At 41.3% G+C, this 72,089-nt stretch overlaps 1 long non-coding RNA gene across 1 annotated transcript; it reads right to left on the bottom strand.

Annotated features, from left to right (window-relative positions):
- Window positions 1-4,032: 4,032 nt before the first annotated feature.
- On the bottom strand, window positions 4,033-38,730 carry LOC118989764 (uncharacterized). Its single transcript, XR_005067080.1, has 5 exons — window positions 38,520-38,730; window positions 15,884-15,985; window positions 8,988-9,026; window positions 7,905-8,239; window positions 4,033-4,222 (listed from the first exon to the last, which is right to left on the bottom strand). It is a non-coding gene; the product is annotated as an uncharacterized LOC118989764 (long non-coding RNA).
- Window positions 38,731-72,089: the final 33,359 nt, after the last annotated feature.

The raw sequence follows: 72,089 nt of genomic DNA on the forward strand, positions 1-72,089 counted from the left end.
GGGGCCGGGCAGGGAGGCACGTTGGTGCCATCTGGGAAGCTTTAGCAAAATATCAGTGCCTGCGCCTCACTCCTGAAGTGCAGATTCCGATTCATTCGCAAACCAGTGGTCCTCCAACTTTGTCACGCATTAGACTCACCAGAGAGAATTTTAATGCTGCTGATGGCAAACCGACCGATTAAAAGTAGTCCAAAAAGATATTTCTATGCCAGGAAGATGTGTAGAAGAGAGAAGACTGGCAGGACTTAGTGATTAATTGCATGTGGAGGGTGACAGAGGGAAGTAGGGTGGCGGTACAAAAATAGTTTCCCCAATTATGGAACTAATTTACAAGTGCATGTTTGGTATAAAAACCCAATCAAAAAGTGGGCATAGGGAAGAAAAATTTTATAGTACTATACATGTTTTCTATAGATAATAATTTTAATTAAGTGATTATATAGACTGTCATAATTTTCTAAATGTATACACACATAATATTACTATATATAATATACATGTAAATATCTATACGTGTATTATTCTGCATCTTCATTTTCCATGGACAGTACCTTGAAATGCTTATGCCCTCTCTACATACAGAACTCCATCATTCGTTTTAATATATACAGTAGTGTTTCTATAATGCATAAGTGATATGTAGTCGGGTGTTCATTGTAGGAAAAACGGCATTATACCTGAAAAACAGCAGGGGTGGTCCCTAATACCCACTCACAGTCTCATTCCCCCAGAGCTAAACTCTCAGTGTGTTCGTGCAGAAATAGTGCGAGTGTGTATGTGAGTGTGCCTGTGGGTGTCTTTTCCGTTCTCTTCGAGCTCCTCTCAGGGACCCAGCGGCACACAGACACCCCGCTTCTGCTCCACTGATCGTCCTTTCCCGGAAGAGCTGCGAGTAATGTGTGTACAGGTGGGCGGCTTGTTTCCACCACACTAGGCTCAGGAAGGCTCTATTCAATGCAGTGTGACCTCAGTCAATGCCAGCTGGAACAGAATTTCATGTTCTGAGGCAAAACATTCTCTTCATGCAGAAGTGGAGAAAGGAAAACAGCACATGCTCCTATTGCTAACGTTGGAGGGAGGAGGGAGAGTTTTCTTTATAAATTATTCATTCTCTTAACCCACGTTCCTCAGCAAATGCACTGTGATAGGGTACAGTAAAACCAAAGATCTGCAGGCAGAGAGTGTATCCGAATTGCCAGCTGCCACAAGGAAACCAATACTGTATTCCCCGGCTGAAGACACTCAGCTTTCTATGCTTCAGAGCTGTGGGGTGATTCTAGCCCCTGCCCCCACGATAATTTATAGTGAAGGAGGTATGGATCCATGGGGATCACGTATTTACTTTGAAGTGAGGCTGTGGTCTATGAACGGCCTAATTGCAGGTTACTAGAAGGAAAAGGTGCTTGAAACTTGGAGGAAAGAAAAAGCAAATCACATGATCCACACATAGTCTTCAGAACTTCTCCCCGAAAGGCCTGCATCAATAACAGCGGCAAAGAGATAAGCAGAGCAAAGCTATTATCCACACACGAGAGAGGAGGAAGTGGATGCCCTCAGACCTGGACACCTGCCTCGCCCAACTTTCCTTAAAGTTAGTGAGCAAGCAAGAACCAAGGGGACTTTTCACCCTAGGGCTCTTACGTTTCTATGAAAATATATTTAGTAATTATGCAAGCTAAACTCAGTGTTGCATTTTATACTTTACAATGCAATCTCCAACCCACAAATCATACAGTAACCCAGTCTGAAGTGAGCGCTGGGAGTGCTATTCACAGCACTTCTTCAGAAATATGGGAGCATGGACTCGGGACGTTAGAAGCTCGGTGGAGCGCGTGCCCCTGAAGAGTGACAACGCCCAGGGGACGGCGCTTTTGCTGGCACATTCCACTCTGCATTCACACATTCTCATACAACGTCACACCTAGAATTTCCTTCTGCAAACCCCATGATACAGGGAGGTGAGGGCTCTCACTCGTACCTCCCTGAGCAGAAGCCTCAAAGAACCAGTGGTTTAAAACTGGTCACACTACTGGGACGATTAGCAGCTAGCTCCAACACCAAGGACACTCACTCTCTCTATGCAAGACTTAAGTAACTGTTCCAGCTAAATTGTCACAGTAGTGCTTCCTACAAAACCAATACTATAGATGTCTTTAAGCCCCTTGGCTGCTATACCTTGTGGACTAAGGTTTTGATTGAAGAATTTGGGACTTTCTAAACTTGACCACATGGGGGCAGTATTAACATGGCATTGAACGGCTGTTAGACCCATCCGTTGAGGATGAGCGCACGCACAGCCAATTAACTCAGGAAAACATCCTTTTGTGTCCTCTTTGACTTAGAGATATGAAAAAGAAGAAAAAAAAAACAAGCAAGCTGTGCGGTCCCTGAATAGAGAGCTCTGTTTCTTCCGTCCAGCATAACTGGAGATGTGGGTGCAGGATAACAGGCAACGCAGCGGCCTAATGAGCCAATTACTCTGAGTGGCACAGATACAGGGACTTGGAGGGAGGTGCTTCCCAGAGGACAGCGGACAGCACTAGGTTTTCAGGAAAGTCACAGGCTTCAAATGTGTCCCTAGGCTTAAGATGTCTTCACTTTTCTCCTCATTGGACCTTCCCACAGAGAAATAGGAGAAGAGATGTTTATGTTAGGAATTTCCCATTTTGTTGGTGATTTCTACTGTGTACAAGCCATGTATCACCAGCAATAAATCTACAGTGCAACCAACTTGCAACACTGTGCATTCAAAATATGGCATTCAGCTTTAATACGGAGGAAACGACACCTCTCACAGATACGGGTGCACATATATACGTACACAGATGTTTTTCCTGGAATATTGAAAGGGCTGTCCCATTGAATCCTCACTGTAATTCTGCATCGCAGGTGTCATTAGTCCCATCTCACAGAGAAGGAGAGCAAAGTCAGGGAAAATTAACTGAATGGACCCGAGCTCCCACAACAGGAAATCACAGAACCTGATCTATCTGGCATGAACCCACCAATTTTCTCCTCAGCACAAAAGGGGGGCACATTCATTTCACAAAAGGGGGGGCACTGTTTTCCCTCCCTTTGAACTAATCTTTCGTACTCACTTTATTATCCCAAGTTACTGGTAAGTAAAGAAGCCTCCAGAAGAAAACAAGAAACAGCTGATACACTCCTTGCCCGACTGAGCCCTGGGTCTTTAAAGATAAAAAGGAGGAAAAGTGGGACACGTGAATCTGATTAGAGAAACAACCACACACGGAGGAATGAAGTGAAAGCCGAACACTTCTCTCCGCCCCACACCCATCTGCTCTCCNCTCACTTTATTATCCCAAGTTACTGGTAAGTAAAGAAGCCTCCAGAAGAAAACAAGAAACAGCTGATACACTCCTTGCCTGACTGAGCCCTGGGTCTTTAAAGATAAAAAGGAGGAAAAGTGGGACACGTGAATCTGATTAGAGAAACAACCACACACGGAGGAATGAAGTGAAAGCCGAACACTTCTCTCCACCCCACACCCATCTGCTCTCCACAAACATCGCTATGATGCTACTGATAAACAGTAAACAACCTCAAACCGGTGCACAAGATAGGACGGTGTGTACCGTCATATACTTATAACATAAGCAAGTAGTTACGGAGCAGCTACTCTTGGCCAGGCACAGTTTGAAGCACTTTAAAAGTATTAAGTCACTTGATCAATCAAATCATTCAACCTTCCTGTATAGCCAAATATTTCTGTTTTATTTATACTAAAGAGAGCTTAGTCTCCACAGTCTTCTGAATTATCTTTTCTTATTTTGTCCCTTAAAACATACGTCTTGGAGATTCTTCCCTACCCATGCAGGCTGGTTTGTTGTTGTTGTTGTCGAATGTAGTTAAAGTATCCCAAAGCAAGACAGAAACAATAATTAACCAAGACCTGTGGTTTATTTTCCCCACTGGGATCTTAACTAAGAAACATGGATGGCTGGTTGCCTTTTAGTTTAAAAGGCACATCTTAGCAGCAACAACAACAAAAGACTGAACCCGGCTAAGGGGTGCGCGGGTCACAAAGCAACTGGTGAAATAAAGAAAAGCATCGTTTTTATGGTTAGGAAAACTGTCATGCACCCGCGCTGCTAGTCACCTGGAGGCTGGAAGAGTATCGCTGGGGGCAGAGGCCCACTGACGTCACAAACCATCGTCCCCCTGGGTGCCGAGAACCTCCTTTCGGCCAAGTCGATCAGCACTGCCGGGGAATAAATAAAAATATACACTCATATTCTTATATTCATACATACAGTTGTCTTACCCCTGGAGGATACATTCCAGGGCCCCCTGTGGATGCCTGAAGCCATGCATGGTTTTTTCCTATAAATACAGACCTGTGATGAAGTTTAATTTACAAATTAGGCATGGTAAAAGATTAACAATCCTAACAAAATAGAACAACTACAATAATGTACTGCAAAGAAAGCTATGTGAACGTGGTCTCTCCCTCTCTCAAAATATCTCATTGTGTTGTGGTCACCTTCTCTCATGACGGAAGCACTTCCCTTTCTGAATTGCCTGCTGTATGACCCTGTGCCCTGGGGCCATTGTAAAATAAGGGTGACTTGGACAGGCGCTGTGACGCCATGGCAGTGGACCTGACCACCCAGATGGCTATTCAGAGACTAACAGGCCGGAGCATCTACAGCATGGAAATGCTGGACAAATAATTCACAGGCCAGACAGAGTAGACATGGCAAGACACGATGAGATGTCATCGTGCTACTCACAACAGTGTGCGATTTAAAACTTATGATCTGTTTGTTTCTGGAATTTTTTATAACTGAAAATGCCAAAAGTGAAACCACAGATAAGGAAGGAACTACTGTACACCTCAGGCCACTTCTCCCTCCACACCAAACCGATGACCAGGCGTGTGAGATCTGCCGAACCAAAGGATATTTCTTCGCCGTAGTCTTCTGGTGCCCCCTCCTCCCCTTGCCACCCCCCAACCCCCGCTAAGTGACGCTATCACAGAGCAGGCGTCTGTTTTCACTGGGCACTCACATAGGACGCCAACCCACTTGGGCACTGGCCCAGGCCCTCTCTGCCTTTGCCAACTGGTCGTGGGAAACGCCCCAGCAGACCACCAGTGTGTGTTGAGAGATGTCAGGACAACGCGGGAGTGAGTCTTGGCTACCTGGTTACGCACTTTACACCTGCCTTCTGGATCGTCGGGAGCCCAGTCTGAAGTACACCATTTCCAGCAGACCACGAATCACTGCTTTGCCCATCCACCCTTAGGTGACTTGGCGTACTTGATGATACAAAATAGACAATTTGGTAATATGATTTAATCAATAGAGTGGACAGCTGAAGGTCTGACATGAAGGTCAAGGTGGCTGAGACGTGTGCATGGTTATAACAGAGAGCGGGAGAATTGACAGCCCCAGCACGCAGGCGAATGGTTACTGCTTTCCTGCTGGGTGAGGGTGCAATGTGTTTGCCCTCCCCACAATTATGAGGCCAAAAATAATGCATGTACCAACAAAACGCAAGCATTTCAAAGCTAGAAACTGCTCAAATCTGCTCCAGTTGGAGACCACATGCTGCCCAGCAGCTGCGACTGGACCACCTCGTTGAGCTTGTGGCAGGTCCACTGTCGTCGTCTACAGTCCCTCCTGGGCTTGCGGAGTCCGCACTGGTGAGAGGGGAGGAGATGGAGCCCCCACCCTCCGAGCCGTTAAGTCTTCAATGGTGGTAGTGGTGTTTCCGAGCAACTCTCTCAGCCAGAGATGGGGGACGTCGGTTGCAGGACCGACCGATCAGGCTTTACCAAATTAATAATCTTTTGCCACAGTTTGGTGAACCGATGTGAACCTTGCACCTTATGCTGAGTATATCTGTATCAGTTGAGTCCTGGATAATAACCATAAAAATAACAAGCGCTTGGGGCCCAATTCCTGCCTGGCTCCCACCCCAGCTGGAGGGCTCCTGGCATCAGTACCAGCTCAAACCCTCCATCCGGCAGCTGCCAAAAAGCCTGAGTTCTCCTCTCTCCCCATGCACTCTGACCCTGCCAATGGCTGCAGGCCACTTTAGAGAAGAATAGGGAGGTATGGTTACCATAATCTATGATTTTCTCAGAGATCTCCATCACAGAGATATGGCATCTCCTGTTCGTTGCTTCTTTCTGGGTTTGTGAACCAACACGTGGACCTGGAAAGTGACCGGGACTCCATGATTTCCCGGTGTGATGACGGATGTCAGCCTTCTGCCCAGCACCTGAGACACACCCGAACTGGCTCTCCAATGCCCTCTCTCTTCCTCTCTCTCCTCCCAAGAAATGCCACAATTTAATGCTCATCATCCTTTTGGACCATAAACCCTGAGGGCCACTCTGGCCTGGAAGACCATCATTTTTATCTTGCAACTGGTGTGGAGATGGGGCCACGTGGCTTCTGCCATTCCCAAATCCATCGCTTCTGGGTGAAAGCACTCAGATTCCTGGCAGCATCTCCCACTGCAAACCAAGCCCATGAAGAACAGCCACCACTGAGCTGCTGGAAAACCCAGTGCACCCCTCGCCAGTACACCCTAGCACCTCAGGGAAGGGCGTGTTCCCAGCGCTCTCCTGGGAACAGTCCGCCGGTGCACTCACACCATCTTAGGCAGTAAAGCATTCCAAATATGCCCGCCCACCCAAGCCTTCGGACCCATTCCTCCGGACGCTGCCAGGATGTTCTGGGATCTCTACCATGTTCATGGTAGTCTAGCATTCAAGCTTCAAGGTGCCTGTCCAGAAAACCCAGCTATCTTTTCTAGAACGTGAATCTAGAGTCAGGAGTGCCCTGACATGAAAACCTCTCTCTTATGCAGCCTTAGACTCTGCTCCAACACCTTCAGCTTACATTCCCCCAGGCGGTTCTCTGGTTCTTAACAGGGCACAGCAGTCAAGTTCTGAAACTCCTTGGAGTGTAGGCTGTTTTGTCCTGGGGCTGGGACCGTGCTCTCCATCCAGTGGGTGCTAAGGTCTGACCCTGGGTGTTAGTCTGGGGGACCTGGGACTGGTGGAGGCTTGAGGGGAGCAGGACAGCACTGTGAGGCCCTGTCTCAGGGTTCAGCCTCACATGGTCACCGGTCAAAGGCAGGCTGCTGTCCTCCGGCAAGAGAAAGGTGTGTGCTTCTTCCTGTGTGAGACATTCAAGGGTTCAAGATCCTCAGACTCATCCATCCAATGGTTCCCTGGCCGGTTCCCAGGCCCCTCCTGTTCTTCTGCCAAGGTCCTAACAACAACAACAAAAAAGGACACCGTGGCTGGGCACTCGGTCTACTGTGCAGCTCTGCCCGCAGTGTCCCCCACAGGCTGTTCCTCCGCTGTGACATACATCACCGCTCTTCACAGCAGCCACGAGGCCCTCCGCCTCTCCCAGCGTGCTCCAAACACGCGGTGGGCTGCTCTGGGTCTATCAGGTTCCTCCGCCAAGAACTGCAAGGCAATCGATCCACTCCCATAGCCTCATAATTATCATTTCCTCCACACAGTTTATGCAGCAGAGCCTTTGCATAAGGCGTGTGGTGTACTCCTTCCACCTCGTCTGAATCGACTGTAGATAAAAACACCAGCAGTAGCGGTGCCACTGCGTGTCAGGGTTCTCACTCAACTCACGACTACCGCCGGAGGTCCCACTTTGCCATCAAGTCACAAAGCGGCCCAGCTCCCAAACGCAGTGCTGGACGCTGCTTGTGTAGGACTTTTTCTGGTCCCAGTTGCTACCGCCTAGAGTTTCCAGAAAGCAGAGTTTGAGGCAGAAGGCTTTCATGCTGTTATGGACAGGAAATGTGTGGGGGCCAGAAACAGGGTGCTGCAAGAAGGACTATTTAAACAGACAACCGCACCATAAGATTAATTATGTAATAGAGACATGAATAATATCTACTCGACAACCCCCCCCCCCCCCCGAGAAGGTGACAACTTGTGTTTGAAGAATCGGGGATGTCTTCTGGAGAACTAAGGGAACAGCATGTGTCAGGATCCAGGCGAAGCCCTTTATATCTAACACCTGGGACAACCCCATGACGTCGGTCATGCAGCAGGGTCCACTTCAGAGATGAGAATGCGAACTGAAGCTCGGGGACTTCCCCGGGATGCTCCGCGGCCGAGCCAGGGCCCCTGCTTTTCAGCCCTGTGCTGCCCTGTTTCTCCGGAAGCCCCGATGCTCCGGGGTCGTAGGAGCGAGGGTGCTTTTCTGTCAACCAGAAGGATAAGGATACCCTAGGCAAAAAGGACAAGAGATGTAAAGGCAAAGAGACGTGAAAGGGGCTATCATGCTGTAGGATACCATTTGGAGGGTGTCTTGGCCTGGTCTGGCTGCTGTGACAGAATATCATAGATTGGGTGACTCATAACAACAGAAACTTATTTATCACAGCTCCGGACTCTGGCGAGTCCAAGACGAAGGTGCTGGCAGATTCTCGTCCTGGTTCACAGATGGCTGTCTTCTCACTGAGTCCTCCCAGGGTGGGGAGGCAGGGGAACCCCTGGGGTCTCTTTTGTAGGCACTAATCCCATTTATTACAGCTCTGCCTCCTGACTTAATCCCCACCCCAGAGGCCCTCCCTCCTAATACTGTCATGCCGCAGAATTGGTTTAAACATATGAATTTTAAAGGAACCCAAATATTCAGGCTATAGCAGAAAATAAACAAGATAGGGAAAATGATTTTAAAAATGGGTGAGAGAATTTAGACTGTAAAACCTACTGGTAGGTCTTACAATAGTTCCATTAAGAGGTCACAAAACTCTGAAAATGAGTCACAGGGACATAGGTACTATATTTACCTTCCTCCTCCCGGGGCCTGAGTGCCAGATACCCTTGCTTGTACCCACAGGACTTTGGGCAAGTCTCTCAACCTCACTCTCCTGAGGAAAATAATACTGGCTACCTACCTCCTTTGTAAGGTTGTTACAAAGATTAAATAAGATAATGCAAGTAAAGTACTCAACACTCATGTTTAACTTACATGAACTCAACTGTAAAACTCTTGTCCAGAGTACGAAATCTAAAGAAAGCCAGGGAAGAAAGAACAGCTCAGCAGTCTGTGAAATCCCACTTTCAATAATCGGTAGCGCTCCTGGTGAGAAGGGAGGTGGCAATCTCTGTTCCCATATTTAGTCCCAGTTCCTCTCTGCCTCTCGGAGTGTGGGCATCTCACCAACCGGAAGTCACTTATGCTTGGAGCTCTGGCTTAGTACAGTAAGCAAAACACAGTACGTCCTCAATGAACATTCAACAAGTGTTTGTGTATACCCTTGCTATTATTATTCTCCTCCTCCACCCGGTTCATTTGCCAGCAGACTGAGACCTCTATCAACAATTCACCTTGGAGAAGGGGCATCTGTCCTCTACTGGAGACTACTGCCCGCCCTGGCCTACAGAGGCGTCATCAGTTTTCTCCTCTGTCACTGTTACTTCCTTAGTTACCACCTAGACGCAGCTACTCTGTCATCAGAAGTGGCTACTCAAAACTGAATCGGTCCCTGAGTTCTTACATAATTCCTGGCACAACCACACCTAGAACCAATGTCCATCTCCACACCTTTAACTCTGTCTCACCTAATCACCAAGCCCCCTCACCAAACCAGCCTTAGAGAGAAAGAAGATAAAGCAGGATGCATGAAGTTCTACCTTGGTTCTCTTTATTTAAGTCCTATCTCATAACCTGGCTTGGGACTAGACCCTTTCCACAACTCCTGGCGGGAGAAATATCCTTTCCCATCCCCGGAAATTCCATCCCCACCCACAGGGTGTGATCTGGTCCCGGGGACTGGCAATTGCTATGGTCTAAAATGCTTGCTAATTTAAGGTTAGTCAGCTCTGTACACCAGATACCAGTGGCCCTTCCAGGCCTGCACCATGCTGTCCCAAGCTGATTCCAACTCCTGTCCCAGCCTTTCCTCCAACACCAGGTGAGGAAAACACCAAGCCAACACACCCTGATGTGTGGCCTGCTCTCCACTCTCATCTCTTGGGAACAAATGCTTAGATAAGAAAACATGCAAACATTTTCCCAGAACAAACAAAAAATAGCGTTTAGACATGGAAGAATTTAAACAAAACTTTTGAAAAAAAATCTTGAATATTTTCAGGCATTTGAATAACTAACTTCAGTCAGTTGGGCCCTTGTCAAGAACAATAGATGAGGGTGTGTCTTAAGTCAGTAAAATTAAAAGACCCGCCAAAGACCTCTCTCCCAGAGAAAGGAGACCCATGGCCTGGAGACAAAAGCAGATTCCCACACACACTAGTTGGTACAGGGCCTGGAACACAACAAGCCTTCCATTGATGTTAGTTGTTTTTTTTCATGGTAATTGCCATTTTTTATTACCTCACTGTAACGATCCTACCAGTATATGCACCAAGTGCAAAAAAGAGATCCTTATTCCTTTTTGACTTTCACAGTCAAATGAAACAAAAATAGGTCATCATCTCCATTCCCAATTTGTGCAGGAATCTGATCTTATGAGATGCTTTGAATGTGTCATATGTCACATATGTCGACTTACAAGCTTGAAGTGGTTTACAAGCCAATTGCTTTGCCAAGTGCCTCTGGTGCTGCTCACTGAATAGGCCAATTTACACTTAATGTTCATTGGAATGTACAAGGAGTTCTGGGGTAGAGAATTTGTGGATATTTGCATGAAGACAAAAACAATACAAAGAAAGCTAACCCAGACCCTCTGCATGGAGTTTAAACAACAATCTGTCAACTAAAATCATGATCTTATTCCAATGACCTTGACATTTCAGCCTGCATGGCTTACATGTTATGGCATTTGAAGGAGATGAGACAAGGCCTATGCACATTTAATTTTTTATTGGGAGATCGGGATGTCTGAATGTCAGAGCTGGTGCACACACACAAAACCTAACAGAGCACCTTCCCCACCGTGCTCACCGGAAGGCCTGGCAGTGGCTGGGGGAACTGGTTGGTGTGGGGAGAAGTGAGTAGATTTTGGACACAGTTGCTGAATACAAGTCAAGCACCTCAATTTATTGGCGCTGAGATTCTGGTTGAGTTACTTTTCCTTTCTGAATTTCATTTTTTTCCGTCATAAAATAGAAATGATAATAGCATCTACTTCATGCCAATCTAGTGAGGCCCAAGTAACGCAGGGTGTATGTGCAAAGCTCTTGACAGTCTTTCAGGTGTTGCACAAATCACATGGAGGCACACTGCTGAGGTGTGAGCACGTGTGCTGAATGCACAGACCTCCATTTAAGCCCCGGTTCTACCTCCTGACCTTTATAATGTCACTGTCCTCATCGATAAAATGAATACACATTGTTTCCCCTCATAAGGTTTCTATGATGGCCCATGAAACACCTCTAAAGCACTTACCATAGTGTCTGATCCACAGAAACATCAACAGAGTCAATGACCTTCAGACATTTGACAATAAAACTGATGTTTCTTCAACAAGCACTCAACGAGGTCCAGCTGTATACTGGGCACTCTATCTTGTGCTGGGAGTGAAAGTAAGGAAACAAAATACCTTGGGCTCTAAAGGGACTCACCATGTGGTGAGGAACACCTTACTTCCTATGCCTATTGGCATATGATCAGAGACTTCTTATTGCCCAGAAAAGAAACTTCAAGTTTTTTATTGGAATCTAAAACACTCCACTATATGATCCCACCTATTCCCCCACTGAATATCCTCATGCAATTTATGTCTCTAATCAAAATGAATTTCCTATGTGTGTACCATTTTTCATTATATTAGTAAGGGTTCTCCAGAAAAATAGAATCAATGGGAAGAGATTTATGATAGGAATTAACACATGTGATTATAGAGGCCAAGAAAGCCCACAATCTACCATCTGCAAAATGGAGAACCAGGAAACATGATGATGTCATTTATTCTGAGTCCAAAGGCCTAAGGACCAGGAGCACCACCAAGGTCTGAGCTCAGGGGAAGATGAAGGTCCCAGCTCAAACAGAGAGCAAATTCTCTCTTCCTTTAGGCTCCGTTTGTCTCAGTGGACTGGACAATTCCCACCCACATAGGTAAGTGTGATCTTCATTAGTTGGTCTACACATTATGACACTAACCCCTTTCAGAAACACCCTCATAGGCACTTCCCAAAACAATGATTTGCCAGTGATCCTTTAGGTCAGTCAAGTTGACACATACGATGAACCATCACACTCATGTTAAGTTCTCCACCTGGAATGCATCCCATTCCCCTTCTCCATGTCCTAATTTGCACTTTCCTCACAGCCCAGTCAAATGCTCACTGTTGTGGACATCCAGCTTTCTGCTTCAATTTAAGCCCTTTTAAGAAACAACCTTTTTTCTACATCTTTTGTGGTATAGCTGCAGATGGCACTCCTTGGCCAGGAATGGTGCAAGAGAACCTAGTTCAGGTCAAGGAGAGAGTGTGGCTTCCTCTTGCATTAAGAATCGATTCAGGGGTAGGCTTGTGGCCCAACCCAGGCTGACAAGAATGACCCCTGGGATTAGTATAGAACTGCTCAGAAAGAAAATTCCCTTTTAAACTGGAGTCATTAAACCAGACAGCTATGAATCCAGAGCTACAGAACACCATCTTTCCCACAAGGACACCCTGCTCAGAGGACAGCAGAGCTGAGAAATGGAGAGAAGCCAGTGCCTGATGGCATCACTCACCACCTGGAAGAACAGCCCTTGGCTTTCAATTAGAGAAGCCAATCCATTTCTCCTCCTCCTCCTCCTCCTGCTCTTTCCCTCCTTCTTCTCCTCCCCCGCCCTCTTCCCCCTTATTTTCTTCTTCTCCTCCTTCTTCATCTTCCTCTTCCTCTCCTATTCCTCCTTCCCCTTCTTCACTTTCTATCGCCTGCAATCAAGAACGTCCTGCTGACCAAGACCACAGCTTATTTATATTTGTGGCTCCTGTGCAACATGGGAATGGTTTTTGTTCACTCTGGGTGCTCAGTAAACATTAGGTTAGATTAGTCACTAACTCATGTAGTGAAATGTAACAAATTCCAAAAGTTGTTCAACCTCACTAACCTGGTTCATGAAGGCAGAAGAACAATATCTCAGCCCAACGTTCTTTTTGTAAAGACCATTCAGCCCTTCAGTTTCTCTAGAGCCCCCGATGACCCTGTAGTCTGCAGGATAACCTACATAGATAGGAAAACTACATCTTGCAGGAAGTGGGCCGAACACTACTGTGAATTCTTCTTTGTGATTCCAAACTTTGTGATTCGAAGGACTCCAGGTCCTTCATTGTCCTGCTCCGTATCCAGAGTCGAGACAATACAGAAGTCAGAACTTTGGGGTCCAGGCAGCTGGAGCTGGAACCTCACCTCCACCAGCCGTGAGACACTACCTCCGTGTCCAGCACATAGTAAGTGCCAAATGAATGAGTTTTTATCACTATTCAAACAATGTTTGTGATTTCTCAGTCCACCAGAAATTTTAAACGGACTCAGACGTGTTGGGGGAGATTCATCTCACCCGCTCCTGCTGGTACCTGTGCCGGGACCTCTGAGATTTCTGTCTTCAGGGAGATCGAGTTTCCTGGCTGATATCTCAGTGGAGGAAAATGTAAGGCAAAAATGACTACTACTTGTATTGTGAGTAATTTCCCACCCATTATTCATAGACCTCCCCGATTCATCATAAAATGGAGTTTTCTGTGCTCTTTGAGGGGAGAATGTTATTTGGTTACTATTACAGATTTGCTGCTTCATTACTTTTATAATCTATTTTAGGATGAGAGCCTTATAAATTACAGTAGGAACTGTTCTATAGATTAAGTGAATTTAATGACTGTGGATGAATAAGAAATGAGCAAATGAATGTAAAATTTAATCCTACAACACTGAAATGGCTGCAAAACTTCTGCCTTGGGTTGAAGGCAAAATCAAAGAACAATTGCTTCCTTTATGTGACTTTATGTCTCATCATTGTCCTAACTAAATGTCAAAGGAAAAGCTTACATAGAAAGTGCCAACCAAACAGACATGCTTAAAAATGAGGTTTTCCAACCCACCAAAAATATTATTTGGGGCCACTGTAGATAAGTTTTTATTATGAAGTCTTAATGTATTTGGTTTAATCTAGCTAGACGAAAGATAATTGGTTTATAAATGTTTTAAAAATATATGCATAGTTGATCATTTAAAAAATTCCTATAACATGTGCACAATTTAAAATACGACATCAAAAACGAAAGCATGCCAATAGAGGATAAGAGAAGACACGTTTCTTCCTGGGGAAGAGTACGTCATCACTTTAAGTTCTGACGAGGTTGCCTCTGTGACAAAGGTCTCTCCCCGGATTTTGAAAGAGAAAGCTGAAGAAGAAAGGTGTATTGGGGAAAGAATTCACATATCGTGAGCGTCTACTTCATGCCGAGTATTTTGCGTGATAGAAACATGTGGGAGCTCCTAGTGTTCTCCCTGGAACCTCTGAGGTCGATGGCCTGGCTCTGCATGAAGGGCTGTGAGACCCACACAAAACCGGTGTTGTGAGCAACATGAAATCACCCAGACCTCCAGAGCTCGTTCCTCTCCTCTTCCACCAGTGTTCTCACAAGCTAGTCGTTCAGGTTTAACCTTCATAACTTAGTTACATTGATGTGGACCAGCGATTACTTGTTTACCAAACCATTTCACAGCTAGATTACAGTTTCCAGCTTCTGTTCAAGTTGTGTGGCCACTTGATGGAAACCTGGCCACAGGAATGTGGTGGTTGTGAAAACCCAAATCCCCAGACCTGGCCCACTGGAACCCCTATGCAGCCTCCGAGTTCTCCCTACTCCCGTGTGTCCTAACCGTACTCAGATGATCTACCTAATGGAGGACTCTGATGCTCAGTGGATATTGAAGTAACTAGTTAGAAAAAGACTAGGGTTTCCATGACTACATGGAGCAGATCAATGATGCTAACTCGCATTGGATTGTGATATGCATGAAAAAACATGATTAAATTGAGTCTTGGAGGCTCAGGATTTAGTTGTTACAGCATCCAGTTTCTCCTGACTACATAACAAACCATTTATACTTAATATTTATATTTAAATGTGTCTATTTTCATCTCTAAAATCATTTATCATGGCATAATTTGCTTTAACCTCTACTGTGGATTTGATGCACTGGTTAATTTGTTTTCCTACTACATGAAAATAAAATCTAAGTTATTTTTTAAAGTTTACTGACTAATAATCTTATGTGCCATATTTTGAGATATACTGCTATTCTAATTACTTCCCTGTGATTGGCCAGGGAGTTGGCCCCTTCCTCAACCAAGACCTGAATATTCAAAGTGAATGTTGGCGTCCTGATACGCACACAGGGGCACTGTGTCATCCCCATTCAACAGCTGCTCTTAAGTCCAGGGGTCTCAGCTAGAAACGATGGAGTTGAGCAGAAACTCCAGAGCTGCTCTGGCTGAAAAGGCAGAAGAAGCCTCTCCAAGCCTCTCCTGACTGTTCTGACCCAAGCCTTGTAGTTGCTGTGGTACCCAGTGAATATAGATTCTTCTTATAAGAGAGATCTATGCTAAGTGAAACAAGCCAGTTGGGAAGGACATTCTCTGCGTTTGGATGACTGAGTCAGTCGTGCTCACTCCGTTCTAAGTAACCCAGACCTATGGACTCGCCCTGCACAGCTTTCAACAAGTGCATTCAGGCATCTGCCCCCATGACACCATCTCTCCAGCCTGCAAGGAAAATCTTGTAAACTCAGGACTAAAGTTCTGAAAACAAGCCAGAAGGGTAAGGACCCCTGGAGGACAAGGACCACATTTTCATTATCTCTTATTTCTCCCAGGACATTCCAGAGCACAGAATAGGCACTAAAGGACCATTTGCTAAACCAAACATCAAAGGTTATGAGGGAGAAAAAAAAAAAACTTTTCATGTCACCTTCAAGTGATCCACTCCAAAAGAGAATTGCTTAAGAAATCCATGAACATGCGTTAGAAATTTTCAGTAGGGATACAAGTGATGACTGAGTTTTCTTCTTCCCTAGAAAAAAAAACACAAAGCTATGTTTAAAATGCCACTGTAAAAATCAGATGGCTACTAAAGCTGACGTAATTAAGACAGAGGCAGCATTTACAAGGCGTGAGCTGCTACTGAAATTCAGTCTCATACGCACACACACCACATTCCTGTCTCATTAAATCAATTAAATCTGCCAGTGTTTGTGGTGACACTTGGATCTATCTAATAGTGAAAATCAGGCCACTTCCCCCGGTCAGAAAAAGAGAGAGAAAGAAAGAGCTTCTAGTACAAAATACATTTAATATACAGCCTGGTGACACTCCTGCAAAGCGAAGGACCAAATAATTACTGGAGACCCAGACATTTCCCACACAGGCTTTCTGCACTTGTCCACTCTGTGCTGTGTGGGAAGATGGGAGGGAGAACAAACAGATGAACTCTTACCATGGAAACCCTTGAGAGCATGATATACCCAATGCGATCTGTTGCTGCTGAGAGAGCACCTCTCCCCAGGAAAGGAAATGGACTTAGCTTGATTATGTGAGTATTTAAGATCCATCGGGGAAAATGCACAAATCTACTGAAGGAGCAGGTGTTGAAACGAAGCTCTGAAGCTTCCCTCTTTTTAATAAACTCCTCATTTCTTTTGCAGAGGAACTGATTCATTTGTATAAATTACTTTTAATGTCTTAATTTGATGGTAGGGTGTGCAGAGCAGGACCAATAAAATGGCACTGGTCTGGTCAAGAGACCATAAAGTGTGTAAAACAAAGTGGAGTCACTCATGTCAACCAAGAGGGCTGCCAGTCAGCCATGACACTTCGGTTCAAGAGGGAAACTACCTAAGTCAGAGCAGACACACCTGGCAAGGGGACACACCTAAAATAACTGCACACGTGATCAGAACAGCCGTGTCTGCAGAGCAGGACTACCCACAGATAGGTTCCCGGGGACATTCCCCAGTTGCCATCAGGGGTGCCAAGGCACTTATCAAAGGACCCAGAAGGGTGGAGTGCACCACTCTCCAGGGTATAACTGACGCAGGCTCCAGCCCACTGCTGAGACAGCCGAGCCCCACACACCGCAGTGCTGCTCCACGCCACCCTGATTTTACTTGGCATCGGCTGCCAGAGGCTCTGCCCTGCTGGACTGAGGACTTTGTCTGCCTGCTGCTCACCTGGCTCTGGAGACCCTTCCCTGCAGGACACTGACAAGTCCCCTGCTCACAGTGCTGTCTCCTGGACCCACAGACTGAGACTATGAAACTCAGGTTCATTATTTGCCATTGACCACTGTGTGTGTGTTATATTTCTCTTTGATTGTTGGAGTATGAGTAGGATATTAATGTATGTTGATGTTCTCCTACTCATCCTACTCCTACTCTTCCTTTCAATAAAAGCTGAATGAATAGCATAGTTAACTTATGTGACTCTTGCCTGTTCCTTGGTGTCAGACTGCTCTGCGGGCAGCTAGCCGAGCAGCTGCCCGGCTGACTTATAGGAAAGACTATGTCAGGAACATACACTTGCAACACAAGGTTCTTCCGTTGGGCCGAGATTGAGATGCTGAGGATGTTTAAGCTTTCTTTCCAGTGTTTTTCATCCAAAATAAAAGCATCTCTTCCCCAGCAGTTGTTTCCTTTCAGGTGTTTAGTCCCAGGTCACCATGGACTTACTTCTGAATCATTAGGTCACTGCAGTCACTGGGCCAGTTTGCGTTCAGATGCATTCTCTCCCTGCCCACCCACACCCGCCCCTCCCAGCCTGTGGCCTGTGAGTCTTCCAGAGACAAGCAACCACCTTTGTCCTCTTTCCTGGTTTTGCTTTTAAATACCTTCTCTGGCTCTGGCTTCCTCTGTTTTTGAGAAGCCTCCTAGAAATGTCTGTGAAATGTCAATACTGGCAAGCTATGGGAACATGAAAGCTGAGAAGAGGCTGATGGGATAGCACAGCATCAGTGCCATCGTGTGAGGCAGGCAACAACGCGGGTTTTTATTTCTGGTCTCCAATCCACAAATGGAACACATGGAGTTTTTTCCAAAAGGTCCTTGCCTCTAAGACCAACCCAAACACAATGTCATATTTTCAAAGGTTAGATCAGAAACCCTTTGCAGACATGCTTAGTAACACAAGTCTGATAGCCGATAGAATTGATTGATTCATTTAGGATAGAATACTTTGCTTCCGGCTAAATGCGTAAGAGAGTTCGGGGGAGGGGAGATGAAGAGAGAGAGGGAGGGAGAGACAGATCAGATCATGGAGATACCACACCACTTTTATCTCACTCAGAAGACTTGAGAGTTGGCAAGAATTAGTGATATTGACCCCACTCCAATTGAAGATAGAAAATGTGCAGGGACCTATGGATATTTAGTGAGAAATATCACACGCTGCCCCTATATGCAAAATTAAATTGTTAACTCTTTGAAAATGCAGACTGGTTGTATAAAAATGTCACAATGCATTTGTACCTGCTAGGAATTAACCAACAGACACAGACATTGATGGCACAAGAAACGGAGAGAACTGTTACATAAAGAATGATGCTGGATGGGCCAGAGAGAACGGGATCAAGGAAACAAGGGAAGAGGTTGGCCCCCGACAAAGCCCAAAGGGTTCTTTCATTGTAAGAGGAGAAAAGACATACCATTGTAGATTTGTACAGTATATTGGTGCAGAGTACATGGGACCAAGGACATTTGGCAATGGAAGTATTAAAAATGATCTGCCGATTGCTTCTGTTTTCTCAGTGAAATAAGAATGGCCACTAACGGACAGTGGGAGGGAAGAGAAAAGGGTATTGGTAGATCAAAGAGAGGAGTCAAAAAAAGCAAAAGGTCTTCAAATTCAAAAAACACAAGTCCCATGTAGAAAATATATATCAATATTTAGATATACTGTACAAAAATGTCAAATATTAAAGGCATAATTGGTAATCAATAATTATCAGAGAACCCTGAAAGAAAAGACAGATAACTTGCACAAAATTATGATTAAATTGACAGCCAGTGTCCTGCATACTTTCATACACACACATACGACTAAGAAGGAAAGGACAGACTCATAAAAAGATCTTTAAAAATAAAAAAATAAAACAAAAAAATCTTTTAAAAAACCTTACCAAAACAATTTCAAATCCAACCTTCAAATAAATTATATCAGTAGTTAAAATTTAAAGACATATACACTAAGTTTTACAGATGAGTTATCCCAAAGATTCAAGAAATAGATGAATTTTATAATACATGATATATATTATACCAGAAAATAAAAAGAGGTTAAATTCCCCAAAGCAAGGCCATTATAATCCTGATAAATAAATGAGAAAAATAGAAGATTATAATCAATCTTATTAATGAATACATATATGCAAATTATAAACTGAAATATTAGGAAGAAGAATAAAACAATGCATTTAAATAATTTATCAAGCAGAAGAATTTATGAAAGGGGTTCAAAGAGGTTCTAATATGAGATAATTTATTAATCTAAGCCATCATATTAAGAAGAAAATTTGTATTGGATGCTAACTATGTAAAGAAAGTACTTTTAATAGATTTTAACTATTTTTCATAAGAACTCTTAGCAAAATAAGAATAAGAAGCATGTACTTTAACCTTGAAAGGCCATCATATGCCTACAGAAGTAATATTATATTTAGTGGTAAAATATTACAGATTATTCTCTTTAAAGTCAGAAAAAAGAGAAGGAGACATGTTAATAGTACTTTTGTTTAATAGGATATTGAGGTCCTAACCAGTGCAAGAAGACAAAACAGCAAATAAAATTTATCATGGTTGAAAAGAAAGAAGAAAATTTCATTATTTCCAAATAATAGGATTGTCTCATAGGAAAATCTAAGAGGATTGAGGTATAAAAATGTATTAATAAAAAAGTCCAGCATATATACTTGGTACAAGAATATTAACAAATCACTTTTATTGCCAATATGCCAGCAATAAACAAATATGCAACTTTTAAAAAGACAATTTTTACAAAGAAAAAAAAACCTGTAAGGCATGTGGGAGAGTAAAATAAGTCTCATGCTTTGAAGAATGTTTTGGAAGTTTCTTATAAAGTTACACACCTAACTTATGATTTAGCAACTCTATTCCAGGTATTTTCCAGAGAAATAAAGGCATCTACCCATAAAGAGAATGGCGCAAATCTCTTAGGAATTCTTAGGAGATATGCTTATAACAGGTAAAACTAGAAAAGACACAGTGTCTATAAATGCATTGTAATTTGTAATAAATGCATTATAATATAAAATAATCTCACCCTGGCTGGTGTAGCTCAGTGGATTAAGCACGGACCTGCAAACCAAAGACTAGCAGTTTGATTCCCAGTCAAGGCATATGCCTGGGTTGCAGGCCAGTTCTCAGCAGAGGATGCATAAGAGGCAAACATACAGTGATATTTCTCTCCTTCTCTCCTTCCCTTCCCCTCTAAAGATAAATAAATAATAATAATAAATATTTAAAAAATAAAATAATCTTACATACAATATAATCAAATGAAATGCTGTTCATACAATGACATGAAATAATCCCCAAAACATCATATTGAGGATGAGACAGACACAAATGAGTTCAGACTGTAGCATCTCACCTACAGGGTCCAGCAAAAGGAAGGCTTGCTTGAGTGTGATTGGTAGGGTAATAGTATGGGTGTCATAATTTATAGTTTTAATTTGAACATTTCTCCTAAAATGTTGTATGGTGTGCTTAAACGTGGTATTGTTATGTTATAGAATTACATGCTTATGATTTTGTAATAAATAATTTTATAATTAAAAAGGGGCATTATTTGTTCTAGACTCTGTATATGAAGTCCATGAACAGGCAAAACTAATGAAGAAGTCAGAAAGATTTATCTGGGTGCTAAGTGAAAATTTGACAGGTGAGCTCATGAAAAACTATCTGCAGTAATGGAAATATCTATACTTGTTTGAGATATACAAAGGTTTACATAAGTATCAACACTTCTCAAATTGAATTCTTAAGACCCATGAATTTTATTTTATTGAAATAATACTTCAATATGACAGCAAAGAAAGAAAGCTCTAAGCACTTAGGAGTAAATTTTCAGAGATGTTCAAGACTGTTCGAACAAATTTATCAAACTTTATTGAAAAATATTAGTGAAGATTTATATCATATTCATGGATAAAAATCCTCAATCTAACCAAAGTAATAATTCTAATTTAAAAAACCCTACATATTCCATGCACTTACATTCCAAGTCTCAATACCTGTGTGTGCATTGACCACCTTGATGCCCGATTAGAGAATGTATATATGTGAATATAGAGCCTAGCTAGCCTTTATAGCCTTGGAGAATGAATGTTTTATTTCTTCTATCCTCAAAAAATTACCTTAATTGCACTCATTCCTGTTCTGTTAAACCACTAAAATGATATGATTGATACACAGAACTGTACATACTTAACATACACAATTTAGTGAGTTTTAGGTAGTTATACAAGACATGATCTCCATAATCTATGCCATTAGCATACCCAACAGTTTCAAAAGTTTCTTCCCACCCTCTTTCTGATGTTTTTTAGATAAAAATACAGCATAAGATTCACTCTCTTGGGAAAAGTTTAAGTATAGTATTGATAACTACAGGCATTGTGATATACAATAGATCTCTAAGATTTATTCATTTAGTGTAACTGAAACTGAATTACACTACATTTATTCATTTAGTGTAACTTAATACCTTTTAATCAATATCTCCTTGTTTCCCCCTACCACCAGCCCTTGGAAACCACTACTGCAGTCTCTGTTTTTATGTGTTTAACTATTTCAGATTCTTCGTATAAGAGGTTTCATGTAGTATGTCCTTCTGTGTCTGGCTTATGTCATTTAACATAATGTCCTCCAGGTTCATCCGTGTTGTCACAAATGGTAGAATTCTCTTCTTTTTTAAGGCTGAATAATATTCCACTTTAAGTATATACCACATTTTTAAAATTCATCCATCATTCAACATTTTGGTTGCTTCCAGGTCTTACCTCTGGTGAAAACTACCGCAACGAACATGGGCATGGAGGAATCTCTTCAAGATTCTGATTTCAATTTCGTTGGATAAATACAAAGAGGCAGAATGATTGTACATATGGCATTTATATTTTCACATTTTTGAGGGACCTCCATACTGTTTTTCAGGGTGGCCACACCAGTTTACATTCCAACCAACCATGTACAAGAGTCGCCTCATTTCTTCACTGTCATTTGCAGCTGAGCTCCCTGAAGAAGTGTTTTCTGCCACCTCTCATTGCTTTCCTCCCATCCTCTCTTAGGCCACCCTAATGCATTTTTGACTTGCACTACTTCCCTAAAAAGGCCCATCAAGGTCAAGAATGACCAGCATATTGATCGTTTTAGCTGATAATTTTCTTTCTTCACATTGCTTGCATTTGTAATATTTTTGATCCATTCCTTCTGTTTGGCTGGCTTTCTTGGATTCCAAGTCAGCACATCCCCTTTACTTTCCCCCACCTCACTGATCATTCTTTCTTGGGCTCCGTTCTGAGTTTCCACTCTTCTCCTTGACTTACTTCTTCATTTTGAAAGAGCCCAAAGTGCAACTCTGTATTTATGTTTAAAGCCTTAGTAAGTATATCCAATCATATAGCATTAAATGCCATCTATATACCCATGGCTTTCAAGTTTAAGTTTCCAGCCCAGACTTTATTCTTCAGCTCAGTCAATATATACAATGGCCTCCTTAACAACTTCACTTGGATATCTAATAATTATCTCAAACTCAAAAAAATTTTAAGAAACTCCGATCTTCTGCTGAAACTTCTGTGCATGTAGTTCCCCCCTTTTGGTTGGCAACCCCATCCTTGCAATTGTTCAAGTAAAAATACCTAATGTCACCTTTGACACTTTTCTTTCTTTCATGTCTCCAACCAAACCAGAAGTTTCTACTTTCTCAGCCACTAGGACTGCTACCATACGGATGAGATACCATCATTTCGTTCTGAGTTACTGGTCGTAGCCTTCTAACGAGTTGTACTGATCTAATAGGTTAAGTGCTGTAAACAAAACAAAAAATCCCCCAATATGAGTGGCCCTAATACAACAAAAATTTGTTTATTTCATGCAAATTTCAGAGCACATGTCTCTAGTCTGTCTGGTGGTTCTCCTGGGGCACTCTCCTCCAGGCCGTACTATGGAAACCCTGGGCCTCTTCCATCTGATGCCCCAACAATTCCTAGTCCTCAGAGCCTTGGCAGGAAGTGACGCAGACTTATGTGATCACACTCCATTGGCCAGAGCTCAGTCACATGGTAAAGTTAGCTGAAAATATTCTGGGAAAAGTAGAAGAACACAGAGTACAGATGTCTGCCACAAAGTCTCCCTGCTTCTACACCTGCCACTCTACACGTCTTCTCAACCGAAGTGAGAGTGATCTTAACACAAATTACCTGTCACTCCTGAGCAAACAATCCTGCAGAGTAGTCCACTCTACTCAGACTCGGAGCCACAGACCCTGACAGTTGCCCACAAGGCTCTGCAATATCAGAAACCTTCTTCTCCTACTTTCTACTTCTCTGCTCAAGCCACACTGGATTCATGCTGTTCCTCAGATATATCAGGTGTACTCCCAGCTCAGGACTTTCATCTCACTGGGTCATATGCCTGGGAGACTTCTCCCCAGATGTCTGCATGGATAGCCCTTCACCAATTTCAAGTCAAACTTGCTCAAACACCCCAATGCGCACGAGATCAACTCTGGACACACTATCTATTGTTCCTGCAACACGCCCACTCCTTCCTGGCACTCCCAATTCTCCTCCCTTCTCCAGCACTCCCCAACCCTGGCTATCTATCACTTTTAATTTCCCCCTTCCTAAAATGTTTTCTCTCTCACCCTATCAGAAGGTGACACCAAGGCATTGATTCCTTATTTTTGGCACCGAAAGCCTTCTACAATAAATGGTAGCTGGATGACAAGAGAAGCTCAATCAATTTTTTAAATGAACAAGTCAATTCTCACCTAACTTTATAGGTACAATTATTATCACCCCATGGTACAGGTGAGAAACTGAGGCATGAGAAGAGTTAACAAAATACAAGGTTATCTTGTTAGCAAACATCTAGGAAGGAGTGGGGCTGACCTTCAAATCTTGGTAGTCGGCCTCAGGGTCCATGTGCTCAAACGCTAAACAACTCTGCTTCTCCACTCAGTTCCCCTGGAGCTATTATAATCCATACTGCAACCTCATGAGTTAGAGACCACAAGGAGATACATGTATTTGACAGATGGAGAAACTGAGGCAAGGAGGTGGACTAACTTGCCCAATGCCACAGGTAGTGAGAGATGAAGCCAGGTTTGACTGAGACATTTTGTCCCTAAAACTTCTGCTCCTAACCACTAAGTATAACTTTTTAAGAATTCTAGTCAATAAAATCACCTCTGGAAGTCATAAATCTCTTATTTTTTAAAAAAAAATCACAAGGCTTCCTTCAGGGCTGATTTTTTTTAAATGCTGCAAGTATTATTTTGCTGAGCGAATGCCCAGCCACATCAGATTATACTGCCTACCCCTGATGGCTTCATTACCCAACATTCACAAAGCCTGGACTGCTGGTCCGGGTCCTGCGGTCTTTCCTTTCCACACAGTAAGCTCTTAATCAATTGGATGTCCCATTTAGTTTACTGGTAATTCGATGTTTTTCCTGACTTCAACCATTTCCCAACTGAGCTCATCTAAATTTCCCCGAGGACTGCCACCTGACCAGGTTAGTATGGATTTCAGTCGAGACATTAATCACTCTATTTTCTCCGTGTGTCCTTACAGCAAAGTCATTTGGTATCTGCACTGTGGGAATGATGACTTGGGATGCAGAGGTTTTGCCAAATGTCCCCACATTTCTTTTACTACAAACCATCTTGCTACGATCGCTCTCTGAAACTTCCAAAGAAGGGGAGCTCACTTTTACTCGGCACCTACAGTGTGTCCTGCATTTTGCTATGTAGTGCATCTAGCTCTGTTGAGATGATGAATAAGAAAATGTAGCTAAGCTGACGGGGTAACTTCCCAGGGTAGCTGTCCTGCACACAGGACAGAGAAGGGTGGTCTTCCTATAAACTCTAATAACATCCACTACCATCTCCACATCCCCTCTCTACAAATTATGCTGCTGGGTTTTAGAAAGTACAGGCGATCCTTCCAAGGCTACCCAGCAGAACCTGGATCAGAACCTTAGTCTGCCTGGCTTCAGTGCTTGTGCTTTGTTTTGTTTTGTTTTCCACCAGAGTATCCTCCCACTTGGTGGAACTGTCCCTGTGAGAATTGCTTATAAGACATTAATTTGCAAATGGCATGCATTAAACAAGGCACTCCTAACATCTTCCCCCAACCCCAACTTAAGGCAATGCGCTCTCTGCTGTATCTGAACACCTGTCACTTAGACCTGACCTCTCCTGTGTCATTTCACTCTCTCTACCCACCCAAAAACCATCCGAACATGCGGGGTGTAGCTCTCAATGTCCTTGTACATACAGCTCCTGCTTCAAAGAGCCATACTTTTCGATACTCCCTTTAACCAGTATCTGCTTTTAGGGAAGACTTCGATGCCCATCATGTGTCAAGGAAAATCAGTATATTCCATCTCCCATTCACCCCTCATTCCTACATCAGCCTCATCTAGGCAGTACCTGGAGGAGAAAGGCACAATCAGAGAAGGAGGGAACATGGCTGATGCAATTCTAACATCTTTCCTGAAAAGCCAGGACACCATGGATCTGACTTCGTTTTTGTCTTTCTTGACTTTGTTTTTGTCTTTCTTGACTTTTTATGTCTGACTTAAAAAAAATCCTAGCACAAAAAATATGGGAGCAGGGTCCATGATGGCTGCAATGTAGCTGGAAGCTCTGTCCACTTGCTCCTAGGCCCAAGACTCCTGCAACCAGGCAGGTCCCCTCACAGGCAGGCATGCCCAATGCCCGCCTGTAGTATTACAGGCTCTGCAGATCAGTGAGGCCAGGTACAGGAGCCCTCTGCTGGGTGCATTCCACAGGGGAAAGCTAGAAGCTCTGAGAGGACCCTTCTACCAGACACTATGAGCTACACTGTTCCTCTGGCCTTGATCCACTGAAACCAGCAGAGCAGAGAGACTAGAGACAGTTGCAACAAGGGGGTGTCAGGACCCGACCCAACCTCTGGGCCTAGACAGAGCTGATATCTGCTCAAAGCAGGGAAGAGCTGACCCTATTGCACAGATTGGCCCCTCACAGGAAACAGACAGCTAATTCATCAGAAATGATACGTTACAGAAAAGAGTCTTGGACAGAGCAAGATGTGTGACAAGGGGTAGGGAAACACTCTCACCATCTTCCCTGAAATCTGAACAACCCCTCTGGGGTTGACCCAGCATTCCCACCTTCCCAATCACACCAGAGGCCCCCTCTGGAGACAGGTAGAGAAGGTACTAGCAGTCCTCTCAGGTCATTAAATGAACCATCCCTGGGCCCCGGGCTGAAGGAAAGCTGACAGAGCAGAAGAGTGGGGACCAGCCAAGTCTGAAGGAGACAACCACAGACTGGGGATCACTTGTGGTCTTGAACAGGCTGCCTATAGCCAGACTAGGACACCATCTGACATTACCAGGGGCAGATTCAGAAACAGAAGACAGTGGTAAACACTGGGTTCTACTGAGATGAATTTTGCCACGATCTTCTTCATTATTGTATTATTTTCTCTCCTGCAGAGCTTAACATTCATTTTTCCCTTCAAATTTGTGCCTATTACTTCATTGTTTTTATTTTAGTTTATTTCAAATCTCACACTTTGCTCCTCCCTTTCTTACCCCATTTTCCCTTCTTCTTTCCTCTTCTTATTTTTGTTTTAAATTTTATTTTTTCTCTAGGTCTGACTTGTTTCTATTCCACACTCTTACTATTTCTTCCCCCCACCCCAGCTTCTCAAAACAAATTTTTCATGTCATTAGTCATCTCATACTCTTTTTCCCAATTCTCTAATAAGGGTATTCCACCTGTCAGTCTTTGCCTGTAGGTTGTTGGAGAGGATGTGGAGAAAAGGGAACCCTAGTGCCCTGTTGGTGGAAATACAGACTGGTGCAACCACTGTGGAAAATAAATAGTATGGAATTTCCTCAAAAAACTAAAAATGGAACTGCCTTTTGACCCAGTGATTCCACTGCTAGGATTATACCCTAAGATTCCTGAAACACCAATTCAAAAGAACCTATGCACCCCAATGTTCATAGCAGTGTTATTTACAATAGCCAAATGTTGGAAACAGCCTAAGTGCCCATCAGTGACTGAGTGGATCCAAAAAACTGTGGTACATTTACACAGTGGAATACTACGCAGCATAAAGCTATCTTTTTTGACAGCATGGGTAGATCTGGAGAGCATTATACTAAGTGAAATAAGCCAGGTGGTAAAAGACAAACATCATATGATCTCACCTATAAGAGGAACCTAATGAACAAAACAAACAAATGAGCAAAATAGAACCAGAGACATGGAAACAAGGAACAGACTGACACAACCAGAGGGGAAGGAGATGGGAGATAAGGGTGTAAATAAGGGGAAAGGGCTGGTCAAGGAACATGTGTGAATGGCCCATGGACATGGACTATAGTGTGGGAATTGACTGTAGGAGGAGGGGTGGACTGGGCAGAATACAGGAAAGGGGGAAAATTGGGACAACTGTAATACAACAACAATACAATATTTAATAAAAACATGGGAGTTTAATTAAGCAAGAACCAACTAATTTGTCAGAATAGCACTCACTTGTTAGTAGCAGAGAAGTTGCTAATTTGTGCAAGACTCAAAGATATACAAGCAATGCCTGTCCTCACAAAATTTTCAGTTTCCTAGAGCAAGCAAAACATGTGAAAATTTTGGGCTCAAGAAAGAAGCTGTGTCATAAGACAGGTCCCAGAAAACACATTTGAATGTCTAGAAAAAAACAGGACCATGTCCTGTTGAGATGATCAGGGATGGCTTCATGAGGGAAGTGGCATTTTACAATAATAACAAGGTCAACGGTAAGAGTAGAAATAAAGCCAAGTTAACATTAATTGAACAGCAAAATCCTACCAGGCATTTTCTTAAGCACTGTATATATTTATTAACTTCTTTGAACTTTAGAATAACTCTAGGAGATATGCATTCAACAATGAATAAATATCTGTGAGGCAGAGGTCTCTGAGCTGAGGTTATAGCAAAGAGTAAGAGAGAAAACATCCCTGTTCCCTTGGAGTTAACTTTCCACTGAAAATTACCACTACAATCTCCATTTTCCAGGAAACTGGGCTGTGAAGGAGTTAAGTATCCTGCCATGGTCCTCACATATCTTTAGTATCCAAGTCAGGATTTGGCTGCAGTCTGTGAGGCACAGAGCATGCTTAACCACTATGTCCTTCCATCACGGGTGACGGGGTGATAATAATAAAATATAACAGGCATGTCAGTTAACGTTTAGTGAGGATTTAACATATGACAAGTGCTATGCAATTTTACATGGGCTATTTCTTTTATTCCTCGAAACAATCCTATGAGTGCAATAACTGGAATAGGTTTATGACTTGGTAAGACTCTGCACTTTATAACCGGACCACCATACTCCAAATTCTAGCCCCTGTGTTTGTACCTGCTTCTGTCTCCCATATTTTAAGTGTTTTGAAGTCAGTGTACATCACAGCCCTTCTTGTGTCCCAGTGCCTGACACATTGATGCTGTTCAGTAACTATTTGTGGGTGAGTGAAAGATGGATAGAATAAGGGGCCTTGAACTTGTTGAAGAGTTTTCATAAATCAAAGCATATGGCATGAGCTATATGATTTCAAGAACTTCAGCATCCCAGACGCTATTCCAGAAACCACCACACGTTGGAAAGATCATCCTTCATCAATATAAAAAACTCACCATAAGCCAAGGTAAGCACCTGTGCTGTGCGGAAGGCCTTGGGCATGCAAAGGAGATGGTTGTGTAGTTCAGGCCAAAGTGTGACAACTTTTTCTGTTTCTCTGTTAGCCTTGGGTTTAGGCCCAGTGAGAAAGAAGTTGGATCAGAAAGTAACTTCACGAGGCACAAGTTTTCCTAGCACAAAGAAGGGTAGCTTGCATCCAAAATCACACCAGTAGCTGCATTTGTGGGCGATAATGCAAGTAATATCCTGATGCTCTAAACACATTATTAAATTCTCTACAGTTACAGGAATCCATTGCTAAGAGAGGCAGCTAGACCATTTTCAAAGTTGGCATATAACCGAGAAATAAAGAATTCAAGCTCCGTCCATTTTCTTTTTCCACTAATGAATTCTCCTTTTGCTCCAAAGTAGCCCAAGTGACTCCCCTGGCGATACAGGTAATTAATGGACCATTCCTCTTGATTCAGAGCCTGTTGAAAGTGCAGGGGGACTTCATAATTGAATCGGCATCCAAACTTTCCCATTATCTAAGTGACTAATAAGTAAGTGTACATTAAATTAACAACATTTTTTTTCTAGAAACTTCTTCACAACTTATTGATAATACTCATTGGCAAAGGAGAAAATGGAGGCAGGGAAGCCTTGCCAAATAAGATGATAGCAAAAATTTCCCTGGATTTCTTTATAGATGAGATTTAAGATTAGACTTCATTAAAGTCAACAAGGCCTAGACCCATCATCAGGCTTTCAAAAAGTCAGAATTAAATAAGTAGCTCAGTAGTTCCATTTTTTAAAAATTTAATGACTTCCACCTAGATTTTTAACTTTGAAATAAAATATTTGAGATAGGGTAATGTTCAGAGTCAATAGTAACAATAATATTTAATGCTTCTGATATTATTTTATTATAAAAAAATTTCCAGTATTAACCACGTCCAGAACACCTTAACAACACATATTCCAATCGGTCTGGCCCTTATTTTTTGAGTAAGCCATGCAAAATGAGAGTCTAGAAGTCACAAATATTTGAAGCAGGCATCAACTTATTATCTTTTCTGGAATTGGTCTTAGTGACTGTTAGCTAGAATTTCTCCTCCCCCCAAAGGAACTTCTACACAGACTCAACACGTACAGGACAGAATAAGAGCTGATTTAGAAGATGCTCTATTTTAAAGATTCCTCAAATATAAGTTTCTCCTCCCTGAGGAATCCAGTGGCATCTTCTTGCATTCAGCACAATGTGTAACAGCCAGAAAGAGATTGCCATAGATTCTGCATTAGTTTACACTAAAATATCCCAAGCACTGCATTAATGGTTTGAGAAGATGCAAGATGAACAATAAATGATCACTCATAAACAAAATGTTGGTGGTCATTTCACGTTTTCTTACAGCAGTGCAGACAACATATGGGTCAAACAAAGTAGCCGAGAAAAATCTTTTTGGGGGTGTTTTAGCAGGAATCACAAAGGAAGCACCTCTGGTCTGTTTCTCAGGAGAAAAGAAGAGCATTAAACAGACTAGAAAGAAAGAGATGGTGTTTGGAAAGAAAGAATGACCGAGGTTGAAAACGAACATTCCAAGATGCGAAGAAGGCAAGAAAATAAAAAGGGCTCCGAAGGCCTTTGTGAAGAATCCGTGTGGAACCTCGGCTTTCCTGACGCACCAGTGCCCCGCGGGGCGTTAGTCAGCATCCCTGGAAACAGAGCCTTCGTAGTCAAATGGGCTGCGGAAGGAGTGGGTGCCAGAACCGCCCTTTTGCAGATTCAAAGCACTAGCTGTGAACACTCAGATCAATCTTGAAGGACAAAAAGCCTGTTTGACACGGTGCAACCTGACAGCGTCTAACTCATTTTATCACCCAACAGACCTGTCTTCTTTCCCTCACACATCTAGGTTCCTTCCTCACTCTTTCCTCTCTCCTTTGCTTTGTCCTTCTTTTCACAATCTTCTCTGGATATCCACTAACCTCTAAGACTGTCCACAACTGGGAGCCATCACAGCCTTTAAATGAGGAGAGTGACATCATCACATTTGCGTCTGGAATACAGCCGGAAAGGGGGGCTAGAGGAGGAGATGCAGTACTGGGTGGTCAAGGGAAAAAAGAAAATAGGAACTCTGATGTTTCTGCCCTGTGTTAGTGCTGGTGACTTTAAGTAAGAAAATAGGAGCAAGTCCAAGAGAGTAGAGGCACCGTTAGCCTGGGAAATGGGTGCCTTCTGTGGCACATTTCTGGGAAGATGTCTAGGAAGCAGTTCCGGACCTGCAAGAAGGAAAGCATCAGGATATTGTGTTAGGGCTCATGAATATTTCATTGATCTGGGAAGCAATGCAAATGTTAAAATTTTAAAGCAACATACTCTGTTAAGGCTAAGTTTTGGTATGGGTTCCTATCTACTGCAAACCCAAACCAGCAGAGACTATTACCTTGAAAAGAATTAGAACATTTGAATTCTACAAGTCATGAAACTTGGGTTATACTCACAGTTCCACTGGGAATCCAAGATTTTAAAAGTAGATGGAGGTAGTACATCACTTAGCTCCCCCGTGGCTCTGTCTACAATGAGCTGAAGCAACCAGTTGGCCAGTGAAACAAACAGTCGGCCTCACCAGTTATTAGCATCTTAAATAAAAACTAAAAGGGGCACGAGTGAACTTCAACTTATAAAATTTCTACACCCAATCATTTCTTATTAGAAATCATGACTTTTGCCCAGTTGTTTTCACCACTAAAATTCTGCACAACTGGCTTGTCTCCTAGATAAAACAAATACAGCATTGAATCCAAGCTGGTTGCCTGTCTCCTCCATGAAGCCTTCTCTAGCTGTCTACACCCATGCTGAGGTTATTGTGAGACACTTCTCTTTCAGATGCTCCACTCTTGCCTCCATCAGGGCACGAAACACACCACACTGTTACTAGGTGGCTGGTGTCTTTCCTCCAATTGCACTGTGTGCTCCTTCAAGGTTTGAGTCTTATGTATCGCTGAGTGTCCCCTTTACCCTCTTTGCCTAGTACCTGGTAAAGTACCATTCAATTTCTGTTAAATGCATAATAAATATCTTGTGAAAAGACAAATGAATGTGTGCATAATGAAATGTATAAAAGCAAGAATGAAAGAATAAAGGCATGCATGAATGAGTAAATAAACATCTGTACTGGCCATCAGGATGCTTAATTGGTCCACCAGTTTGTCAAAACGTGCTTCTGGGGGGAAATGAGCGGTCCGGACCCTGGAGTACTTTACAGAGGATGTAGGCAATTAGGAACAGTCAGGGTTCACAGAGGGGCAGAGAGACCCCACTTTTTTCACTGAATCCACAGACACAGGTGGGCTTCTGGTTAGAAAACTGAGGAGCAACTCATCTTGTATAAGATGTAGATGAAGAAATGGGGAAAAGAGTTGTTTACACGGTATTAATTTTTGCTCAGAACATCACTTTGACAGTGGAAAGGCCAAAACCAAGGGAAATGTCAGACACTTGCAAAAAATGTTATGAAGGCTGATTATATAAACCTTGTCTTATTTGAAGGGTAAAGACTGTAATCCACAGATCAAGTTCAAATTTCCTGTTTAAATATTGTGTTTGAATGTTAATCCAAGTTCCATGTTTGATTGCGGGGACTGGGGCTACAAATATTGATTACCGTGAAATAAAAGCAGAAATTCATTTGTGAAAAGGAAGTGAAGGAGCACATTTATATGAACCCAAGCAATAAATAATACCTTGGGGTTCTGACTCATTTACAAGTCAGAGTGTAATTATTTCCTTTTTCACCCTGCTTCTTTAGCCTCCCTGCAGTGGACCGAATGCACATCCCATATCTGGGCACATGTACAAAAGCTAAAACAAACAATCCAAGTAGCCAAGCACCATAGCAACAGAACCAAACTTGACACCACTAACTCACAACAATAAATCTCCGCAGATTTCAGAGTCACCACCAGATCCCCTGCTTCGTCCTTCCATTGCAAATACGAAGTCCCACTTTCCCAATGAGCCGCAGGGAGTCACTGCCTCATGCCATGACTCTGAACAACTGCCAAACCAAAGGTGTCATGGATAGCAAAGGAGAAAAGCTCACAGTGAAGAATCCCAGCTGAGCAAAACCTCCTACCTGGAACGTGGATTGTGTTAGAAACCCAGCAGAAAGACCGGGCTGTGATGGGGAGATGCAATCTTGCAAAAAGTTTATGAGTTTAAGACTTCACGGCATGAGAGGTGCCAACAGAGCTAAGCCCCACATTATTCTGACTCCAACAAATCCGTAGGACACAGGGAGCATGGGTCAGTAGATATTTCTACACAACATGGTTGTATCAGTCATATTTGTACATAGACCTTTTTAAGCGTGATTGATGCACCAGCCCTGAGAGAAGGTAAAGAACTAAGGCAGAAACCTTGATGTGACAAATGGACAAATGATTAAACATGAGCACAGAACAGAATTTAGGCCAAATGTGTAGTGATGCTTTCCTTGAAGCATTCAAGTTCCTTAAATTCTCCTCTTTGCTTTATCTATATGCAAACAGACTAAATGTTTCACAGACACAACAGAAGGGTATGGGAGAGGTCAGCACTGTCCACTTCAATGGGTCCCCAGTGCCAGTGAGTAGACAATATATGAGCTATAACAAAGTTCTTGCCATGCCAAGGAAAAGGAGCAGAAAATAGAGTAGACAAAGTGAGGTTTTCTGAACCTACATAATTCACCTTAGTTTTGAAATCATGTCCTCTGTATTTTATTAGTGTTAACACATCCTTTTTTTATGCCATGATGGTAAAGGGAAAAGTATTGTAGTTTTTCATTTAATTTATTTTTTAACTTGGCAAAATAAAAAAAAAGTAGCAACTCTCTAACAAAGACCTAATTAAAAACATAGATAATTTTATTAAATAAAAGTATACATAATTACGGAGAATAAGGTAATACACACTTCTGTTTCTCAAGCTTTTAACTAATAACTACTAACGATATATCATTTCATATAGGACTATTTTTTTACATAACTGAACAGCTCAGATAAAGCCAGACATTCAGTCACCGTGGCCAATGGTTCTAGGTAGTGGGAGCAGGCCTAGCTTTCCATCTCCAGGCTCCTTCCCGCTGCTCCAAGTTACTCCTGGGAATCAAAGAAGCCCTTGGACAAGCTGTAAATGATATTCCAAAGAAACATCCAACCCATGAATATTTGTAGGCACTGCAAAATGCCTGAACAAGATTTGAAAATAAGAAACAGTATTGAGCAGTTATATAATAAACTGTGATTTCTGTCCCATCAGGGTCTTTTTGTTCTGGAATCTTGCTGAAAGAGCAGGTAAAGGTCAAGAAACTAATTTTCACACTCTTGTGAGAATGCAACCATCATACATAATCTCATTGTTATTGGGACAAAATTTAACAGAGTTAATAAAAAATAACTTTGTAACCTGTTTACTACTACTGAATATGGTACAAGACTTTGGGCTAATTAGTTATAATTTTTAAGTCTTACTTTCCTCATCTTTAAAATGAGAATGAAGCCCTGGCTGGTGTAGCTCAGTGGATTGAGCGCAGGCCTGTGAACCAGACAATCGCAGTTCGATTCCCGGTCAGGGCACATTCCTGGATTGCAGGCCAGTTCCCGGTGGGGGACTCATGAGAGACAACCATACATTGATGTTTCTCTTCCACTCTCCTTCCCTTCCCCTCTAAAGGTAAATAAATAAAATATTTTAAAACATAAAATAAAATAAAATGAGAATGATAATGCATACCACAAAATTAACATTTATTGTTGGAGGATTAAATGTGATAATATAGGTATGGCATTCATCACAGTATTCAATAAACTCTACAAATTATTCCTGTTACTACGGGTTTTCTTCTACAGAGGCCGCACACCCTAATGCCGAAAGTGTTGGACTCTGAAGATTACATCCTTCAACTGCTGGATTCATTTCCTCAGCCTCCATCCAGGTTTCCTAACACATACCAGTTGGCAGCGATCTTTGCTAAATGCTCAACAAAAAATTTATTTTCTCATGGGCAAATTTTATAACCCAAATGGGCGTAACATGCAACTATGGTGGACGACTATCTAGACTGAAATCAACTTAGGAAGTCAAAGCACAAGCAATTTAATATATCATGCAAGAGATAAATATACAAGTTCCCAAGATGCAAGATGCCATATAGAAAGCAGGAGAAAAACTTCAGAACGCATTACATGACAAAGGTCAAATGAATGGTATGAGTAATGTGCTTTGGTTTCAACAGATATTATAAGAGCTCTGTGGGTTGACAGAAGTGTGGAAAACTCTGTTATGAAGAAGAATCCAATGTTGGGCCATTAGGGATGGGTAGGGTTTGGTTTGGCTGAAATGGGGATGATTGCATGAATAAAATCAATGAATAAATGACTTGGAGCAAACTAGAGAAAGTGAAGCAGTACAAAGTAATTAGAAATAAATCTAGATCTTATGTAGTTAGATTGAAGCCAGGAAGTGAAGGTATCAAAGTTCCCAGCCACCCAGTGCTTCTGGGAAGCCGCCATTTGGCAGAAATTTCCTTAGCTCTGTTTTGTGAAATATTTCACATCCATCTCGATTAGTTCCCCTTAGCAAAACTGCACTATTCCTTTTCAACTTTCTACCTTTAGCGTGTTTTTTTCTTCACTTGGCTTCTCATGATTTTTGCTTTTCTCTCTGACTTGCCTCCCAACCCTCTCCTAATACAACACTACCTCCTTGTCATATCTGAGCTATGCCCAATATGAGACCCCTTCCTCCTCTCTCTCTAGATGCAGACAAGAACAAAACTCCTCGGCTTATACCATAAGACTGCTCCCTGGGGCATGTGGAAGTCTGTGGCTTTCACTTCTAGGCAGAGGGGGGCGGGTACAATATTGAGAAACAGTCGATCTTTTTGGTTTCATTGGGATTACAAAGAGTAAAATTTGGTAGCCATCCTAGAGAAGTTAAGAAATTTAAAATCTTGCTAAGCAAGTCAACAAAAATTCAGCTCAATCACCACCCCAGTCTGTCAGGTGCCAGTGATGCCCAAATAATCACTGTTATCGTTTCCTGCTGTAGAGCACCATTCACTCAGTTACCAGTCTTTTCTCCGGGTGGGGTTTTTTTTTGGCACCTTTTTTGCTTTAATTGGTATTTCATATTCTTGGAAGGTGAAATTTTCATCGAAATTTTTAACTTGGAGCCAATTTGGGGCTATGGCTCTCATCCGCAACCAGTGTCCCCACAGCCAGCGCAGCCCACTCAGCTACATTCCCTGCTGTATATACAGGGCCCTATAATAAACAGAAAAATCCGTCTGCATTGTGAAAATCCACATTACATCCTGTTCGAATTTGGCAGCTCACCTGTGGAGGTCTGAGGCTCCTTTGCACACCGCTGCATTCCAGTGGTAAGGCACTGGGATTGCATCTTAAAAGCGACCTCACATGACCTCCTTCCTACAAACCGCAGTACCAATAATTACTCATCCTGCCTCCATTTAAATCTTTCTGGATAGCATCTCACAAATCATATCTGATACATTCAATTTGTAAAAAAGTCTTTTCTTATATTGATTCAAAATCTGCTTCCCTCTAACTGTTATCCATTCCCCTAATCCTGTTTTCCAGAATTAATAGAATAAATCTTACCCAGAAGCAGACATTGAGTAAGGATTTCCGTGCCAGTGATGTATTGTGGAAATGCTCCCAGGAGAACTTGTGAAGCAGTAGGGGGAAGAGGACAGAAAAGGGGAGAAACTCAGTAAAGACTTGATGACAAGCTAAGTGTCTTGCAGGGTGGCTTCAGCCAGACCCCACAGGGGACCTCCCTAGAGGGTAAGTCACATCTCCCGATTTTGCCCCTGTCGGGGGCAAGGAAGCTGGGCTTTCCTCTTCTACCATGAATCAGTCATTCACCAGAGGGTCTTCCTGGTGACCTAAACCTTCTGCATGTCTGTCTGTCTGCATGAAAACCACTCCAGGGGCCTGAGAACAGTCTTCTGAACGAAGGTTCAGGTGTGAGCCTTTGAAAGCCAAAGCACATAGAACCCAGAGGCAGAGGTCACGGAAAGGCCGAGGGGATCTACGCACATCAGAATGAGACCAACAGTCCACTGCGCCCCTCAAGATCCCTTTGGGCCATTGCATACACTTTCACTTCTTCTCCAAGTCTCCCTGTCCTTCCACTAAACTGTTCCAGTTCTCTTGACAGCACATTCACACCCAAACTTTGTGAGACCTGTAACGCTGAACCGGTACTGTTCTTCCACGTCTCGAAGAAAGAGGGACTTGGGGCAGGTTTGCCTGGCTATGGAATGACAGGGTGGGCCTCCCAGAGAGCAAAGGTTGAAAGGACTGGATAGTAACTTCTGCAATTCTCCGCCTGTCAACAGGGAAGAAACTGAAAAGACAGTAACAAAGGATTTTCAGAAAGGCCCACCAGCCAGTCCACACCGCTCCAAGGAAACTAGACCCTGCCTTGGAAAACATTTGAAAACCTGAAGTTTCGGCTACAACAGTTTTTAACTCAGCCATGTTTATAAAAACGGGAACTTGAGACTTGAGATTTTGACACCGAATATGGTTTGAATTTCAGAGGCTGAAAAGTACATTTCTAGCCTTTGGAAAGGTCGCCCTTTCTGTTTTCAGGTTTATGAGCTGCAATGTTTATGGTGGCTCAGTTTCAACTCTTGTTTCTTTTGCCTGCAGGGCATTTAGGTGTAAATGTCACTTTCTCCAGCCCGCACACTAGAAGGGTGGCTTAAGGAGGAGGGCTTGCACGTAGTTATCCAAGGCCATGTTCCAGGGGGCAAGAGTGGGTTTTTTCCTGTTTTCCCCCCCCTGAAGTTTAATTGATCTTCTCGTTAATATAGTGCTGTTTGAAGAAGGATCTTGAGGTCACGACAGAGGATTTCTAAAACGCCAACCAAACCAAAGGAAACAAACCAACAAATGTACAATGTTATCTTCACACTATGCCTATACTAGACTTGCAGGTTGATAGTCATATTTCCCAAACTGAGAATTGGAGACTGATGATTAATCATAATTTTTCCTCCTCAAATTTTAAAAAAGTTGAGAATAAACATGGGAGTCACAGGCAGAGAACAAAGTTTTTAGTTGCTGACGGGGGCGAGATTAGCATGGCTTGAACCCATAAACAGCGGGCTTCCTAATTCTCTTTCCTCTGTTGAACTTACCAAGTCTCTACAGGGCAACAAGCCTATGGCCATTTCCACAAGGACAGGGCAGTCACCGAAGAGGAATAGTTTTCAGAGCTGAGCAGGGAGATAGAAAGAAATGAAAACAAGGGCCAGGAGACTCTGGTTTGGCACTTGTAACTCTGTGAGCTCAGATAAGCGACTTACTTTCATCTGTAGACTCCTCACTCACAAAATGAGCATTCTGAACATTACTGTATTTTTCAGACTATAAGATACACCGAGGTCTTAGAGGAGAAAAATAGGAGAAAAATTTTTGAAGCAAAAAATGTGGTCAAAAAAGTGCCCCTTATAGTCTGAAAAACATTAGATGAGACGTGCAGAGAAGTTTTGCACACTGCCTGACAGATAATGAGTAATCCACACAGAATAGCTTCCATTATTAAGAATATTAACATTTTTGTTCCTACCTTCAACCTACTGATAGATTCTTGGGATTTAGGCACCCCTTGCCCATTCTTCTCCCACAATTGATGCTGATTCGTCTGAAATGTTTCCTCTACATGCGTGGCCCTCGAGGCAAGCTCAGATACAGACAGCGGCTCTAGTGCGTCACATCCGCCTTCTGAACATCTCGGGATCATTCAACATGTAATGAGTACCGACTTCCCATTGCGTACAGACTCAGGCACAGAGAAGAGCTGGAACTCAGAGTATGCTCCACGGAAACGATGGTTGCCAGGCACGGGTAGGGGGTAAAGCAGGAAACAGGTTTCCAACCTCCGTTGCCAACACTGCTTATGGGCAAAGTATCAAGTTCCCAACGGCCGATAAGCAAATAAAACCTGAAGTCCCGAGAGCATCCTATGTTCACAGGATATGCTGACAAAAACAGATTATACCTTTTAACACATGATTCAAACTAATACAGTGGATCGTTTCTTTGAATCCACATTATAACAGAAGTTTCAGAATCTCAAGGTCACGAACGAAGTTCCCAAGCCCTCAAGAAGAAAAATCTTTAATCTTTATTTAATATATAATCTTCTTTAATCTTTCCTAAAGTCAGTAAACTAGACAGAGGGGCACCACACAAAATAACCCCCCCCACACACACACACACACACTACTCCCGAAGAAGCTCCTCATGAATTGTTAATGTCTGGCCAGCAACAAAGTCTTCAAGACAAAGACAGAATGAAAAATACGAACCCTCTTTAGTCACAAAATTTATTACACTTTACAAAGATCATATTTAAATACATTTTTAACATGTAGCTCCTACTTAACAGTCATGGATAATCTTCCCATCATGGCAAATTTAACTGCACTGAATTATAATCTCTTTCTTCTATTATAGTTTATGTCACTAAAAGAGCAGAGATGATGTGGAATTGTTGGGATTGCAATAATTTGGAGACTAACAATTAGTACTGACAAAATTAATAGTGCATTCATATTTTTATAAACTACAGAAGAACTATATTTTAAGAGAGTACATTTACATGTCCAGTTAACACATTCAGTAGTAAATTCAGGATAATCACTTCACACAGGGGCTACTTATTAACAGAATGGGTAGTTACAGGGCAACTTAACCACAAATTAGACTTGTGTCGATGCAACTAATTATTTTATTCATTCATTCATTATAGAAATATTTACTGAGCACCTACAATGTGCTAATTGTTTGGGAAACAGATGTGGTTAAAATGGAGAGGAACTCCTCCTTTTTACAGTTTACAATCTCATAGTAAATGGAACCTTGACTCCAACGGTGAACGTCAGAATTCTTGTAAACAGAAGAGCTACCACTTCTGTGTATGACAGTCATACAATCTCCATGCAGATACCATTCATTTGTATTTTACTAACATCCACCAGAAGCATAATTACCTGCTTTCCTAGCCCTCAGTATGGTTTAGGCAGATAATGAGAAGTGCCCACCATTGTTCAAAACTATAAAACCACTAGCAAGCCTAGCTACCACTCATTTATACTCACTTCCTGCCAAGCATTGTTATCGATGCTTTACTTATTTTTACACGTTGAACCTTCACAGAAAATCTTAGGAGTTAAGGACTATTCTTATCCCCATATTTCAGATGAGAACACTATGAAGCAGACAGGGTTTGGCAACCGGCTAAGATCACTCTTCTAATAAGAAGCAGAGAAGGTACTGGAACACACCACATCCAGCACCAAAATGTCATGGTTCTGAATACTACAACACACCCAGTCTAGAAGAGGAAGCTCTCTCAGCTCACCACTGACTTGTGTTTTAGCAATCCTTGACTCCTGTTTTAGCAGTCCTTGATGAATACGTTGGGATGCAGTATGAAATTAGCAGCTAGTTCAGCGATAGTTGCTCTACCAAGCTTTCCATGACGGGAGGTGCTTGGAGTCCACACACTACCACCAGGTAGAATAAAGTCATTACTTAACGATATATACTGACCTTTCTTTGTCCTAATGATAAACTGAGAGAACAAGGGTATTCAAACATCTATCTGCAGACCTGGGTCTTATGAATCATGAATGGGTGTATGAGGTAACATCGAAACATTTTGAACTTAGAACAACTAGGTAAGAGATTTAGCACCACAACTTAACTTTCTGACCTTGGGAAAACAAGTCTCTTAATTACCATGAGCCTCCTTTTACCTATAAATTGGTATACTCACAGCATTAAACACAGAGAAGGATTATTGAAAGAGTAAAATCCATTATTTCACAATGGCTGTGAAAGTGCTTTATGACGTCTACATGGATTTGGTTTAATTCAACCCACAAGCCTTTGTCGAGCATCTGTGTAATAAGGATTGTGGTCAGCCCCAAAGTCCAAAGCTTTAATGGATTATTATCACTAGCATCCTGGTTCTAAGTTATGTTTATGGCACAATAGAGTTACATTTTATGCATATATATACAATTTATAGTACACTTGGACCCCTTATCTCATAAATATTTACTGTAAGTGTGTGTTCATTTTCTAGGATGTGGGGCATAACTTGGCAGTTTTAAAGTAATGTGGCTTTGTGTTTTTTGACATACTAATCATCATTCCTGTGATTTACTTGTTGACAAATCCTTGGTTGAAACTATGTGTCAGTTATCATATTGTTTCCATCAGAAGAATGTTCCGATTTATAACACTGGTTTTTAGGAATATATTACAATCTAACTTGTAGGCTGCCTGTGCATTTAAGTGCGTTTTCAGATCAGTGCACTAAGACCCTGAAGATGGATGTTTTCTTCAATAACCCAAAGTACGTACCTGAGGTAAACATGGAAAGGCAGTGAATGTTTTTCTTAAATGTTATAGGTCACGGCTCTGAGGTTATGCTTCTTATGATCAAATATGCAGTTGCTCTTTTTCTCCAAATGAGAAACTATCTCATTTTATTTATCTTCATTTGATGAGCATTTACTGCAGAGTCACTATGCTCCAGGCACTGGAAACTTTTAAAGCGCACCTTATGAGGAGGTTCAGGATCTGTCTAGAGGCAAAGTAAGAAGAAAAGCGTCCCAGGCAGAAGTAGTGCAATAGTCAAGGCGTGGAGGGCCAAGAGAACAGGCATGTTCGGAAGCAGTAGGTGTCCTCGGTGTGGCTGGGATGGAGGGAATTAGGGGATGCATTGGGATGCATTTGTGGACTGTCTGGAGCATCAGGCTAAGGAGTTAAGACTCCACCCCTCAGACACCAAGAAGAGACCTCAAGTGACTCAGTGCAGTCCGTTGAATTACATCACTGCCCCCATCCCCTCGTTGGTGCTAATGGCCTCTACGAGAGAGAACTGAACACAGTAGAAAGTGAGCACTAGGGCTGTGGCTCCTGGAAATGCTCAGGAAAGAATGGCGCGGTCCGACCAACCAGAAAAGGCGAGACTCCCTTGAGTCACGGCAGCACAGCACCCGCCGTTTCCCAGCCTTCCCAGAGGCTGCCTGTGGTGTGCACAAAAATTTCTGAAGGTCTGTAATCAAGTAGAAAATAAGAGGTCATTACAAGTGCTGTGAAGGGAGTCTTAAGAGATACGGGTAATGATATTTTAATCAGGTTCAGCGCAAGGACAGTTGAAAGAACAGGCAGAAAATAATTGCTAGAGCTCCGTAATTGGGTGGGAATTTCAGAGAACAAAGAGATTACGAGGAAGACGGCCAACAGTAAACCGCTAATAGATGACATCCCCAGGACCCCCGTTCCCAACACCTCAACTTGTTCCTCATTAAATATTACTCTCTGAGTCCACTGAGGAAGGTCTGCTCCATAAGAACAAATCGCTGCTATTTTTGCATTGCTCAGTTAGAAGCCTGGGGTCAGTGTGGTGCGTGTTGTTTATCCACATTACTTAGGAATGAGTTCATTTTGGCATCTTCAGTAAACTTACAAGACATATGCATAGAGATTTCCTCTTAATTGTGCTCCCATTTTGCTTTCATTCAGCCTCTCTTCTGCGTTTAAAAATATAATGATGGAATTCCCTTGTAATACCATTGTGAAGATCCACAAAGGCTTAAAATAACAGCCTTCGAAATTATTATCTCTGACCTAAAGGAAGAGACTTTTTTTAAATTCAGTTAAAAGGAATAAAATGCCTCTTGTCACTTTACAAGACTTGAAGGCCAGCTAAGAGCCTGAGGACAAGCCCAGCATGTTCCAAAGTAGAGGTCCTGGAAGGCCCTTCTTCTTGCAAAACCTGGAAAATGGCATGAGAAGAGCAGGAGTTTTGTCCTGGTCGTTGTGGCATTCCTTTGTCATTTGCTCCTCCGGGCCTGGGTTTCCACAGCTCCAGAGCGCAGCCCCTGTGTGTTCTGACTTCCATAGGCTTGAGGGCTTAGTGTACAGAGAAAGGCATGCACGCTCAACTTACATCCAGAGCTCATGTCTTGAACACTGGGCAAGAGCAGGGACACTGCGGCCCCACTGCTGAGTCCACACCCCAGCACTGCCACTTATTTGCCATGGGACTTGAGGTTAATCACTTAGATTTTCCATGTCTCATTTCTTCCCTTTGCAAAACTGGAGTCATGATATTACAGTAAGTCCTCACTCAACAACCTGCATAGGTTCTGTGACTTGAAAGAAATGATGCATTAGAAAACCAATTTCACCCAGAAGCTTACAGTTATAAAGGAGAATTACGCTTCTAAGGCTTCTTATAATATTGTCATGAAACAATGCTGAACAATACAATAGTACTATTAGGAAAATTGAATGAGTTAACAATTTTGCACAAAACATTCTAAGCAAAATGCTAGGCTCATCTTAAAATCTCTGTAAGAATGATTCTATGCCAGCCACTGTGCTAAATTCTTTATTTAAATTTAATCATTTGACCTTCACAACGGTCCTTCAAAGCTGATATTCTTATTTCCAAGGGACTGGTTGGTTTCCTGCCAGGAGCTACATGACAAGTAAGGCCAAGGTAGCATTTGAAGCATGCAATTAAGAGCCCGCCCCAAACCTTGGCACCTTTGACTACATCACATGCTCTCCTGGGTTCTTTTCCTTCAGTTCTTTCTGGCCCACTCTGCATGCAGGACCCAGGTTTGCCAGGTAAAAACTAGCAAATGAGCTCAAGGACATGTTATGTTTAAGGCTGAATTTGCAAAGACTTAAAAGTCCAGAAGCAGATCACCTTGCATGACTATGAAAATCAATTAATTTCCTTCCCTGCGGCCTCCTTACGGTGGTTAATGGTATCACCGCCATAGTCTCTCCAGCTAGATTTTGAAGATGGGGTTAACAGCACAGAGCTGCAACTCGTAGCCATGAGAACAGGTAAGCTTACAGGGTAATCAAAAGAGAAGCGCAGTGTGATTATCCTATAGATGCCAGATGGCATCGATGCAATCGAGTATCTATTACAGGTAAAACATGATCCAAAATATTTCATGATGAATAGCAGCGTGAGCCAAAATTTGTCACCAAGTTTAATTATGGCACACACAAAGCACTGCCATTGAAATCAGAAAAAGGAAAAGACACCCCCCGTCACATTTACTACTGGAGCATCTAAACACTGCTCTAGGTATGAAACTGGTATGATAGGTGTGACTATTATAAATAATGAGAAAAATATTATTTGAAAATATTGATATATCTCAATAAGCAACTTAAAGACCTCTAGAGTTCTAAGAAAGAGGGTGTTTAATAAAGTAACTGAATATAAAATCAATATTCAAAAACGAATGACCTCTCACGGACCCGCCTTCTCCTACTCATACACCCACAGCCGATTTTTCACAAAGTACCTAGAATAATCATTCTAAAACAAATGTGATGGCGCCAAGGGCCTGCTTCAAATCCTTCAATAACCTCCCGTTACGTTTTAACTGTAATCCCAACTCTGGCTCTGCTCTTGGAATCCTGTTTATCTGAATCACCTGCCTCCGTCCCTTGCTTGTGATGCTTCAGGTGGCTTCACATTGTTTTAAGCTTCTCAGACGTGCCCAGGCACGCTTGCCCCAGGGTCTCTGCATATTCTGCTCTGGCTGCCTTGTCTGTCTTTGCTTCTTGCTCCTTGGGTGCCTGGATCCCTCCCATTCTTCAGGCCTCAGGCTTAAAAGACCTCTCCCCAGAAAGGTCTTTTTCGAACATACTACATTAGCTGCTTTCCTCTAAGTCTTCCAAATCCAAACACTCTTACTCACAATCACCAAATGCTATTTATTGTTTTACATGCATGTATTATTATCTGAAATTATATATTCACTTTGTTTATATGGTCACCATCTTTCTCCCTTTGCAGACAGCGTACACTTTGCTAAGATAAAAACCATAGCTGTTTTCAGGTAATTCCAAGAATGTTTTTGTGGAAAATTGACTAAACAATTCTGAGATTTATAGAAAATAATAAACAGATAACGGTGGCAATGATAATTTTGTAAATAAAGTAAAATATGTTGCCACATATTAAGCAATATTGCAAAGCTACAGTCATTAAGGTAATTACCTGGAATGAGCCTGAAGCAATTGATAGTAAATGTACTATGTAATATATGATAAAAGAGGCATCATATTCAACAGGTAAAGGAATTGATTATTCAACAAATAATATTAATTTTTTTCTTTACCCATGACCAGTATGGTTTAGTTGGTTGGAGCATCATCTCATAGACCAAAGAGTCACGGGTTTGACTCTCCATCAGGGCACATAACTAGGTTGTGGGTTCGATCCCTGGTTGGGCCACATACAATAAAGCAACCACTGTTTCTCTCTCGCCTTGATGTCTCTCTCCTTCTCCCTCTGTCTCTCTCCCATTCTCTCTCTTGGTCTCTCTCTCCTTCTCTCTCCAAAAGCAATGAAAAAAAGTCCTCAGGTGAGGATTAAAAACCAGAATTGTTGCATATAACAATTTTTTTCAGCTTTTTACTACGCACTATAAAATACAACAAAGTCCAGATTAATTTATTTGCTAAACTTTGGACTGGTAGACAGAAGGAAGAAAAAAAGAAAGCAAGCAAGAGGGAGGAAAGAAGACAAAGAAGGAACTGGTAGATAATACTTCAAGGGTCTTAAGGATTTTGTAACAGAGAAAATCTTTCTGAGCTTAAATGTAATGAATGAAAATGACATCTCTACATCAAAAATTATCATGGAAAACTTTAAATAACAATTACTTGTCAAGAAAACTATAATGCCGTGGTTGCTGTAGCTCAGTGGATTGAGTGCGGGCCTGTGAACCAGACGATCACAGTTCGATTCCCAGTCAAGGCACATGCCTGGGTTGCAGGCCAGTTCCCGGCAGGGGACAGTTCCCAGCAGGGGATGCACGAGAAGCAACCATACATTGATGTTTCTCTTCCTCTCTCCTTCCCTTCCCCTNCTTAAATGTAATGAATGAAAATGACATCTCTACATCAAAAATTATCATGGAAAACTTTAAATAACAATTACTTGTCAAGAAAACTATAATGCCGTGGTTGGTGTAGCTCAGTGGATTGAGTGCGGGCCTGTGAACCAGACGATCACAGTTCGATTCCCAGTCAAGGCACTTGCCTGGGTTGCAGGCCAGTTCCCGGCAGGGGACAGTTCCCAGCAGGGGATGCACGAGAAGCAACCATACATTGATGTTTCTCTTCCTCTCTCCTTCCCTTCCCCTCTAAACATAAATAAATAAAATATTTTTTAAAAAAACTATTTATGAAAAGTATGCTCATGATAAGATAAATATTCTAAATCTATATAGAATATTTACAAATCAATAAAAAAATCAATCAAATCTCAACACAAAATAAGCAAAGGAAATAAGTAATTCATGTAAGTAAAACCACAAATGTGGACCTATGAAAGAAATGATCAGCTTCCCTAATAATCAAGCAAATGTGAATTTAATGGCTAATATTTTTCAAGTAATAAAGTAGCAAAGATTTTTCAAGAAGAATCATAGTGTTGTCAAGGCTGCATTAGACAAGTACTCATCCTGACTATTATAAGAAAGGGTAAGTTGGCATGACTTAATTGAAATGCTATCTGATGATATGAATTGGGAGTCTTTAGATGGTTTATATCTGTGGAATCAATAATCTTCCAGAAACATCTCCTGAATAGTCAAACATGAGTACATATGTGTGTGTGTAAGCATGCTCAATGCACTATTAACTGTAATGGCAAGAAATGTGTTTCTAGCCTACGTGTATAACAGGGCAACAGTTAAGTACACAACATAACCCTTTTATGAAATATAGTTTGACCATTTAAATTACTGTGTTGGGAGACTAAGGGTATCAGAAAATACTAATGACATATTGTTGAGTAAAAAGAAATAGAATATTAAACCACATCCAAAATTAGCCTAATTTTGTGTGTGTTTATACAATAAAACCTTATGGTAATATAATGAATTTTAAAATTAATTATCTTAGGGTGGTTACATTATAAGAAATTTTTATTTTTCAGTGTTTTTTTTTAAAAATACTGTTTTTATTCTCAAATACCAAAAATTATTTTAAATTAAGGAAATAATTAAGAGAAGAGATAAAAGCTTACAGTTTAATGAAAAAATTCAAAGGAAGTTTCATTTTAGAAAAGTTAAAACTTGGTTTTTATTTCTATGCTAAGGTGATAAAATGATTAAATATCAAAATATGGAGAAAAGTATAAGAAAATGTAATCACTGAAAGTGCAAAAATAGCATGACTTAATCATTAGGCTGTAAATCAATAACAAAGCAAATTAAATGATAATAAAGTCATTTTATCTATTAAACCAGTGTCTAGAAAGTTGATAACTGTATGTTTACAAAGGAGCAGAAAGCAAATTCTCAATAACCTTAAGGTCAAAGTTTTGCTCTAGTATTGATACAAGTTTATCTCTAGTATTGAAACAAACTAGAACTGTGTTTTTGGAAATTAGTTATCAAATATATAAAATCCATAAAATGTGCTTCTTCCTTTGATTTAGCACAGAAATTTGTCCTGAGAAACAAGCCAGGAGAGAAAGTTTTAGGTTCTGAATGTCCATGACAGTGTCATTGATTACAGTTCCAGACCAGAAGCAGTCCAACTATTTGAATGTAGGTGAGTTGTTAAATAAACAATGAGACTGTCAAATTAGTTGTTTTTTTAATATAAGAATAATGCTACCTGGCAGTGTATCCATGGTGTAGAGATAACATATTAAATGAAGAGGCCAGGGTACAAAATCTTGCATGTACATGTTTACAAGATGCCCATGCTATACATGTGTTCAAAAAGTAACATGTGTTTTCAAAGGTGGTGGGATTTTCATGGAGTTTTCCCTGATTCTTTAGGGGCATGTGTGTGGTTTATATTGTTGTGAGAGAGACAATAAGAGAAGTAGCAGAAGTGGAACAGGCTCTGGAAGAGAAGGGAATGGATGGGTCCAGCTAACAGGTTTACCCCTAAGGGGGGAAAAGAGGCTCAGACATTCAGACCAACATTGTCTTCTCTGTGTCATCACTCTGTTAGTTACTTTCAAGCATGTTAGCTCATTTAGTCCTCAAAATACCACTGTCCATGTTTTTTAAACCCCCATTTTCTGCATGGAGAACAGTAAGTAGGCTCAGAGTGGTGAAGTAACTGTGGCAGGTCACACAGCTGGTAGGTACAATAGACTAAGTTCAAACCCAGAGCCCTATGGCTCCAAAGCCTAGCTGAATGCACCACACTTGCTCTATGAATCACTTTTTCCCTCCAGGTGAGTGGACAGAGGAATGGTTGGGTAAATACCATACCAAGTTTATTTGGAGTGGTACGAGGAGAGTGTGGGAACAAAAAGGGAAGATGACAAAATTCTGAGTGACTTCAAACTTTTCAGTCAAAAGCAGGTGAAATTGTCTTCAGACAGAGAAGCCATAATACCTTGGGAGAGTGGAGAATTCACCAAGAGCCTCTGTGATGAGTCAGGTCTGGTGCCAGCCAGGGCCCGAGAGCAGACCCTCATTCCTGAAAGATACAATTCCAAGTGCTTTCAGAACATGTTATAGGAAAAAGAACAAGCACTTTGGAGTCACACATTAAATGTTGAGTTTTGTTTCCAATACCACCTACAGAAGTGGTGAATCTCAACCAGGGATGACTTTGCCCATCCTCCACTGCACCCCAGGAGGCATCTGGCAATATCTGAAAACACTTTTGGTTGTCATAGTTGGGACTCGGGTACTGCTGGGTGGAGGACAGGGATGCTTCCAAAGCATCCTACCATGCATAGGACAACCAACCACAACCAACAATAATCTAGGCCAAAAGGTTGATAGAACCATTTCAGAGACCCTGACATTCGGGGATGACCTTAGGAAAGATACTTAGTGAAATTCTCTGAGCCTCAGTTGCTGTGTTCCTAAAATAATGGTGGCAATTCCTGCAAGATTAGAGAAATTGTGTGTACAATCTGAAGCACGGCGTTCAGTCACATGGGCACTTCGGAATCATAATCTAACCTCTACTTAACCAGCTGAGTCCTTGGGCTCACTCGTTCTCAGTTTTCCCCAATTGCTACCCCATCTGATTAAGATTACAGCCTCAAGATTGACCTACTTGTTTATCAACCAACCAGGCTTCTCCTTACCCTGCTAAAAGTTGAGTTGAAACAATACTGAAGAAGTTACTACTTCTGAGACCCAGGAAAACATTTCAATTCTAGAATTGTATTGATAGGAAGGAAATCATCATGGATAAGGATGTTTATTCCAGAGATGTTTCCGGTAGGGAAGATGTAGAAACAACCAATACACCTACCAGTGGGAATTGGTTCAGTAAATGATTCTACATCCATTTGAGATGGAAAAAGCTAAAAACTAGATTACAATTTAGTAGATAAAACATGAATCATTGTCATAAAATATCACTTAACACAGAAAATATCTGGAAAGACAAACATCAAAATTGGAACAGTAGTTATTTCAGGATGGTGGAATTAAGATTGCTTTTTTGATATGCTTTATTATATATTCAAAATTTTCCAAAATTAACTTGCATCCTTACTTTAAACAAAATAAAATCAATAAATAGTACATAATCTGGGGGTTCAATGTGTGCTTTCCCATCAGGTTCAAAAAGACTTGTGCTTCATTCAAATTGAGAAAAATCAAAGGAAATCTGAAAAGGTGAGCACGGAATTTCTGAAGTTCAAAAAGAAAACTACTAAACTGACAAGAAGCTTCCTCTCTCTAAGGAGTTGCCAACTTCAACATAAAACACTTGCAGCCAAAGAGTGAGAAGTGAAATCCTAACTCTCAGAAAGAAACTAGCTTTGCTTCCAAATGAGACAAGTTTCCCAGGCGGATTTGCTCTTTCTCTTTATGGTGTCGAATGGTCATTTGCATTATCTCCAGTGAGAAAACTTCAAGTCTGAATTCTCCAAGTAATTATATACAAATGGTCTTTAATCAATGCAAAAAAAACCAATAACAAACAAACAAACAAACAATAAAACCCTTCTCTATATTTCTCAGGCTTTCTTCCATTTTGCGTGGAGCAGTTTACGAAAACTGTAAAGCGTTCCAAGTGCTTTCAGGAAATGCTTTCAATCTGTAAGTACTTCAATGTGGAGCTTATGTAAGTTGGGGGAAAAGAGCAGTTTTGCAATGGATCCAACCAGCAAAAATACCCACTGTTCTTCCCCCACAGCTAGGCAGTTTCCACACTGTAGATGTTTTAAAATAGAATTTCTAAATCCTCCTAGAAATGGCCCATGCCAACGTTTTCCCATGCTGTATGGGCTGTATCCGTCACAGCACCATAGAGTGCAGACTGAGAATCACGTCGGTATCCCTGCCCCGTATAACATGAAAATCATAGACTCCCTCATCTCATTCTCACCTCTGCCCCTTAGCACCCACTCTATTCCTGTGCTGCTTAGATCTTTACCCCTGTTTCCTTTTACATCCTCGACTGCTTTTTGTCCTTGACCCATGACAACAGATTTGGCTTCTTTAATTACAACCACCAGAATGCTCCTGACATGTTTGTGTTCTTGCCTTCTGAAGCCTCCCCTGGCTGCTGCCCTTGGTGGATACCTGGGCTGACCCATCCACCTGGCACAGACCTATACCCTTCCCTCTTGGGATGCTCAATTTCATTTGTCATTTTGCCTGTGCTTAGGGATGCCCAGATAGCTGGCAAAATGTCATTTTGGGGTAAGAACAGATTAGTGTTTGAATCACTAAACTGAGTAAATATCCGTCCTTCCCAGTGTGGGAGACAAAATCATCCAATTTGTTGAGGACCTGAATTGACTTAAAGGCAGAGGAAAGGAAAATCTGCTCTCAACTTGAGCTGGGGCATCCATCTTCCTCTGCCCTTGGACATAATGTTCCTGGCTCTCAAGTTTTGGGACTTAGATTCCCCTGGTTCTCAAGTCGTTGGGTTTGGATGGGAACCACACCACTGGCTTCACTGAGACTACAGCTTGCAGATGACAGACTGTGGGTCTTCTCAGCCTGAATAATCCTGTGAGTCACGTCCTCATAATAAGTTTCTTTCTATGTATCTATCTCTGTCTATGTCTATCCCTATCCCATTGGTTATTTCTCTGAAAAGACAGGACAAATAAACTCCTTATCAGATGACTGGCCACCGATGTATTCAAAAGGCGTTTTCCCCAAAGCTCAAGAAGCCTGAGAATTTGGATACTATAACCAGCAATACCAACTCAGCTATGACACTAAGTGAGCAATCCTGCTGTCAGTTGGTGCTCTGATTACACAAAAGTGAGAAGGATGTGCAAGTGTGAATCTTCAGCACTCCCAGCATTGTCTAGGTTTGGGTGTCGGGTGAATAAATTCCAGCTTTGCCACTGGATGACGATGAGCAGTGGTAAAACTTTCTGAGCTTTGGATTTCTTGTCAGTAAAATTAAAAGCTCAGGAAAAAAAGCAGAGAATCTTGAAGGGGGTCTCTGGTACAGAAAAAGATATTCTAGGCTAGAGTCAAACAGAACTGAATTTTAATACTCACTTTGTCCCTTACTTCTGTGTGGCAATGAACTGCTCTCTGACCCTGTGTATAGTTCTGAAATGTATTCTAAACATTTACCAAACATATGCCGTGCATAACCCATGAACAGCAGACCTTCATGCATAACCCATGAACAGAATCCCAGAAACTTAGAACCTTAGAAAAAGAAGGGGCTTAATCCTGCATGTTAAAATATATTGACATTCAGAAATATAATTGTGACTATATATGTATGCACCCTTGGGCGTAGAGTATAACCCAGAAAGTCAAAAAGTTGTTTACTAAACACTGGTAAACTAGAAAAAGTCTTCAAAAAATAGAAAAAGTATAACTATAGTGATCTGTGTCATTTCTTCTCAGACAATACCACTAACTAGACTTGTGACCTGTAGCATGTCATTTCTAAGCATGAGTTCTCTCTTTTGAAGAGTAAAAGGTATATTGTTTATACTTTCTTAATTGTTAAGTAATAAAAATATGATGAACTGATTTGAACATTAAAAGGAATGATTAGCCCCCCAAAAGAGACCAGGTTTAGTGTTAAATTTAGGCACAGCTAGGATGTAATTGGGGCTCTATTTCTTTGAGGTAGACCCTCTCTGTGTCATGGGTATGGTATAGGTTCATAATCCTGGGCTCATGTCCTACCACCAGAATTGTCCCTTCCTCTACAGCACTGGCAAAAAGAAAAAAAAATAGAGCAAACTCTGATTGGCTGTGCTGGGATCATGTGCCTATTGCCGAACCAATACCCTTGACCACGGTATTGTATGTTTGTCCAGACCAGAGTCATATTCACAGCCCTATGTGTGCCAAAGAGGAAGAAAGAGCCCACTACCAATTGAATCATGTGGAATTGGTTCCCAGAAAAGTCTGTGCATTGGTTAAAAGAAGGAGAAATTGATGCTGGAAAAGAATGGTGGTACCTCACAGGTAGTTTTTTCTTTTTTTTCTATTATTCTAAGCCTCATTCTAAATAAATACCAGAGAAGCCTACTTAAAATCCGAAACAAGAAATGATTAATATAACAAAAGACCAGAAATATAATGTATTAGAATGAATGGGGATTTTGCACCAACCTGAGCTCTGAAGTAGACAAACAGCAATCATTAAGTAGTGTTGGCTTCATGCCTAGGATTCCACTAGGTTCGATTGGCCAGACATTTGGTGCTCAGGTTAGAGATGGAGAAGACAAGACAAGCATGTGTAAACCACAGGAAACATTCAGAAAGACCAGTGAACATGTTTGAAATCAGAAGAATTACCTCTTATGTACACAACACCATGTAAGCCCCTGAGGTTCTCTGACCTAAAAAATGGACACAGCAACACCAATACCTTCTCTGAAGGATAATTGCAAAGACCAAATGAGGTAAATACAAAAGCATTTCAAATACAATGCAGTCCAAACGTAATTATTTTTACAGAACAGATTTTAAATAGGCACTAGATTTTGTGGCACCATTTATACATGCTACAGAAATTAGGATAAAGCAGAGAGCAGTGAGTAACAGTCTGATCACAAAGAAAGGTGGGCTTGGAATGGGGCCTAGACGGATGGATGGAGTTTTGACACAGAGAGGAGAGAGGAGTCCGTTGCGACAGAAAAAGTCTTGTGACTTGACTCTGGACTGACTTTTAGAAACTTCCAGCTCCACAGTTTTCTTCTTTGTGCTAGTTTGCAGTCAAGTTTACAGTTTTCCTTTTTCTGTTCGCTGTTTGTATTTCATCTTGAAAGCATGGACAAATTCCATAAGCCTTAGCTGACGAAGAAAGCACTGTGTGCAAACTGCGTGCCGGAGAGAGAAGCTCTCCAATGCTTATAGAAAAGAATGCAGATTTGCCAAATAGTCTGAAAACAATTTGGAGTCTGGTAGCAATGAGGCCCTGGCAGAAGTCTCCACAAAACCAAATATTTAACCTAACCTTTGGCATTTCAAGGAACAAGTTTTACATGGAGAAATTAGAGATGTTGGGCAGTGGATCCTCTAATAGCTCCTTTTAGGAACAAAGTATTAGAATTTTTTTCCTTTCTTTGGGCTCTGATCTCTTTCCTACTTCTAAATCCCTATTCAACGATGATTTATTATGCCCTTTGCTATGCCAGGAACTAGCTAGGGTGAAGGAAGACAACAATGAAACATCATTGCACCTGCCCTCAAGGAGTTAGTGTCCAGTGATCTAGGCTGGAAAGGCAGTTCAAAGAAGATAACACAAAAGAAGGGTGAATTCTTAGGTAGCACATGAAGAGGCATACATGGGGACAGTGCACACTTCTAATGTGGAGTAAGGCAAGGTTTGACGGGGCCAAACCAAGTTTGCCCTTCAAATCCAAATTAATGAAATCATTTTTAGTAAATGGAGATCCCAAACGTCTTATCAATATTTATTTGAGTTGTAACCACTTGACAGTTGAGGAACCCAAGAAGCACACCAATTTATGTAAAGTAGCATAATTGAAAAGTGAGTTTTCTGATTCTAAATGTTGTACCCCTTCCACGGCCCTCCGTCTCATTGTTCTATGTTGTTGACTTCGGTTTGCCTTCTTTCCACTATGTTATCACTTTAAATTGAGAAGGGGAAATTATGAATTAATTAGCCAACTGATTGGCTAATAATATTGGACAAATGTTATTAACAAGATACCATGTCAGACACTAGAGATACCAAGATGAAAACAACATGGTCCTTCTTAATTTTGGACAACTGGTAAACAAGTTCATATTACACAGGGCACTGTAATATGGTATCTAAGAGCCTAGACTTTGGAAGGGAAATAGACTAAAGATATAATTAGGAGGGAAGGATGGATAAGACTTACTAATTGACTGGAGGATTAATCTTTTTCTGGCTTTTTTTCATCAATTCCTCTTTGTATGTGAATTTACTTTGCTCTTTTTCTAGGTTCTTAAGGTCACTTGACACCATTGATTACAAACCTTTTTTATTTATATTCTGAGTGTTTAAAAACTCAAAGGTAAGCAAAACACTTGAATAGACATTTCTCCAAAACAGATGTAATATACAAATGACCAATAAACACATGAAATAATGCCCAACGTTACTAATTACTGTAGAAATTCAAATCAAAATCCTAATGAGATAGCACTTTGCGCCCATTAGGGTATCTATTATTAAAAATAGGAAAGCACAAAACAACATGTATTAGCAAGGATGTGGAGAAACTTCAATCCTTGTGCATTGCTGGTAAAGTGTAATATGATAAAGCCACTATGGAAAACAGTACAGTAGTTTCTCAAAATGTTAAGCATAGAATTATTATATGATCTAGCAATTCTGCTTCTGAAATCATAGACTCAAACATCGGAAATCAGACACTCAAACAAACACCTATACATGTGTTCATGGCAGCATTATTCACAATGTAGTCATTGCCCAAATGTGAATGCAGCCCAAATGTCCACTGATAGATGAAGAGACAAACAAAATTTAGTGTGTATCTGCAATATAATATTATTCAGCCTTAAAAGGAAATGATGAAGTTCTGCTATAATATGGATAAACCTTGAAGACCTCATGCTAATTAAAATAAGCCAGATACAAGAGTAACAAATATTGTTGATCCTGCTTGCATGAAGTACCTAGAATAGTCACATTCTTACAGACAGATAGTAGAATGGTACTTACCAGAAGACAGGGGGAGAGAGAATGGGGAATTGTTGTTTAATGAATATAGGTTCCAGCATTAGATGATGGAAAAAGTTCTGGAGATTGGTTTTTGGTTTTTTTTTTTTTTTGAGAACTAAGCAATGTTTTGACTCCATTTTATGATGTGAGTGTTGGTGTCCCTTCAAATTCATACACGAAGCCCTAACCCTCAATATGAAGATATTTGGAAATGAGATTTTTGAGAGATAATTGGGGTTAAATGAGGTCATGAGGGTGGGGCTCTACTATAGAATTAGTGGCTTTATAAGAAGAGGAAGAGAAAGAGAGATCTTTCACTCTTTCTTCCAAGAAGAAAGAGGAAAAGGCTATAAGAGGAGGAAGCAACAAGCTGGCCTTCTCCCAGCTAGAAAGAAAGTTCTCACCAGAAACCAAATCAGCTGGCACCTTGATCTTGGACTTCCCAAACTCCTGAACTAAGAGCAATAAATGTCTGCTGTTTATAGTCTGCAGTATTTTGTTAGAGTGGCAGAACAGACTGAAATACTGCATCCCACAATTTTCATCTTGTGTTAGTTAAATATTTTTAATCTCTCTTGTGATTTCTACTCTGACCCATGGGTTATTTAGAAGTATTGTTTAATTTACAGATATATGAGAATTTTTCAGATATTTTTCTGTGGCTGATTTCTAATTCAATCCCACAATAAGTTGAAGAACTGAACACATTTTATGACACAAGATATGGCCTACATTGGTAAATAAAAGAATGTGAATTCTTCAGCTGATGGGTGGAGAATTCTATACATTTCAATTAGGTCAAGTTGGTGAGTTTTTTCTATATCTCTGTTGACTCTCTGACAACTAATATATTAGTGAAAGAGTCTCTATTTCTCCTAAAAAGTTGGTCACACTTTGCTTCATGTAGTTTTAATATCTGCTTTGAGGTTTATATAATTTGTGTTGGCTATGTTTTCATAATGAACCCATATTCTCATCATTATAAAATGTCACTATCTCTGGTGACAGTTAGTATGCAGACACTTACCATGTCTGACATTAATGTGGCTCGTCTCAACTTTCTAGTATTATCATGGAATATCTCATTCCATCCTTTAATGATTTTTTAAATAGATTTTATTTGGGGGGACATTTTTAGATTTACAGAAAAATTTAGATTCTGAGATTCCACTTACAGAGTATGTGTGTTAGCTTGATATTCACAGGCTACTTAGGTTTCAATTTTGGTTTTATTTACACTTTTTGTTTACACTTTTTTGTAAACTTTACACTTTTTTTACATTTTGTTTACACTTTTTGCTCTCTTCTTCATTTTGGGTGATTTTTGTTGCCATGTTTCAAGTTAACTGATCTTTTCTTCTAATCTGTTTTAAAGGTGTTCAGTGAAAATTTTATTTTGGATATTTTGTTTTCCATCTTGAGAGCCTTCACTCATTTATGTAACATCTCTCCCAGGTCTTTCCTCTTTATGGTCATGTTCTTCAAAAGCTTGAGCATATTTATAACAGCTCTTTTAAGTCCTTTTCTGCCAATTGTTCCATCTCTGTTATTTATGGACCTATTTTTATTTTCTTACTTTTCTCTTGGTTATAGGTCAAAATTTCTTGCTTCTTCACATGTCTGGCACTTTTTGCTAGAATGCCAGAAATTATGAATTTTACATGATTTAGTACTAACTTTTGTTATAGTCTTTAAGAGAGTTGGGACTTTGGTCTAGCAAGCAATATTTGCTGTGCAATTTATCCCTTTTGAGCATTGTTTTCAAACTATTTTAGGGGTAACCTATAAGTGATTTACGAATAGGCAGAATTTAGTACCACTACTAAGACATGACTCTTCTGGGGTCTCTAGTAACTGTCACATACATTTAACAAGTTCTCCCCATTATGTGTGTGACAGCCAAGAAAATATGCCCCAGTCCTGGGTGAGTCTGGAGATTATTCAGCATACAGCTCTCAGAAAATGTTTCCTTCCCCAGAAGTTGGTTTATGTCCATACTTGGGGGATTGCATTCAGTATCTGCATAGACTTGGATTCAAATCAAGACTGAAGACTCCTAGGCATTTATTTTTTAACTCTTTCTTTGTTAAGTTCACTTTTCTCCAGGACTCTGACCTGAAATTCTATTCACCTAGGCCTTCCCAAACTCCAAACATTTGTCTCCTCAACTCAACAAGATCACTGCGTTCCACTTGAGTTACCTGCTGGCACTATATTCAGAAAATTCCCTCTAGGCAGAAAGCGAGGGCAAAGCAGAAATGATTTTATATGTACTCCTCCTGTCAGGGATCCTGGTCCTGTGCTGCCCGATGTTTGAAGACAGTTATTTTCTGTCATTGTCCAGTTTTCCTAGTGCAAGTTTAGAGCCTGCTACTCTCACTTGGCTAAATAGACAGAGAGACAGAGAGAGAGATTGATTCACTCTGAAAATAAGCCATTTTCAGACTAGATGTCAGTAGGAATATGCATTAAAGCAGCAAAACTCACCTGACCAAAAGCCAGACATACTTTGGCCAGCCTGGCAAATGCAGGAGTACACAGTATATGACAGCCAAGGGCAAACAAGATAGTGTCCCCTAACAGATGCCAGCTCTGCACCGAAGTTAAGCAGACCCGTCTTCTTCTCCCACACTCTTTCCATGTCATGATTATACAAAAGGCCCCTCTTCATACAGTTAGAAAGAAGGAAAGAAGGCAGGGGAGAAAAAAATCCAAAATGATAAAGAAAGTCCCTAGGTGAGTGAGAAAATGGCAGATAGAGAGAGAGCATCAAGGTTTTCTGCCACTGGATAGAAGAAATTAGGTTCAGTTGTAAACAGAAAATGGCGTGTCCCCCGACAGGAGATTCATTAGGAGAAGACAGGAGCTTTGCTCGTAATTACTCACTCCTCCCCGTCATCATTGTTCACTGATTGCTTTAGGTGTGCCCACCTCGAGCCCTCAGGTGGACAGTGAGTTTCTCACAGGCAATACTGGTTTTCAGACTGCTGCTGCTTTCATATTCCCCAGTATGGCCCATAAGACGGAGGCCAAAGATGTTTAATGAGTTCGCGGAGATTTATCACCTGTCTGTGTCTCTTCATAATTTTTCCACAAAGTGGCTTCAGAGTTCCTGATCATCTCATCTGTTTCCTCCAATTGGAAGAGAACAGACCCACTCATGAGATTTTCCTGTAAACCCTCATCACCAGTGTTTTCTCCCATTGCCAAGCAATGTGTTAGTTCCTTCAGAACTGACGATATTTTGTTCAGAAAAACATGGCCATTGTATTTTACTATCATTATGAGAACAAGCAACTTTCAAGTTGTTGGATATTTTTAATAGACAATTTTGAATGCAACTGCTCTATCAATGTCACACCGGATGAGCATTACATTATTTGTCAAGTAACAAGATAGAAAAGGTGGTTTTCAAGCGTATTTCAATTTTCTTTTCCAAAAAACTTTTGAAAGCAAAAATATGCTCTACTGTGTCATGCAGCATTGATTCTACACAAAATATTCTGACTGTTGGGACAGAGATATGGGAAGTCATGGTGAGAATATGATTTTATTTAAAAATACATCATTGCAGTTTATCTTTTCAATTGCATACAGAACCATGCCAACAGAGCCCCTCCTGGCAAAAAATAGAGTGAAAAAAATATCTATTGGCCAGGGAGGTAGGTGTTGAGGGAGGAAAACAGCTCAAAGCTGCATGATTTCGATTGGCCACAATCTGCAGGGATTGCATAACTGATTATACTTTTAAATAGGAGCTGATCATTGGGTAAGTGGACTTTGCTTTAAAATAAAACTTCAGAAAGCATTTATTTTGCTGGCTTTCAGAAGCATGGTCAAGGAGGGGCTCAGCAGTCACTGGAAGTCAGTGGTTGCCATAGAAACATTTATAAGTTGATCTTTCTCTGCTGAGAGGTGCTTTGCATACAGGCCACCTAAGGTGAAACAAATCCCCAAGGGACTATTCTGAGTTATGCCAATTAATTAGAACAGTGCAGAGGAATCAGAATAAGGAGGAGGGGAGGGCAGAAAATTGGTGATTGCATTAGGAAAAAGTTAGATTCAGATAGTTACAAAAGATATGTTAACCATACTAAAAACTCTAATCTGTTTTCAATACCTGGAATGTTGGTTTGCAAATTTTATGGTTCTACAGATCATTTACTGAATGTTGCTTTGGACAACTGATTAATGTCTCTGAGCTTAAATACTGTATGATCTCACCTAAAAGTGGAACCTAATCAACAAAAAGAACAAACAAGCAAAATATAACCAGAGACATTGCAATAAAGAACAAACTGACAGTAACCAGAGGGGAGGAAAGGGGAGGGAGACAATGGGGAAAGAAGGGGAAGGGTCGTCAAGGACCATGTATAAAGGACCCATGGACAAGCCAAGGGGGGTTGGACTGAGGGTGGGAGGTGGGGTTTGCTGGGTCAGAGGAGAGAGGTGGGGGAAATGAAGACAACTGTATTTGAACAACAATTTTTTAAAAGAATAAAAAAATACTGTTTTCACCTGTAAAAAATTTTATTTTTGTCACCTGTAAAATGGTAATATCAATGCCAACTCTGCAGGTTGTTAGGATATTTAGAAGAAAAAATAAATGTAAAATGCCTGTTCTACTTAATTGTTACAAGTGCTCAAAATATTTTAGTTCCTTTCCATATATCACTGGAATCCAATAAGCCTTATTCTACTCCTAGAGAAAGGATATATATTCAGTCTTCACATTCCATATTTATTTGAAAATCTGTACTAAATTCATAAAACTACTGAAACTCATTTGGTTTCTCTGTGGCTTGCTCACCTACACAAACACATGATTTAAATCAGCATAAAAAAATAATGACAGATCAGAAGTAGATGTTCTGCTTAACAAAATATCCTATGCACAGAGAAACAACTTTCCAAATAATTTTATGCAACCAAGTTTTCAATCACCAAAATATAAGTTGAGTATAATGGAATCTCTTATGATTCAGAAGTTACTTAGCTTCTTCTATGGTTTAGGTTTAGCAATATCTATTTCTCAGAAAAGTCGAAGTGCCATTTAACCAGATTGGTTTGATAAGGAGAATGGGGGATGTGGCCTTATAAACAGCTTTTGAGAATTCTTGCTCCATAAATGGATTCCCATCTCCTCTATCAGGCAATATGTGAAATATTGAGATAGGAAAACAAACCAGGCTACCCTAAGTCTAGGACAGGGGTGTCCAACTCATTTTCACTGGGGGCCACATCAGCTTCATGGTTGCCTTCAAAGAGCCAAAATAATTTTAGTACTGTATAAATGTAACTACTCCTCAACTGTTAAGGAGTTGAAATTACATTTGGCCCTTTGAAGGCAACAGCAAGGCTGATGTGGCCCCTGATGAAAATGAGTTGGACACCCCTGGTCTAGAATGAGGGAAACACAAAATAGATATTAGCACAAGCTGTAAGGGTAATTGCAGACTACAGTAAAGAGAGAAGTGGAGTCACACAAAAAGGATGTCTTCGCTTCCAGTGGGCATCAGGAAAAGCCAGATTAATCTACCTAAGGCATAGTTTGATAAACAAGGTAACAACCGTACTCAAAACTTTTCCCCACAACCTAAAAATGAAGATGATACACTTTAGCTGGCTATATAATCTTGCCCTTTCACTGTCAAGCTATTAACTACTCTTCCAGTTTTCCCCCTCGACTCTTATAAAGGAATTCTCCATACAGGTTACCTAAGAATACCTGATATTCCCTTGAGAGTCTCCTCAGGCTCTCGATCATCCAGAATTTCTAAGACACCCCTCCCCACCTTTACTAAGGGCATCAATATAACAAGGCTAAGCAGAGGCAATAGCCGACCGGCAGAGGCAAAACCAGTAGTAGGAACCAATCAAAACTGTCAAGTGTCTCCATCATGGCCTTGACCAGCTGATTTGTGGGTTTTCACCTTCATGCCCTTAAATAGCAAAGACTACATTGGGTTGTGAACCCAATGAATTTGGGTTCACATTTTTTAATGTAATTTATGAATTTGGCATTTAGACTCCACAGATGATTCTATTTCTCATTCCTTGCTCCTCAATCAATGCTTGCTCATAATTAAGATTCCCAAGCAGATGTCCCTAGAACTCGCCACGTCAGAAATGATGTTTCATGTTCAAACACCATTTTCTCTTTCTGATCCCACAGGAAATCTACATTTCCAACCTCCTCTGGAATTCACCTGAGGTGATATGAATGAGTTCTGGCCAGTGGGGTGTGGCAGAGATGACACAGAGAGGCCTAGCCACTCACACACTCCCTGATATTCTCCAACTCTCTCTTCACTGCACAGGCAGCTCTGGAGGCCACAGGTTCCAGATGACAGGCTACGAGGTGGAGGAGGGCTACCTAATTTGCAGCACGTTTAGTATAAATATGATACAAATCAGGACAAAAACACAGTCAAGCTGCCATGTCAGTCTTGACTACCCTGACTGGCACAGCCAGTGAATGTAGGTGTCCCGCAACCTCACTTTTGATTCTTCAGCTTCCTGGTATACTAATCTTCCTTGTTCTTCAAGAATTAGTTCAATCTTCAACAATTTATTAAGCCTGCTAGACTTTAGCATTAATTTTATGATGGGATTTACTATATGTCATCATTTCATACATAGGATGGTTACACTTAAAGAGAAATAGAGTATTTCTTTGCAAACTATTTTACACCATGACACACATAATAACTAAAAGTATCTGAATGACACAATAAAGTAAATGGATGAGGCTGTTTTTGAATGATGATAACTCAAGAAAGTTGAGCCACCCCTGGGACCTGCTCAGCTTCTTGGATGGAGGTCAGAGAACTGATAACTCAAGACATGTGTTACCCATTCGTAGCACAGCAATATGCAACGGTGTGTCTGCTGGAAGGTTCTGAAAGAGAAGAAGCATTCTCAGGCAGAAGTCCTACAGGCTAGATTTATGTTGGCACTGTCACCACGCTTCATAATATGAGCCTGGACTGCACTGTACTCCATGTGAAGAGCATGAATTGTGTTGTGTGCAGCGTATTGTCTCATTAATCCTCACAACATTGAAGAGTAGCCTTGGTCATTTGTAGTTAGAATGCGAAGAACCTGAAGCTCAGAGAGAGTGAGGAATTTGCATGTGGCCAAACGGTTCTGGGAGAACACAATGGAATGCAAATAGGTCCAGTTCCAAAACCACACTGCTTCCATCAAGGGATTCCACCCTACCAGTGAACCCAGAGTCACTGTACTAATCAAATTTAACATAAGGTAGTATGTAAAGTAGAAACCCAACTTATATCTTTATGATGAGAAATATATTGCCAAACAAAGTAGAATACTGATTTTAACTTTTCATTGTGTTTTCTCATGTCACTTCTCAGAAAATAACAACCTGGGGCCACCCTGTGCTGTTTGAGGGTGACATTTAGAAGGTATGAGTTACATTGTAGTATAGATTTGAGTATAAATTTCAGTTCAAGGGACTGATTTTTGAAATATTTAGAGCTCTAATATTCTACATAACCTTTTATTAATTTTTTGGTTTAATTCTTCTTCTAATTTCATGTCCTAGAACTTCAAAGCAGCTTCCTATAAGCATTCTTTTACACTATGTTGTCCATTTGTCAGTGTTTCCCCATATCAGAGTCATAGGTCATATATTTACTCTGGTAACTAAAATAAAAGGTTGCCTTGCCTTGAACTTCTTTGAATTTTTCTGTTGCTTTTTTACTCAAAAAGGAGAAATAAGGGAATAAATTTATGAAAAAGGAAGAGGACTAATAGGAAGAGGAAAAAGAAGAGGAAAAGAAATTATTAGAAAGGGGAGAAGTGGGAAAAAAGGAAGCAGGAGGGGGGCAAAGATTTGACAAGAAAGAGGGAGGAAGAATACTAATTTATGGTGTGCCAATCTAGCAGCAGCACAAATTCCCATGAGTATTATTTCAGTAAGTTCTCAGAGGAAAGGGAAACCATCCACTCTAAAATGTATTATGTCCTTACGTAGGGTAAGGAGCAGGCACATAGCACCGGCTCCAAGTTGGCCAGCAACAACACACCTCATGGAGCGAAAGCAAGGCCTTCTAAGAGTTGTCTTTGCAAGGTACAGATGCTGGAGCACATTACCCATGCCCACTAATATCTGAACTGTGGCTGAGCGCTAGCTCCAGGGCCTTGGTTGCTCCACTCATCTTTGCCCCTGCTCACAGACGTTGCTTTTCATTGTTCCATTTTGTAACCTTGGCCTCTCTCCTCCATTCTCCAGGTAAAGGATGCCTGATTACGTACTGACTTTAGTCTTTTCATGTGAAAAAGGTTCATTTACATCCCCTTTGTTCACGTCTAGAAGCTTGCCTCTTTCTTTTCCCAGAATGAGCTCAAAATTCTTTCAACTAGTTCTAGACAGGACAATATCTGTTCGTACCTAGTGTATTTTCTATTGATGTTGTGGGGCGGGGCAAGGGTAAGTCCTTTATTGATCAGAAACATCTCTGGGGGAACAAAAGGGGAAAATTGGGAAAACTGTAATAGTATAATCAATAAAAATACTTTAAAAATAAAAAAGAAACATCACTAACATAGAGATTAAAATTGCAAAAATATTTCTCCGTGTCAGTATTTTATTGGAGACAAATCATTTCTGGAATAACATTAAGCACAAAATATGTTTTTAAATTAATTAAAAAAATAAAATCCACCTTGGTGAATGAGGCCCCTCTCCTGCCAACCTTTTTAGTAATAGTGTACCCATACATTTACAATGTGATAGGAAGGTCACAGAAGCCCCAGTCAGTGATGTGATCATACCTGGAATATTTTGAGAATGACATTGGGTAAAGAGTCCAGATTTCAACTGGGTGCTGAAGTGTGGGAGTTGCAGGGTAAGGGTTGGGCCAAAAGGGGAGAGAAGGGTGGCTTTGGAGATCATTAGGGACCTGAGACCTGAGACCGAATGATACCCACATTGTAGATTTGTGATTGGACTTGGAGCTAAGCATATATGGAAAAAAAATAAAGAAGAGAAATTTGAATATCAAGTAAAGGTCAAGATTCATTTCTATGTGAATTTATTCAACTCCCGCAGTGTGACAGGCTGCCTATTAGTCACTAAGGTAATAAAATCAATCAGTCCTGACTTCTACCTCTGGACCTCATCAGACTCCAGTAGAAATGGTTTCTTTCCATGGTTCACAACAGATTCTCGTGTACATTGTTTCTTATTTTCACAATGTTCCTACAACAGAAGCTGAGTGACTATTAGAATCTCTAGTTTACAGGCAAATAAATGGAGGTGCAGAGAAATTAAGTGACTTGTCCAAGCAAAAAATAGCAGTGCTGGGCTATAAGCTCAGGTGTCCTGACTTCAGATCTGGTCTTCTTTTGGATGTTTTACATGGTTAATGACAAGTCTTACCACTCCCCACTTGTTCCCTGTAGGATTCTGGCAATGGAAAACACACTCAGCTGGCAAATAACTGCCAAAACCTCCATGACGAAGAGTTCCATTCAATGTCACATGCATCCCGGACTCAGGCAAGAGCAGGCAGGCATCCTCAGATACTCAGTGACTACATGCTCCTGAGTACCACAACACATCCCCTACACGCCTGTCACCTTCATCTCCACCAGAGGACCAGATACACCAGATCATCCATCATCACTTGTCCCCCTGCTCTTGTAAATGACAGCCTTCTCAAAACTGGGCTAGAGGTCGGGTAAGTGTTCACCTTGTAGCCTTTTACCTCATCATAACCGTCTTTTTTACCTTCCTCCACAAACACAGATCCTCTACAGCATATCTTTCCATTTTCCCACTTGTGACTGTTCTTTAGGTATCACTGTCCCGATACCCCAGCCACTTCCCTTAATGTACTGCTGACTTTATCATCTGGCTTAGTGTGTGTGTGTCTCTCTGTCTGCCACTATATTACCTTCATATTTGGAAACTTCAACTATCACATAAACTATTCATCAAGCACCCTGGTCTCAGTTCTCTGAACCGATTAGCTTTTTCCTCTCATTCCACCCTAGACATCCACTCACATACATACAGACTGGACCATGTGCTTACTAACGACCACACACCCTTCATAAACTCATTCCCAACACCCCACCCTAGAACCAAGGCCTCACAGTTTTCCACTCATCCCCTGTAGTAGCAATGAACTCAAACTTCTTTGACTCCACTGGGACAGTGAAACATGATAAACTGGCAAAATCCCAAGCCTAGCAGATTCAGCTAGCTGTGTCTTCATCTGAGCAGCTAAAATCTGTTGCAGAAATCACACCCTCACTGACCACACTCATTTCAAATTTGTGCACCCAGGTCTTAAATGGATGTTCAAAACTACCAGGGCTGCTGTGCTTCTCTAGTGAATCCAGGCCCCCACTTTGCAAGATCACTGTTGACATCTTCTCTGTTCTCAAGTCCCCAACACTTCCCCCACATTATTATCTCCACATTGCTTGCAAATTTTAATAAAGCAAATAAACATCAACAAACATGTGCCCTTACTTTTTCTCATTGTTCTCACCTAAATCTGCCTCCCTTCCCACTAAAATGAAGACCGCACCCCCACCCCTGTTAAAACCTCCTCTCAGTATGCCCTGGACCCCATCCTAGCTCACCGTCTCGAAGCCCTTATTTCTGCAGTTACCTCCTATCTCTCCAGTATTACTGACTCCTTCCTTTACGCCGGCTCCTTCCCAGCAGAACACAAGCACGCCTTAAGATCTCTCTGCAAAAGTTTACTATTTTTACCCCATATTTCTTCCAACTACTATCCCATTATCTCACTTCTTCTCATAGCACAACTCCCCAAAGAGTTATCTATATTCACTGTCTCCACTTCCTTGCCTATGATTCTATCCTCAATAATGTCTCATTCAAATCAGACTTTTCTTTTCTACAACTCAACCGAAATAACTCTCTTCGAAGGCAGTCATGACCTATGTCTTGCCATAACCATGTCAAATTCTCTGGTCTCACCTCACTCAAACTCTTGACATGGTGACCTCATGTTCTCTATGGAACACTTTCTTCTTTAGTCCAGAAGTTAAGACTGAATTATGTTCCCTCAAATCCATAAATTGAAGCCCTATCCCCAATGTGGCTGATTTGGAGATGGGACCTTTAAGGATGTAATTAAAGTTAAATGATAACTTAAGGATGAGGGCCCTAATCCAATAAGACTGGTATCCGTCTAAGAAAAGAAAGAGACACCAGGAACATGTGTACACAAAGAAAAGTCATATGAAGACACAGCAAGGAGATGACCATCTGAAAACCAAGAACAAAGGCTACAGGACCAACCAAACCTGCTGACACCTTGATCTTGGATGTTCAGCTTCTAGAACTGTGGGGAATGAATTTTTGTTGTCTGAGCCACCCAGTCTGTCGCATTTTGTTATGGTATCTTGAGCCAACAAATACACTAGTGTATAGAGCTTTGTGTACATTTGAAATGGAAGTCCTCTGTACTGAAATTTGTTTTTATAAAAGATTAGCTATACATAGAAGACTTTCAAAACAGTATCTACAGACTCAGCCTTTTCTGTGAGCTCTCAGCTCCCAGATATAACTGTTCTCAACTTCTCCATTGGAATATATGACAGGAATTTTAAACATACAATGATTGATACAGAACAATGACTTATTCCTTAAAATCTCCTCTAAGCCTTTTTATCTTTACGTGTATTATGACCATCCACCAAGTTACTCAGCCCAAAGTGTAAAGACCTTTGAGTTCTTTGTCACTTACCACTCATTCTTGTCTAACAGCAATAATGTTGACTCATCTTCCAAAATATATCTGAAACCTGCCTACTTCTTTTCATCCTTACTGCTAACCCAAGCCAATTTCTCACCTTGCCTGGGCCACTGCTTTAACCTCTTTAACAGTCTCATTCCCATCATTTTGTTCACCTACAGTACATCTTCCACATAGAAACTAGACCTAGAGACTTTCAAAGCCCAACTCAGATTACATTACTCACATGCTTAAAATCTACCAATACCTTTCATTATGTTCCAAGTTCTCTACCATATCCTAAAATGTCCAATATAATGCAGCCCCATCTTCCTCTCCAGAGGTAAACTTTTGTTGTTTTAAGCTTCTGTGATCTGGGGATATCTTTCTAAGCAAAACATAACTCTGCCTATGCTGACATATAACACACATTACTACTGAAATTACATTTTTTTTCATGTTTATTTCTCCCCTGATTAGAGGACAAGTTTTTGAGGTAAGGACTATCTAGTTGCTAGTATGCCCTCTGTGCCCGAACCACTGTCATTTCACGAGCAAGCAAATATTTGTTGGCTCTCTAGTTTACTAAACAGTGTTCATGAACGTGACTTCTTCTTCAGGTGAAAACAAGACTTTCTCCTTTCTGATCCAAATCCGAAGATTTTGGAGCAGGCCCCATGTCTGATCCGCTTCACAGGTAAAGAACACTGGCCTGTCTTACAGACACTGCCATATCTAGCACATAAAAAGCTAGGTAGAAGGCCAGGTACAGGGATTTACCTGGGAACACGAACTAGACCAGAAGAAGACAGGAACCTGATGGAGACAAATGTGCTGCACTGAGAGGGAGGAAGTGAGGAGCAGGCAGGAAGGACAGTGCGCCTTCCACACCCCCCTGGGGGAAGTCAAAGGGGAACTTCAAGGCCGGACTCTGCCTTTAGAGTCACATCAACAGCACCAATAAGGGAGAAAGTCCCAGTGAAGACCAGACTGAGTGAATGAATTAGCCATTCCTCTTCTCCTGGGGAGGGGGAAGGGATAGTAAAGCAGAAATGTTCCCTCCAATACTCCTCCTTGAGGACAGGGAGCAGATACATCTATTTTGAGGCCAAGGACAGGATATATAGATTGGAGGAGAGAGGGCCTACTTCCAACCTCAAGGAACCAACTCAAAATAGACTCTCCTGACAACTTCTTCAGTTTCTGGGCTGTAATGCTAATAACGGCGTTGTACTTGACTAGGCACAGTATGGTGGGGGGGTGAAGAGACAGATCCTAGAGGAGAAGAAGGCTTCAAGAGTGAATTTGTGTTGAATGTTTTTTAGACTAGCTTCTGATCATTTTAATCTGCATTGACTTGTAAAGGGATGATAGGTCAGGTGAGAGCAAGAAGCAAATAAATGTGAAGGGAGAGCTTGTATTTATATTCCACTTTAACGAATTTTTCCCTTTTGAACAAAATAAAAATTAATGTCTGAGAAGAACAAGGAAGTAAGCTCTTTAAATAGTACATTGAATATGGGGGGAAAATTCCCTGAGATACCACCAGGCCGCTTGGAAGTTGACGTGCCATTTTAGAATAAGTTCGCTTTGTTTAAGCTACATTTGCATCTTAGTAGAAGCTCACAAGCATGTAACCTGTGAGGGGATGGTTGCCATGGCAACATTAATGAGCCTGTCCTATGACCAGAGATAGCATAAAGAGAATATGTTTGTGTTGCCACTTATTATCATATTGGTCTCTGCTTTCTGGACAGAAGAAGCTGAAAAATCACACTAACAGAGAGAAATATTTATTAATAGGCTTGTCATGATCCGTTCAAACTTTGAATAAGTAAGAGGAGCATTTTATGGCATTAAAACAAATAAAGGCCGGCCTAAAATCCATTTAGATACAAAGTGTATTATGTTTATTATGGGCTACAGCTATGAAACCGGGTGCTGTTTTCTAACAAATTTATCATTAATGTAGTTTGGCCTGAAATATATGCTTGTATAACCTTCCTCATTGAAAGGTTTCAAAGCTTTGGTCACTTGATAATTAAATCAGTAACCCTTCATATGCCTCTTAATTAAACAGTAAGAATTCATCAAGCACTATATATTTACCAATTATTATTATTATACTCCTGTACAATACTGGCTCTTAAACAGGAGGTAGCTTTTTAGACTCACAGCAAAATCCCACATGAAATATCTATATTTAAGCTGAAAAAAGTGGGGTGTAGAGTTTGGGTAGGTGGCTTAGGGCTGCACAATCTGTAGGTGGTTCTTTGAATGCCACCTGGGTACAAAGACAGTGGTTCTGACCTGTTACGCCTCCCCACCAACACCACTCTACTTCCCCACCACTCCAAGGGCTCAGTGCCTGAGAGTTATCTAAAGATATATATTGTTAGAAGGGCAAGAGAAAGTCCCTACTCTCGAGGGACTTTAAGATAAGATTTTTCATTCATTTAGAAGAAATTTAGTCGAATTATGTGTCCTGAGACCAGGATTCATGACTCAGATCTGACATTCACTGGCTGGATGTTCTTAGTCAGGAAAAACACATATGATTCTTGTGCTTTGGTTTCCAGAAACTACTATTTAATAACGTCACTAGTAAGACCAGAGCTCTGTGAAAATGGATTGGGCTAACTCAAAAAATAGTGAATGTCCTATCATAAAAAGAGTATTCAACAAGAAGTTGAATGACCACATGACTGATAATTCTGCACTGAAAATGGAATTGAAAGAAAGTAGGATGTAGATTTCTGCTTGAATTTTTAAAATTGACTATCGAGAAATGTGTTAAAATCTCAATTGTGACTGTGGATTTCTCTATTCTCCTGGTTCTATTAATTTTTGCTTCATGTATTTTAAAGTCATATTCTTACTATACACAGATTTATAGTGTGCATATTATACTATTGAATTGAATCCCTTTCTATTTTGAACTATTCTTTTGTATTTCTAACATTCTCAATATTCTCTAATGGTGTGTCTTACCTAGAGTTTATGTTAATATTTTTATAACTATATCAGCCTTTCCTTGGTTAGCGTTTGTATGTTCTGTCTTTTTTGATCATTATTCTCTCTCTTTCTCTCCGTCCCTCCTTCCTTTCCTCCCTCCCTCCCCATCTTCTGAAAAACCATAGAAGAAATAATTCTGCCCTCCAGAGATTTCAACCTCCCTCACCAAAGTACTCCTAAAAGGGTGACCAGTCATGTTCTGGTGCCAGGATTTCTCCTAAGTACGAAAATATCGTGGGACATTTCATTCTGCCTTTATGAGCTTTTGCCCTTGCCTTCATGCCCCGTTTCCCCAGCCATCCACACGGCCCCACAACTCAGTAGATGTCCCAGGTCCCAGTTTACCACCCGCACCCTGCATGACCCAAAAAGCTCCATTAGCTTCTCTTCCCCACACAAGCTCTCTGTCCGGCCAGCCTGGTCCGCATACATCCAGATCCGGCACAAGCTCCCAGAGAAAAACAGCTCATCTCACCTTGGAATAATTACCTGCCTCTGGAATTTTGGTTCATTTATTTCTCAGTTCTTCCTCTAACTACTAATGTCTTCAAAGATTTTCTTTTTCTTAAAATCACTTTTGGATTTCTCCAGTTGTACTAGAGACTTTAGGCTGCTACTAATAAGTGCAACCTACAAAGAAGTGGAAATACACAGACATACATGCGACGTGAGCATGGTGCTCGACTAGTCTGTGGGTGCTTCCATCAGCCTCTTCCAGAGCAGCCCTCTGACCACCGGGATGCTTATTAAATACGGCATTTCCTCTACTTCCCTCCACTGCTATTACATCGCTATTTTCAGCTGGATGACATCTACATGTTTCTAGAACTTCTCAGAGGAGTCTCACGCTTGAGGATGTTCACAAGATCTCAGTTACAAACCCAGCACTCAACTCGAACTAAACTCGGGAAAAGGGGCCTTTTGTTTGATCTCCACATTCACAATATTTTTCATCCTGGATACCCAATTTTTTTTAAATGTTGGCTTCATTAACAATAATAGCTAACACTTACTGCTGGATTACTATGTGCCAGGTATTTTAATGAGCTCTTTACAGAAATTAACCTACTCAAGAGGTTCATAACAACATTATGAGATAGACTCAACTCTTATTCCCAATTTCCTGATAAGGAAGCAGAGGAGCAGAGAGAGTAACTTGCACCAGGCGAAGTGATTCAGTAGCAGAGCCGGCGAGGAGACTGGCTGTCCAGACGTACTGGGCACCATCTGAACCATTTCAATGGAAGGTCTCTTGGAGTGAACATTGAGTGAAGCTAATTCCGTGGCCTCATCTAGCTTTTCACTACAAAAACTCTCATCTCTAACTCTGATACTTAGTATATATTCTCACCATCATTTCAAAATGAAGACGCCATTGGATATTAGCCCTGAGTGAATTCAGATCAGTTGGCAATACCAGAGTTGTTCTCTTAAAAGAGCTGCATTTAAGTGACACATCAGATAAAATAGCAACACCCCCCATTTTATCCTTAAACTGTATGGGTCATTGCCTGTGATGCCCTCACTCCCTGGGTTACCCACTCTGCTTCCTTTAGAAGTCAGTTGCTTTCTGCCCTGGTGACCTTCAGCCCCTGGACTATCATTCCAGGTACCTAGCAATGGACAAAACAAGGGTGGGACCTCACTCTCAGCGTGACATTCTTCCCCTGGCCTCTCCCTAGTCATGTGGCAGAAGAGGAACAAAATGTCAGAGAACAGCCTTGTTGAACCCCCATCTAGGCCCTTGCACAGCCACCCCCTACAGCATTAAGCTCTAGTGAAGACATGTAGGCCTGAGTTGTTTCACCTCCAGGGCCCAGAAAAGCAGCAAGGCCAGGTGGCATGAAGCCAAGGCTGACATTAGGATGATCTGCGATGACTACTGACACCCTGTGCTGGAGCTGACCCATCATTAGAGACCATGACCCAGAAGGACACACCTGAAAAGCTGATGAATATTCCACTGGGTTCCTCCCCAGGGAGCTCCACGTAAAAACCCTCAAGACCAAGAACCCAGTGTGTCTCTTTCATAGCACGCCTGTGCCTTTCCCCACCCACTTCTTTCCTCGGAGGCATGCCTGTGCTCTCCTCTCTCTCTCTCTCTCTCTCTCTCTCTCTCTCTCTCTGTCTCTCTCTCTCTGTCTCTGGAGCAAGCCCACACCTCACCCCCTCTTCTTTCCCCAGGCATGTTCTCTCTGTCTTTCTCATTC

The sequence above is a fragment of the Sturnira hondurensis genome, unplaced genomic scaffold (assembly GCF_014824575.4).
Source record: "Sturnira hondurensis isolate 20B ecotype Veracruz unplaced genomic scaffold, ASM1482457v3 Scaffold0000780, whole genome shotgun sequence".
Lineage (NCBI taxonomy): Eukaryota > Metazoa > Chordata > Mammalia > Chiroptera > Phyllostomidae > Sturnira > Sturnira hondurensis.